This window comes from Macrotis lagotis, chromosome 2, assembly GCF_037893015.1.
Source record: "Macrotis lagotis isolate mMagLag1 chromosome 2, bilby.v1.9.chrom.fasta, whole genome shotgun sequence".
In the NCBI taxonomy this organism is placed as follows: Eukaryota; Metazoa; Chordata; class Mammalia; order Peramelemorphia; family Peramelidae; genus Macrotis; species Macrotis lagotis.
Window position 1 is genome coordinate 215,534,128 of NC_133659.1, and position 72,089 is coordinate 215,606,216.

Genomic DNA, 72,089 nt, shown 5'->3' on the forward strand with positions numbered 1-72,089 from the left:
GCAAACAGTTCAACATCATTAAGTTCCTCATAGTTTGTCTTTCTTGTCTACCCCCTCTATGGTTCACCTGAATCCTGTACTTAGAGATCAAACTTTCTGTTCAGTTCTGGTTGTTTCAATAGGAAAGTGAAAGTCCCCTGTCTCATTGAAAGTCCATCTTTTCCTCTAGAAGAGGATGTTCAGTTTTGCTGGGTAGTAAACCAAGATCTTTTGCCTTCTGGAATATCATATTCCAAGCCCTATGAACCCTTAATGTAGTTGCTTCCAGATCCTTTGTAATCCTATGAGACATGAGGGTTGAATTGTTTGTTTCTGTCAGCTTTTAGTATTTTCTCTTTGAGTTGGGAGTTTGGGGATTTGGCTATAATATTCCTGGAAATTTTTTTCTTTTGGGATCTCTTTCAGGAGGTGATTGTGAAGTCCCTCAATTTCTATTTTACCCTCTGCTTCTAGGATCTCAGGGCAATTTTGCTGTATTATTTCTCGAAAAATGAAGTCTAGGCTCTTTTCCTGGTCATGACTTTCAGGTAGCCCAATAATTTAAAAATTATCCCTTCTGGATCTCTTTTTGAGGTCAGTTGTTTTTCCAATGAGATATTTCACATTTTCTTCTAATTTTTGTTTTTTTGGGGGGTAATAATTTCATTTCTTCCTGATTTCTTGCAAAGTTATCAGCTTCCTTTAGTTCCATTCTGCATTTGAAGGAGTTATTTTCTTCAGAGAGCTTTTTTAATCTCCTTTTCCAGCTGGTCAATTCTGCTTTTTTAAAGCATTCTTCTCCTCATTTGCCTTTTGTGTTGCTTTTTCCATTTGACCTAAACTGGTTTTTAACATACAATTTTCTTCAGTATTTTTTTGTATTTTTTTTCACCAAGCTGCTGATTTGGTTTTCATGATTTATCTGCATTGCTCTCATTTCTCCTCCCAATTTTTCCTCTGCCTCCCTTAATTGCTTTTTGAAATCTTTTTTTGAGCTCATCCATAGCTTGAACCAATTTTCTATTTCTCTTGGAGGTTTTGGAAACAGAAGCTTTGATTTTGTCATTTCTAAATCTTCCATGGGACCAAAGTAATTTTCTATGGTCAGATTCTTCTTATTCTTCTATAACTGATTTACCACATTTCTAAGGCTTTGGGGGGAGGGGGTTTGGGACATCACACTGAGACTTTAATTCCTCTAAGGTCTCATGACTGCTTTCTTGCCTGTGCTTTGATATGTGGATAACCATAGGCCCTCCCCTCTTCCCTGGAGCTGTGAGGAGAGTCCTTGCTCAGCTATGGTATTAATGTAAGCCCAAGCTGCAACCTGAGTATGTGCAAACAGTAGAGTCTTGCCTCAGGGAGAGCAGAGACACCTTTGCAGTCTTGCCCCGACCCCCTTACCAACTGTGGGCTGTGCTCTGGAGGTGCAGAATAGCTTCCCCAATTCCCATTGCAAGTTCTCACTGCAAGGGTGCTCTGAGGTCAGCACTAGCTCTGTACTCACTCTGTTCAGAAGAGTTCTCTCACCACCCCTTCAAGATATCCCCAGTAATCCCTCCACCAAGAGGTCTGGAAACTGCCCCTTCTGCCATGGACCCAGGCACCTGGCCAGGCTGTGCTGTGGCTGCGGCTTTTTCCAACCCCCAGTCCCGGTGAAACAGACCTTTTTTGTGGAACTCCTAAGTTGTCTTGGACTGGGAAATTGTATCACTCACACTGTGGGTTCTGCTCCTCTAAATTTTGGCTAGGGTCATAATTTGATGGCTTTTGAAGTTTTTTGGGGAAGGAGTTTCCGGGAATTCCTGCCTTTATGCTGCCATCTTGGTTTCCTGTCTGGACTTTTTTTAAAATAAATAAATATAAATATAAAAATAATAATAATAATAAAATAAAAAAAGAGTAACTGTGACTAACATGATTTTCCTATCTTTATGAGATTTCTTTGAGAAAACATGAGGACTTAATAAACATATAAAAGAGGAACAGGAAGGCTTCTACAATATCCTATGATAGAACACACACTGCAAACAACTGAAAAGTATAGAGGAGGCAAGATCCTACTTATCATTTGAGTATAATTATCTTTGTCAGCATTCTTGAGGTTGTGCAAGTGAGTCTTATAACTTGGTAAACAAGTAGTGAACATTACATTAAAGTTTGAGGTTCACTATAAAATTGATCTTTCCCTATATGATTTATATAATATTTAAATATCAAACTGATTGGAATAGAGTGTAGGTCCAAATGAATTATTTCTCACAGTAGAGCTAAATACCTAATAATATCCAACAAAATGTCTCCCATGATTCCATTAAGCTAAGTTATTTATTTTTTAAAACAATTTTCTGTTTTCTAGCCAAGTATAAAACAGAGACAGACATGTTCTACCAAGGTGCTTGCTGTTGCCATAATGTCCGACATTCAATTAAAATAGAAAAGATATTCCTCATGGATAGCAAAGTTCCCAAGATACTCATGTTTGTAGATGATACTGTGCCAAGTGAATCAAGTCTAGAAAGATTGCAGAACCTCTTAAATGAGATCCACACTACTCAGAGTTCAGCCTAACTCCTCAGAAAAAGTCAAATGAATGAAAAAATATATAATCTAGTTTGATTGGGGCAGCTAGATAATGCAGAAGATAAAGCACTATCTAGACTCAGAAAGACCTGAGTTCAAATGTGGCCTCAGACACTAATTGTGTGATGCATTTGTCTCAGTTTCTTCATCTGTAAATGAGCTGAAAGAAATGGCAAAATACTCCAGTATCTTTGCCAAGAAAACCCCAATGGGGGTCAGTCAGACACGACTGTAAAATGACAAAGTCTGAAATTAATTTGTATTTGAATAATACACTGAGCTAGTCTATCAATGCATATTTCTTTTTTCTTTTTTTTAGTTTTTTGCAAGGTAAACAGGGTTAAGTGGTTTGCCCAAGGCCACACAGCTAGGTAATTACTGTCTGAGACCGGATTTGAACCCAGGTACTCCTGACTCCAGGGCTGGTGCTTTATTCACTACGCCACCTAGCCGCCCCTCAATGCATATTTCTTAGACATTTTGGGTGGATAATGAGTTGGACCTAGGATTAATCATGAGGAAATTCAATTCAATAAGCATTTATTAAGCAATTATCTCATACTAAACACTGTTCTATGTTCTGGGGAACAAAGACAAAGACCAAGAATCCCTCCCCCCGCCAATAGTTATTCTATTCTATTGAGGAAAACTGAATGTACAAAGAAAATGAAATACAAAATATAAGCAGAGAAATTTGGGAGTGGGGCAAGTAGGGGAAAACTATATAGGCTTCCTAGAGATGTCATGGAAACTGACCACTTGGAAAAAAAGTAAAGGATTTTATGTAGCCAAAGTAAGATAAGAATTTATTCCAGGCATGGGGTTGGCTTATGCAAAGACATGGAGTCTCTGTCACATATGGCAAACAGACGAGGGTAGCTGGAATATTGAGTGCATAAGCTAGATTGAAAAGATTTCAAAAGTCAAAGAGAGGGAATTTTTTTGAGAAGAATGGCATGCTCACACTTGAGTTTTAGGAATATCAATTATCTGTTTAAGAGTCATTGCAATAGTTCCATTGAAAGACAATTGAACTGGGATGATAACTACCAAGTAGGAAAAGGGACTCACTGGATGCAAAGGTTGAGAGAAAAAAGTCAAAGATCATTCAGAAATTGTAAACTTGGGTGACTAGAAGAATGGTGGGAAAATTAAGAAGAGACTTTACACGGAAAGATGGGTTCTGTTTGGGATATGTTCAATTGGAGATGTCCAAAGGGATAGCAAGAGACAAACAAGGGCAACAGAGGCAATGTAGGAAAGAAACTTGAAAATAAAACAGCCTTGCATAGACAGTAGGGCTAAGATGATGATCTTCAAAGTAGGTTGAGGTTATTAATTAAAACAAGGTTATCAAGTAAAACTCAGAGAAATTGTTAAGAGCCAAATGTTGCAGAGGGGTCGATAGTAAAGGAAGTAGGATGGCTTACTTTTGGGAAATTGCCCATTGCTTTTAATGACTCTGCACTTCTGAAACATAACAATAGTTTGCTGTATAACTTTGAGGCCAAGAAATTAAGTAACATGACACTAAAATGTCAATGGAAAAGTTCAAGGGTACACTTGAGTGGTCTTAAAGGAAACCAGGGATTCCTGAAACACATTACCTACAAAACTATGTAAAAGTTGCCTTCAGAAAGATGACTTAAAAAGAAAATGGGTCATATCACTGAGGATGAGGATTAACTAATGGTTAATGGGTCAGTCATATTGACTAAATTAACTAATGGATCAGCCTATGTGTTCTCCTTCTATCTATACAATATTAGAAATGAGGCAGCTAGGTGGTGCAATAGATAAAACACCAGAACTGGAGTCAAGTTCAAATCCAGCCACAGAGACCTAACTAGCTATGTGATCTTAGAGAAATCATTTAACCTATTTGGCTCCATTTCTTCATCTATAATATGAATCTGCAATATTCCCAGTACAGTGGATAAAATAATTACAAAATGCTTTTAAAATTATTATTAGAATCTGAGGAAGGTCTGCAGAATGTGGCACCCCACCCTTCCTCCCATGGAGAACTTCAGAATGTTGCACCTCAACCACCTCACCATGACATGAAAGAGTCACAATTTTAAAAGCTCAACCTGAATTGCTGTAGGGAGAATATGACATTGATGAGGTCACAGATCCATCAGAGTAAAGCTGATCATACAGATCTAGTTTAATTACAAGATACACTCAAGCTGATAAAACCATAGGATAATAGCCAAATAGCATGATATAGAGAATGACATTTTTTTTTTTGGTTTTGCAAGGCAAATGGGGTTAAGTGGCTTGCCCAAGGCCACACAGCTAGGTAATTATTAAGTGTCTGAGGCCGGATTTGAACCCAGGTACTCCTGACTCAAGGGCCAGTGCTTTATCCACTGTGCCACCGAGCCACCCGAGAATGACATTTTGAAAAGTTATGATGACCCCTCCCTCACTCCAAGAATTTAGACACAATGCTAATTTGAAAAATATAAAACTTTAATAAAGGCTACATCTCTTAATTACAATAATTATCGTACCAAGTAATTTTCCTTAAATGAAACTCTTTATAATGCATAATTTACAGTGTGAGTAGAACAAAACGCCATGGCAAAAGTCATGAGTATAAGACTTGTAATAAAAAGGCATAAAATATATTTATACATAAACCCCTTTCAAAAAACAAGGGAAAGTTGAGCCCTCAATATAGGGCGATACACGGTATAACCCACCATGCAGGCACAGGTACTGTACTGATTCCATTTCAAACACTAGAGATAGTGTATTAATAATCTTTCACCATACAATATATACAGACTTACAGTACAAGGTAGTAATGACAAACAGAATGCACACATTAACTTAACACGAAAAACCCAAACATCAAAATGAAGGACTCTTGGGGAAGGAGGTGCTGCTTCTAGGTTTGCAGCCACCCTTTTTTATTTGGGGGCTGCAGGGGTGTGATGAGCGAAAGAACTGTTTCTGAATTTTGGTGCAGTTTTCTCTGAGGTCTGTAGTGGGAGGAAGGAGAGGAGCATGGGGAGAACGGAAGCAGGGCTGGGACCGAGAGGGAAGGAACAAAGACTTCAATATTAAGTCTGAATCTTCCCCTAGACGTGAAGGTCTTAAAGACACTGCACTTTTAATAAAGGGGCATGCTAAAATCACCTCCTACATGAGCTAGCTAATATGGCATGCGCTTTTATCCTGTATATGATTGGGTCTTCTGGATGGGGGATTGGGGAGAAGTACACAGAATCTCATGGGGAAGATCACTCAGACCATCCAATTAGTGAGTCAGACATGGCCCACACTAGGGATCTCAGGTGGTAAGATCTTCACAGCATGCTACACAAATTCTCCAATCAAATACTGTTCTTGTGTTATAGTGATAATGCATCATATTTAAATATTAAGATCTTTATCACAAGCTAGAGCAGCATAGATTTTTTTTTAAAATTCATCAATTTTTATGTGTATTTTAAAGTTCAGGGAAAAGAATAGGGACTAAACCTGTGATTTCATTGGTACAGAGAACTTTCTCTACCAATGCAGGTCAACACCTTCTCTGCAGTTTAAAGTCTTAGAGGGTTGCCTGGGGCACTGAGAGGTAAAGTGACTTGCCTGAGGTCACACAGTCAGGATGTGTCAGAGTCAGGACTTGAACCCAGGTCCTTCTGGCTTTGAGGCCAGTTCACTCTCCACTCTACCATGCTGCCTCTCATAGTAGGGCACCATTAAAACAGTCTTACTTCACTTGGAGAAATACTGAGCAAAGCATTATTCCTTTAATGATAGAAATCATTAATTCACTCCTAGCTAAACTCCTAAGTTTGAATAAAACAATTACAGAACAAAGTTTTTCTTTCCCCTCTCCACTGTTAAAGCAGCATATCCATTAACTGGATGTAAAAGGAAATACCAGGATCAATAAATATCAGTAAGGATTCCTCTTCAGGGAAGCTATACAGTTTTTCTTAGTTTATGGATTTCAGATCTCTAGGAAGTGATATGTAAGAAGTCTCTCAAAAATGGTTTGCATCTTCAATAGCCAAGAGTGGTCATCTTTTTAATAAATAGTTCAGGGCTTTTTCTTCTTTCTGTACCCAGTGAATAATGAAGGCTGACTTGCCAAGTCTTCCTAGATTTCTTTCTTCTTCATTGATTCAATTTTCCTTCAAAATATCTTTTTTGTCATTTCCAAGACAGGCATCTTTAGCTTTGTTTCAACAGATCTTAAGAAATAGATGCAAAAAGTTGTTTCTATTACAGCCCACCACCACCACCAAATTAATCAATTCTTTCTACTTTCCCCAGAATCCTTCCTTCGTACATTGGGAGTATCGTGTCATCTTCCCAAATTTCTTCAAAAACAGCCCCACAGTCAAACTCGTCACTTGCTTTTTTGAAATAATACCTTAAAAGGAAAAAAACAGTATTAATGAAATGGCATTTTGGAGATTCACAGCATTATAGCATCTAAAGCAGGACAGGCCTTTGGAGAATGTCCAATCCAACTGTCTCATTTCATACATGAGGACACTAAAGTCCTAGAGACTTTTAAGTCTGGGATTCTCAACTTCTATAGACAACTTTGGGAGTATAGATGAACCTTATGGATTACTTCTCAAAAACATTTTATTTAAACTTATAATGGAATGAAAGGCTAAATTTCAGTTAGAGGTTTGTGAAAATAAAGATGTTATTTTTTCCCCATTCAATTCTACAAACACCTTGAAATTTTAACATCAGGTTAAGAATCTCTGATTTAAGTGACTTGTCAAAGGATATGTAGCTAGTAAAGTGGCAAATGCAAGATTTGAACTCAGGTTTTCCAATTCCAAATCTACTACTCTCAAACAAGCAAGCATTTATTAAGTGCCTACTATGTACTGGAGGTTAAAGTCACATTCTTCTATCCTCAAGGATTTTACATTCTAAGAGGAAAAATTACTTGAAGATATAGAGGCATTGACAAAATAGACATGAAACATACACAGCAACATTAGAGAAGATGACATTAGTACCTGAGTAAAAGATCTTCAAACCTGAGATGCTAAGACATAGAGTACATTAAAGGCATAGGAACAATCAATACAAAGGCAGAGAGTCACATGGAGGGTTAATGGTGATAAATAGGCTGGTAGAGCTGGATCATAGTTTATATGAGTGTATTAATGTGTAAATCTGGAAAAGTAGGATGGTAGCAGTTTGTGAAAAACTTTAAATGAATGGAGATTTAATAGTTTATTCTAAAGATAAGAAGCCACTAAAATTTATTGAATAAGTACAGTAACTTACTACATCTAAGAAATGCTTTTTAGGAAAATTATTTTGGCAGTTGAGGTAGAGGATAGACTAGGGTGAGAGTGGAGAGAAACTAGAGAATTAGGATGAGCAACAAACAGGCTACTGGAATAGTCCAGGTAAGAGTTGAGGGGCAGAAGTGGTCTGTGTAAATATAAACAGGCTAGCTATATTGTGGAGATAAAAAGGACCAGATTTGTTAACTGATTGGATATGTTGGCATAGTGAAAGGGATGACACAATGGAAAAATTGGAAGGATGGTGGTACCCTCAACAGTAATACAGTCTGGATAGTTTACAGGAAAAGATAATGTATTCTCTTTAGGACATAAGGGGTTTGAAATGCTTTCAGGAAATCTAGTTTGAATCTCCAGTAGGCTAGATTTGAGCCTAAATGAGACAATAAGAAAATACATTATAGATCTGGGTGTTATTTACATAGATAATTAAACCCTTGGGAACTTCATGAGGTAACCAAGAAAGCACACAGAGAAAAGACCCAGGATAGAGCCTTAAGGAATATCCATAGTTATGGAACTTGTGTAAATAATGAGCCAACGAAGGAAATTGAGTAGAACCATTCATATGGGTAGGAGAACAGGAAGATAGTGGTGCCTCAAAAACTCAGAGGGAAAAGGTGATCAACATGAGCCTAATGCTACTGAAAGGTCATGAAGGATTAGGATTTTTAAAAGGCCATTCAAATTAGCTATTAAGAGATCATTGGTGAACTCTCGAGGGAAGCAATTTCAGTAGAGTAGATAAGCTACTGATTGTGGATATAGAAAAGAGTGAGACTTAAGTTGACTCTAGGAGTTGACTGAGAAAGGGAAGAGAAAAGACTAGTGGAGATGGTAGGATATGGTGACAATTTTTTAAGGATGGGAAATATTTGAACATATTTATGGGTAGCAAAATAGGAAACCTTAGAAAGAAAGAAAAAATGAAGACCACATAGAAGGGAGATTTAAAATGAGGACTATGAGTAGGTTAAGATGGGAGGTGATAGGTTCTAGGATAAACCAGATCTTCCAGACTTTCCTTATTATGGTTGAGCGAATCACCATTGTTTTAGTTGTCACCATATAGATTTCACTGTCTGGACTTGGTGAGAAGAGTCACCTATTTATTAACCTGGAGTAAGGGAGAGATGGTATCTTAAAAGGTTGTAAAAAGAGAAGGAGAGAAAGAAGGAGGCTCTCAACAGATCATCTATTTTTCCCCCTAAAAGTATAAGATGAAATCTTCAGTGAAAAGAGCCTCAGAGTTGATATGTAATAGACCCTGTGAGTAGTAAGGCTTTGCTTCTTTGGAGGTTCAGTTCAGCTTAGATAACAAATTTGTAATGAATTCAATCCACTCACATGGCTTCCACCCTTGCCATTCACAACAATATCAGTAGAAAAGGTGAATTAGAGGAGTAATTCAGGGTTTCCATTTGGAAGGTTGTCAACAGTGTTAGGACAAAAGAGCAATGGATGAAAATAGAGAGCAGTGAATTGTTACACTAAAGGGAGACTAGAAAGGGAAAAAAGCCAAAACTAGAATGTGGAAAATATTGGGAGTTGGAAGGAAGTGGACATCACAGTGAAGGCAAAGAACAGTTTTCGGGAAGAAAAAAAAAAAGCATAAAGAAAGAAAGATAGAATATTTCGATCAAGTGAAAGAATTTAAGAGTTCTTTATCATGGAAGTGGAATTTAATACAAAGAAGATCTAACATACAATCAGCCCTCTGTGTGAGGTGAAGGGATGGAAGGGCTCATAGGCAATTAGCAGACTCAGAAAATGAAAGATTTCAGTATGAGGAAAGAACAAGTACTGAGCTGGAGAGGGAGATTAAGTTAAGGCATTGGGAAAGCTGGATGATAGATTTGGATAGAATGAATCTAAAGTGAAGACAATGCTAAGTGATGGCAGGTGTAGCAGAAAAGTCAGGAAGCAGCAATGGGGATATAAAGGAGTATCTGGGGTCCTATTTTGGTGGAGGTGATGAGGAAATAAGGAGGTGGTATGTGAGGGTATGAAAGAAGTTACAACCAGTACTAGAAAGAATAATAGAGGCAACCAGAAACTTGGTCTCGGTAAGTAATAGAGGATGGAAGAAATATGAGAAAAAAAAAGTTCCAAAATTAAAGGAAGTTTGGGGGAGGGTGGAGATTCCAGAAGGCATTGTGGAAGATATGGGAAGATCAGAATGGATGTCCCAATGGAGGGGTATGGTTGAAGTGGGTGGGGATGGGTATGAGAGAGCTCTCTCAATGACCTCAACATTTCACATGGGTTTAATTATCATCTCTCTGCTGATGACTCCCAGATCTAGATTTGTAGTTCTAGATTCCTTTTTTGAAACTGAGCTCCAGTACCATATCACCAAACCGACACCTTGAATTACATGGCCCATAACAACTCCTCATGTGTAAAACTTAACTATCATCTTTCCCCAAAACTCACCCCTCTTCTAAACTTTCCTATTTTTGTCTAGGATATTATTGTTGTTCAGTCATTTTTCAGGCTGACTCTATAAATCCATTAAGGTTTTCTTGGCAAAGATATTAGAGTGGCTTGCTATTTCCTTTTCCAGCTCATTTTACAAATAAGGAAACTGAAGTAAATAAGGTTAAGTAATTTACCCAGGGTCACACAGTTACTAAGCATCTGAAGTCACATCTGAACTTGGGAAGATGAGTCTTCCTGACTCCAGGTATGGTATTCTATACATCGTACCACCTGGCTGCCTTAGCATTCCACCATCATTTTAATTAGTTCTGAAACTTTGTTTTTATATATACAACTCCCCACTCTACTGAACCCCCTCAATCTCCTCAAATCTTACCATCTCTTTTTCCATATTGTATAAAACATACAATCTCTTCTCTGCACTTACATAGCAAGTCACCACCCTAATTCCTGATTTCTTCTTAGCTGGACTAATGCAATAGACTTCTAACTGGTCACCCCTGCCAAGGTTTCTCAACTCTCCAAACTAGCTTTTACACCTCTGAAAAACTGATTTTCTTGAGAGTACAAATCTAAAAAAATATACAGAATCCTGTCACCTCTATCCTCTTCTATTGGCTCTCCTCTACTACATCCTTATTCCATCATACAGAATCCTTAGTTTCTTTTGAGGTTCCACTCTATTCCATCTCCCACAAGTCCTTTCCAGACTCTATAAGCTGCTATTGTTTTCTAATTACAATTATTTTTCATATACTTTGTGTATTCATATATCACCATCTGTTTCAAAATCCTTTCCTACAGAGGATCTAGTTACTATGGCTTTTAAGAGTTTAAAGGATGTCATGGAAATCACTGCTTGGGAGGAAAAAAAAAAGAATTTTCCTTTCACAAGCTAGAGAAAGGACAGAGAGAAAGAACATAAAAAGATCTTTCTTGATGGGAACTGTTGTAACCTACAGGTGTACTGAAAAGTGGAATTATGCTTCCAGAAGTAAGAAGTCATTGGCAGTTACAGTAATGGTTAGGGTGATTCTGGTTGTGACCTTTCTAAAATATGGCAAATATTTATGTTTTATGTTATTATTTGCTAGTATGTATATTATGTTATTATTATTATAAATTATATATCTGACAATTTCGGTAACTTAATCCTGGGTGATTAGAGGTGCTCATATAAAGAGAAATATAAGCAACTTCTTTGGTTTATTAAATAAAATCTAATAAACTGAGATGAAAGCCTTGAGCTAATAATGATTAAACTGAAAATATCTAAACATGGCCCTAGAATTATCCTAGAACTAAGAATGGTGGGAATGAACATGATAACAAGGTAAGGAACAAATTGAGGGGTGAACAACAAGTAACAGATCAGTCTGATAATTCTCTATGTATGTGTCCATGTGCACATATAAACATACTCTCTCTCTCTCTCTCTCTCTCTCTCTCTCTCTCTCTCTCTCTCTCTCTCTCTCTCTCCCCCCCTCTCTCTTTTCCTAGCCAGACTATAAGCACATTGAGACCAGAAAGAATTTTCATTTTTTATTTTTAGCACCTAGCACAAAGTCTGGCACTCCCAGAAGGCATTTCCTTAGGGCTTGATGAATGACTGAACCATTCAGCTAACAGCAGAGGTAGGGGGTGTGGAGGAATAATGGGATCTAACCTCACTAGAGAAGATATCTTAAAAGAATACATTAATATATATATATATGTATATACATATATATATATATATGTATGTATAAACTTCTGCTAATAGCTAATTTATAATGGCGACCGCAGATGGAGCAACAGCACTAAGGAGCACAACATGGACAATAGCAAGAGAAGGAATGAAATGTCATTATTTTAAAAATCCATCTTGGGAACTATATATATACACACACACACACACACAAACTCATAGTTAGATAGTAGCAATTTCTGCCTAAAACACCATTGTGTTTTTTAAAAGGAAAACAATTCCAAAAATTAACAGATTTATTAATTAACAGATACAGACACAGATTTTTCAAATGGAATTTAAAGATTTTTATAAAAGATAAGCTCAATAACTGTTTCAGGAAGATGTCTTAAAGGGAAACTTTGGACTGACCCCTCACCCCCAGCTAGGAGGATGTCCTAAAAGGGACTATAATCAGAAGTAACTTTATCTGTTCTATAAACAATTTTGCATTAAGAGGCCAGGATCATTGCTTTTATACTGAAAAGAACCTTAGAAGTTATCTAGTTCAATTTCCTATTTTACAGATGAGGAACCTCAGGCTCAAGGTGTGGCTTGTCCAATGTCACATATAGTGAAGTGGCAGAGTTGGGATTTGACCTAGATTCTCTAACTTCACATCCAATGCTCTTCCCAGTGTCCTCATATTGCCTCTCTAGAACTAATACTTTGGAGTTCCAGCACTAACTAGCAATGTCACATCCTTCTGCTAGGACCAATTCAGTTTTCTCATCTATAAAAGGAGGAGGCTAAACTGAATTATCTCTTAAGATTTCCGTTATTCATCTTAAGATTTCAATTATTAGCCTGATTGCATGTATATAAATTATATTTACTCTCCTTGGATGTCCTCTTCAATAGTCACATAGAGCTATCTGCTAAGCACTCCAATCAGAGATAAACAGATGTTAGGCAGCAATGTACTTCTTTTACTTTGGGTTGCTCAGACGATGGAGCCATTACATATATAGCCACCTTCCTTTTCCCCTAGCTGTGCCTCACTCTTCCCCAAGTATCAAACTCTAAAGGACCCTTCTATTATGTTGAATTAGGCTGTTCAGCTCCTTGATTAAAGGTTCCTTTTATCCCATTCTACCATTCTTCCTTCTAAGGCTGTTTAATTGCATATGAGCAAATGACTAGCCTCTGGTAGAAGGGCTAACATTTACAGCAAAAACTCTTCTTCCAGCTCCCCACTCCCAGCTCTCCCAAAGAAACCAAAAGGCAAAATGCACTTTGCCATCTGATCACTGGCAGAGGAGACCCTCAAATAGATTAAAAACTGCCCTTTGTGCTCTGTAATTTTCAACCAACAAAGACCACTGACAGGTTAAAGGTCACCATACTCTAGGGGAGGGAAGGAGGAAAGAGTTGCTTCCCCCACACATAATCCATTGTCTTGGGGTTTGTGGTTTCTTTTTTTTTTTAAAGAATGAATTTTCCCCAAGTAACAGTTAAGATCCCCCTCTTTAATAAAGGCAAGCCAAATGCTTTCAAGGGAGATAAGACTGAGTAAAGAGAAACAGCTGCGTTTAGTCAAGGTACTTGTTTTTAGCATTTCCAGCTGAATTGGAGCATCAGCAGAGCACTACCCCATAAAAACATTTCACATGGGAGAACTCAGGAGTCCTTGGGGTAACCCAAAAGAGAAGATAATGAACAAATGGGGTGATATTCCTGACAAAGAAATGGGGGGGCATCAAAGGATGGATTAAGACACATGGTTTGAGACATAGCCAATGTGTGGATTTGTTTTGCTTGAATGTGCTTATTTGTTACAAAAGGGAGTTTTTCCCTCCAATTTGGGGGACTGATTTGGGAGCCACAGAAAGAAAGACTAACAATATAGATGCAAAAAAAATGAAGCAACGAGGATCAACGTACCATTAAAAAAATGTAGAAGAGAACAGAGAGGTTCAAAAGACAAAAGTCATAAACAGGACAGCTTTGAAACTAATGTGTCAAGTTTATTATTTTTCTTTTAAAATGCAAGCTGAACAGCTTTGAAACTAATGTGCTGGATTTATTATATATTTTCTAAAAGGCAAGCTGTATGTAATAGGGATTTGTGGTTTTATGTACAATCCCCTCTGTACTTCTGTGTATATGGAATTGCTAAAGTTTGATGTTTTTCAAGTATAGAACCACAACAAAAAGCTGTTTTTAAAAAAATAATACAAATGGGGGTGATAAAAGTCACCATTCCTTGAGTTTTAAATAGAAGGGTAGATCCTCTCTCACCAGTGGCCCTCCACCCATCTCCAAATCTTGCCTGTGTTTACAAATCTCGTCCCAAGCTCTGCATCTCTGAGAAAATGCGCTACAATCTTTTACATAATTGCCACCTCATCTTGGAGAGGAGAGAAAGGCAGCAATATCCTCCTCCCCCTCCAACAACTTCAAACATGTTGCCTGCCCTCATTTTCTTGCAGAAACGGGCTTTTTCCACCGAAACATGTTTTATGTGGCAAACTTTGTTTTTTTCTGACATCTGGCACCAATATCATCTGGCAAGTCTGGAGTTACTGTTCCGTTTTTGAACTCCTGCCATGTTGAGATTACTCAACAGGGCCCAGGTTCCCCCTCACTCCACCCCCTCCCCAAGTCCTACTCCTCGTAAGTTTTTGGTATTTTGTTGTTTTCTGGTTTCTAGGACTTAATGTTTTCAAAGGGTTGTCATGAGGTGTTTGGGGGGGGGTGTACACAATTCCCTAGCCCCCCCCCAAAACACAACCAAAAGAAGGAACTGGATAAATGACTTTGGAACTGGAAAGCAGAGATAAGACAGATTCGAAGGGCCTGGGTTACAGCCTGATCCAATCAATAAAGAATTTGAGAGTCAACCGTTTGTGCAAGTCTTTGTGCATTAAATGAAAGGCAAAGGCTTCAAAGACATGCTTATTAAGTGTGCCTTAAAAAGAAATCAATGCCAGATGTGACCAAAGCTGCTGGGTTAGTCTTTCCTCCAGTCCCTGCTTGCTCCTCGGAACTCAATGGCCCTTTTCCCCCTGAAGTTCACCTGCAGTTTCACTCAAAGTCCAGCCAAAAGTCAAAGCTTAAGATCAAAATGAATCCCTGGAGGTGCACACATTTGTGTGATTAGTTTCACCTCAAGTCTGTTCAAGATAAAAAAAAAAAATAGGGGGAGACACAGTTTAAAATCTCTTTTATAACTGTTTGGTATTGTCTCTACCTACAAGTAAAAGGGAAGACATCTAAGCCTAGAAACATCTTACTTAACAATAACTTACATATTTCTCCTACCTCCAAAAAGAAACAAATTAAAAAAAAATTTCTTAGGAATCATTCTATGGAATATTGTAAAAAGTAAACTACAAAAGCTTCTCTCAAAGTCTGGCGAATGGCAAATAAAAATGAATCCCTGGTCTAAAGCCTCCCGTGGTTTCAATGCCTTTGTCCATCTTTGGCTAGTTTGTGCCTGGAGGATCAGGGGGGTCTCATTTTCACCATAGGGCAGGCACAGCTAATACCCTGCTGCCAAGATGCTTCATGAAGCTAGAAGTTGGAAAAGAACCAGCACTTTGCCAAAATAGGATGTCTTCTTCAAGGCACAAATTGTGATCTTGCTAATGATCCAGTTAGTCAAGAAAGAGATAAAATTGAAACGACAAGGGATGCCTTTAAAAAAAAAACAAATCAAGGGGAAGGAGGAGTCAGACATCCTATATGAGCTGTGCATTATTTTAGAAGTCTTAGGGAAATTTTTCATTCTTATTTGTGGTGATCTGGAAACACTTCCATAACATTAACAGAAGGCAACCAAAGTCTATTACATGGAAGTCAAAATAATTATGGGCTTGAGTCTACAGAAATAGGAAAGGTGGACTTGTCAAAAACTCAAACTTGCCAATAAACACACATGAGAACTTTCTTGAAGTGACCCTGACTTTCTGGATAAAGGAAAAATGTTGAAACAGTTCTATGGGTATGCCAGGCAAAAAGGTTGGTCTACAGGTACAATTTCCCCACTAATGGCCTCAATCCTTTATTTTTCCTTTGGAGTACAAAGGATAAACTATCTTCTTCCTTTCCTCACCAAAGCTACTACATTTTCCTTTCCATCGAAGAATACAATATCCTTAAAACTCATTCCAGGCTCCAAATGGCCTTGCAGTAGAACTGAATATAATACTTTCCTGAGGAGAGAAGGGAATGATCAAATATGAGCCCCATATTTGGAGTCAAAGATCCCAGGTTTGAACTATGACTCTGCCACTTACTATTTTGAATTTGATTAAGTTGCTTAACTTTTCTAGGCCTCAGTTTCCTCATCTGTAAAAAGAGGAGACAAGCTAATCCTTAATATCCTTTCCAGTTTTAATTCTATGCTCCTACAATCCCTACCTGTATTGGAAGAGGAAAAAGTATAAATAAGATTCAAGCAGTCCCATTTACTACAGAGACTTGCCAACACCCTTCCCTTTTTCTAGTGGCTTATTTCTTCCCAGAGGTAGGGGGAAAAGAAGGAGAGGAAGAAATGTGGGACAGCCAAACACCTCCACAAAATTTTGCAACCTGGTATCCTCAGAAAACATTTTTAAAGTTTACCTTCCCTTCTTGTATCGCTCCCCTCACCCCCCATCCCTCCTGGGTAGAGCCAGGCTGAGGAAGGTTCCTCATGATTCTGGCTCTTAGTTCTAAGCAAACAAATCCTGAAGAAGAAAGAAGCCACAAGATTCTTACCTATAATTTCCCTTTTTGCTGAGCTGCTCTTTAAAGTGGCCAAGTGTCAGACTCTGTGCCTTCAACATTCTCCTGTACGGAATTTCTTCTCCACAGAAAAAATAAGTGACGACCAGCTCACTGGCCTGAAGGGAGTGAACACTTGCCAGTTTCTTTGGCTCTCTGTGACTGAAAAAAAGAAGAGATGCAACAGGTTGGGGCAAATAAACAAATGCAAAAGAAAAGGGGAAAAGTGGGAAAGCACCCTTGGTAGAGATAGAGAGAAACTAGAACTTCGAGTCTGAGGGAGGGTCTCTTGCAGATGTGTCAGATGTCCCCAGCCAGAGTTGAATCCATGTGTCTCTCTCTGGTCAAGGGGCTGCTTCCTCAGAGATGACTGCTAATGTTTCTATGGTTCATTCTTTGATCTACATCATCTTTAGTATAGGGATTCTTTTTTTTTAATTTTCTAATTAAAGATTTTATTTGAGTTTTACAATTTTTCCCCCAATCTTACTTCCCTCCCCTCACTCCCCCACAGAAAGCAATTTGCCAGTCTTTACATTGTTTCCATGTTGTTCATTGATCCAAATTGAGTGTGATGAGAGAGAAATCATATAGTATAAGGATTCTTGACCTTTTTTATGGTCCCCTTTGACATACTGGTAAATGTTTTTAAACATATATAATAAATTTAAAAGTAAAACAATTATATTGGAACACAATTATTAAAATATTTTTTAAAATCCCAGGTTAAGAGCCCCCGATTTAGGAATATTTAGTCACCATCTAAATTTGAATATTTTCTTCAAAAGCTTTTTATTGATTTTTTTTCTATTGCAGTCACCACAGGATATGTTTAATATTTCTGCCATTTCGTATATTTTTGTAGATAGGACATGGTAAATGTTTTCTACTGGGCCATTTTTTGGAAGTAAGGTTGGGATATACAGGGAAAGGGTTTTTTGGCCTTTTTTTTGATTCTTTAAATTGCATTATGACCCCCCCCCAAACTCTTCTGATGAGAAAGAAAGAACTGGATGGCCAAAGAAGTCCTCTCTAAGGATGACTTAGATATAGGCCACAGAATCAAAAAACATTGAGTACACTAAATGCCACGAAGCCATGTCCAGTGATACATTTGAAAAAATAAATATGTTCAGAGTGTTAGGAGGTCAGATATGAGAGCAAATACAGAAGACTATATGACTGTGGACTGTTTTTTGAGTGGTCTCAGAAAGAAAATGCTAAAAAAAAATCTGTTTCCTCTTAAGGAAAGTTATCTAGTCAAGTGGCTTAGTTGGGACTCTATTCAAAATCAAAAAGGCAGATGATAACTAAAGAAAACTAATTATTTTGATGACTTAAGATCATTATTAAGGAGTTATTGTTAAAAGAACCATCCCAAAATTAAACTAATCCATTATTCTTCGTCCACTTTGCAACAAAGTAAACTTAAAAGAAGGAAGACTTGGGAAAAGGTTTTATTTTCTGAGCACAAGCCTGTCTTTTCCAGGTATGGTAGCTGTATATCAACCTTAACTAACTAGCTCTTTTGTGCTAGAGGAGGCAATAATGTATACTCTTATGGCTCTCTTGGGTAAATACCTTACACACTAATCCTTTTGGCAATTTTCCAATAAGTGTGATTTTTCTCATACTTCCCATCTATGTCTTAGATCCAATCTAATCCCACCTGACTCCCACCTCCATTGGTTTTCATCTTGGAAATACAAACCAAAACAATCAGAAAAGATAAAGTCTGAGGGAATATAATTTCTGGATCAACTTGGAGATTGATTACCTATTCCTTTGTTTCCCACCTCCTCCCATATATGTATAGTATAGGCAAAAAAAAGTATGCAAACTTAAACTATGACTATATCAAGAAATCAACAATTACAGAGAAGAGGGAAGGAAGAGATGAGAGAAAGAGAAAGATTCAGAAGAAAAATGTTGACTATATGTACTCACTCTTCTGGGGCTAGGCTGGGATTGCAGAAGGAGGCACCTCCCATATGGCCAACAGTAGAGTGGTTTCTATCCTTCTGTTGATTTGATGTACAGCACCTAGGAGACACACAATGCATCACCATTCATGCTACAGAGAATCAGAAGAACATTAGGGTTTTTTGGCACAGTGACTAGAGTCCTGTATTTGAGGTTAGGAAGACCTGAATTCAAAAACAGCCTCAAATACTTACTAGCTAACCACCTGAGTAAGTCATTTAGTCTCTGCTTCAGTTTCCTCAACTATTAAATGGTGATGTTACAGGGTTATTGTGAGGATCAAAGAAAATATTATTTATGAAATGCTTAGTATATATAGTAGGTGATTAATAAATGCTTGGTTCCCTTTTCTTTCCTTCTCGCTCTAAATGCACTCCAAATTAGAATATGAGTTTGCAGATGCACTTCTATTTACCATAGAAACAAATAGAACCAACTTATTTTTTAAGACTCAACTAGGTCCAACTCCCTCATTTTTTTTTAAGATGAGGAAACAAATCCAAAAGTTTAAAAATTTACTTAAGGTCATACAGATCATAAATGCCAGGATATGAAGTTAAAATTATTTTGGGATTGACACTAAGGCTATGATGCTAAACTGGTGTTAGGAGAAAAAAAACCCATACACTTTCACCAAGAGGAATAAAAATGGACCTCCCAGTCAGTCAGTATCTGACAGGCTGATGTTTAGTGGAACGAATGAGTGTGGGATCTGGAGTCAAGAAAGAAACAGATTCAAATCCAGCCTTAGACACATGCTAGCCATATGACACTGGGCAAGTTATTTAACCTTTATCGGTTCTAATTTCTCCAGCTATAAAATGGGAAAGATGAAAACAATAGGACCTATATCCTAATGTTGTTGTGAGGATCAAATACCTGTAAAGTGCTTTCAAACCTTAAAGTGACATAAATGCTATCTTTTATTTTTATTTTTTTAATTTTTTTTTTGCAAGGCAATGGGGTTAAGTGGCTTGCCCAAGGCCACATGGCTAGGTAATTATTAAGTGTCTGAGGCCAGATTTGAACTCAGGTACTCCTGACTCCAAGGCCAGTGCTCTATCCACCGTGCCACCTAGCCGCCCCATAAATGCTATCTTTTAATCAAACAAACAGAATGTCCTTATTAGCCAGATGTATTCAATCTCATTTAAAAATTACTCTTAAAAATGCTAGAGTAATGGGATAGATTGGTGGCACAATGGATCAAGCACTGGCCCTGTAGTCAAGAAGTTCAAATGTGGCCTTAGAGATATAGCTGTATGTCCTTGGTTCAATCACTTAACCCTAACTGCCTCACCAAAAAAAAAAAAAAGGAAAAAAACAAAACAAAAATAGAATTCTTGGGTAGAGAAGCTTTTTAAGAATCATCTAAGCCTTATCTCTAACCTTTGGGAAAGCTTCATTTAAACTATTCTGTTTTCAGAATGTTTATAAGAAATGGGTTAAATGCTAGTTAGCAGGACAAATTAGTCAGGACTTTCCCTAGAGTTTGGGGAGAGGCTCAAAAGCTCACAAAGATTTCTAACAGTCAGAAACTAAATTCAGTCACAGTTCAGAGCCATGGAGGAGAAAATGAGGATAGTACTTGGGATTTGGGAAGATCTGAGTCCAAATTATGTCTCAGACATTTACCAGTCAAGTGATCTTGGGCAAGTCACTTAGCTTTTCTCAGTCTTAAGTTTCCCCATCTATAAAATGGGGAATCATAATATTCATCTTAAGGAATTATGATGATCAATTGAGTAATATAGAAAAAGGACTTTGAAAAGTTTAAAGGACTCTATCAATGCTAGATTATTATGTAATATCACTTGACTGGGGAAGAAGCATGGAGAGGTGGAGTTTGGTCTCCATTGGGGGTCCTGGGTTTGAATCTCATCTTGGGCACTTTCTAGTTGTGCATCTGGCAAATCATTTAACCTCTGTCATTCTCAGTTTCCTCATCTGTAAAATAAGAGTAATGGAGACTAACAGGCTTATTGGGAAGAACAAATAAGATCACATGTGTAAAAGTGTTTTGCGAACTTTAAAGTACTAGAAAAATGTGATGAGTCTTTCTGCTTGGTCAGAACAAAGCCAATCTATAAAATCAATTGTTTTTGTCTACTTACCGTTGCTTTGGGGGCTTGGACACTTCAGCCAACCTTCGACAAGCCTCCTCCAGCTGAGCAAGGGTGTTAGGGGGACCCAGGGGGGCCATGCCAGGGTCTTGTGTAAAAGGATGAGCATGGGGTATGGTGCGGGAGTGCCCAATACCACTACTCCACAGATGGGGGCGGGTGATTCGATCACCGATGGCTCCCCTGGTTGACTCCAAAGGACTGGGTTTTTTTGTATTCTGGGCACTAAAAAGAAAACAGGGAGAGAAAAAGGAATTTGTGTTAAAACACTGAAAAATATTACTTCAAGAGAAATTCCTAATCTGGAGAGAAAGGGAAAGGAGGGAGAGGAAAAGGAGAAAGGAGAAAGGGGAAGGGGGAAAGGGGGAAAACCTGCCACAGTCCAGTTCAACTTATAATATTAAGGAGACAGGAGGAAATAATTCTATTTGTTTTCAGCTTACTGTGTAAATTAGCTATTTCTGTAATACCTGTATCTAGACTGTGCCTGTCTAGGTGTTTACCTATGAGGCTTGTGCTTGTTTTGTCTCTCGCTCTCCAACATCCATTGCCAGACATTCTGGGACCTGTCTGCTTCGTTACCAGGTAGCTGCAATATCCCTGTCCCAACAGGGACTCCTTCCTTAGTTGTCAAGGCCAAACATGGTTCGGTCATCTTCCCATTTCGCTTTGATAGGGTATTACCTCGGTTGCTGAAAGAGAATCAAGAAGAAGCATACCCCCCTACCCAGTTAATTTCTAGGATTCTTAGAGGTTGAGAAAGGTGGAGTGGGGGAAATATCAGGAGAATGATACTTTTGCATCTGAGTCCACCCTCATTTCTCTCAAGGTCAGATTATAAAAGAGAGGCTAAAACTCATGTGATATTTTTGATAAACTTCAGAACCTCACTAGGTATTTGGTCAGAAGGACAGTCCCAAAGGGAGAATCTATGGTATGGTTGCCGCTTACCTGAACTGCTCCACTGGTCCCAATTCTGATCCCTTAGAGTGACTCTTGCATTTCGAACACAAATAATAATCTGTGCCCCCAAGACAGAAGCATTGCACCTTCTGAGCTGCTTCCACTTCAATCTGCTCCTTGGTTTTGGGAATGGTGTGGTGGTGAATGTAGTGGTGGTATACATGTTTAGTCATCTGCTTTGTAACAAAGCCTTTGCCAAGTGGGCAGAGTGCTGAGGCAACTGCTGGGGGTGGCAGCCGACCACCTGGTTGGAGTAGAGGGTGATAGTGGTGATGATGGTCAGGGGAATGGGAACGGGGACTGTGCCGCCCCATGCCTGGAGACTGACAGCCAGGAGTCTTCAGCACCCTTGACAGGTGGTCATCTAGGATAGCTTGTGGATCTTCTTCATAGCTGCCAGATGGTAAGAGGGAAAGTGGGTGCTGGGCAGCCATCTCCCGAGGGTTGACAGGTAACTCTGACCCTTCCTTCTCTTCATCCTGTAAGTTACAAGGAGAGGCCAAAAGGAATTAGCCAGAGCTGGTGTATAGGTAAGTTTAGAGAATAAGGAAACCTATTTAAATACCCTTTCTAATACACTCAAGTCTTGGGGCAGCTAATAGTACTCTGGAAGAGGATCTTCCACAACTAGAAAAAACTCATTCCCTATGAAGAATTGATTTGGCTACACCCACCTTCCACCAATTTCCCATCATTCTTCTTGCCCCATGGAAGACTTTGGGGTGGAAAGGGACATAGAGTAGGAGGGATAACAGAAAAGAAAGAAGGTGGGGGGTCGCGCGCACACACACACACACACACACACACACACACACACACACACACATAGAGAAACTAGCTAAGCCTCCTACCTCCTTGATTTGCTGGAGTCTCTTTTCCAGACTGTTCAAGCTTTCTTGTTCCTGCTTTAGCTTCTCCAGCCGGGAGATCAATGCAGCGGCAAAAATAGCAGGTTCTATGGGTGTCATCTCCTTGGGCAATCGGTGGGTTCTCTACAAAATACCAGGAAGGAAGGGACAAACCATGTTGAACAGGCAGGGCAAACGGAGGCAGCAGCTTCACCAGAGCTACCCTGGCCCTGCTACGCTCGTTGCATCTCCATGTTTGGATGAAAAGACGATCGCAACGAGGCAGGGGCTGCTTGGGATTTTTATGAGCCAGTGCTGTGGCCTCATGGAGAGCCATCGTCCCCACCAGCATTTGCCTTCGGCAGGAGCAGTTGGTCGCACTCTGAGAAGCCCTGCTTGTTCTCTCTGTAGTACAACCAGCCCATCAGTAGCCACTCTGAAGTAGAAAATCTTCAAAGACTGTTGTCAAACATCAAAAAAAAAAAAAAAAAAAAGCCCACTGAGGTGGGGAGGGGAGAAACCAACTCAAAGAATAAAAAGTAGAGTCTAAACAGAAAGAGTTGGAAATTAAAAAAAATAAGATTGGGAAGGGGGAAAAAAGGAGTCAAACTGCTCCAGATCAGAGAAGAAGTGGTAATTTATTTCCTGACCGCACACTGGGCGGTAGTGTTGAGGTAGTGTTGTCTCAACAGTGTCCTAGATCTCTCTCTTTTTTCCACCCCCACCCCCCCTACCCTCTCTTTGTACAGAAAATGAAGAAAGCTGCTGCAGGCTGGTAGCAGAACACTGCTGAGTCTGGCTGCCTGAAGCTGATCTGTCAAGGGAAAAGGGAACATCTCCAAATCAAGTACAGAATATAAAAAGGCAACAAGAATGCCTGCCAAAAGAAGCAAGCATGAAGAACACCCACTACCACCGAGTTCTCTAGCCACTTCCTATTATCTCTCCTCCCCCTCACCCCTAGCCCCCCACCCTCCTTACCCTCTCCCCCTAATTTCTCCCTCTCTTTTGAAGCGGAAAGCCAAGCTGCCAAGGCCAGAATTCTCCCCACCAGATGAGACAGGCCTCGCTACGGCAACCACTTAGCTGGAGAAATGATGTGAGGGGAGAAAAAGGCCACTCTGTTGGAAATTGTCATTCTTACACAAGCTGGCTCTATTCAGTCCCTGATCAAAGCGATGCCTTATGGAGAAAGTCGATTTGCACACCCCAGGACAAAATAATCTAATTTACAAGCTTGGGCTATAGAACTTTTCTTTATATAAACACACACACACACACACACACACACACACACACACCACCCAACCCCAAAGCCAGAATATCATATGGAGCTTTTTTTTGGGGGGGGGGGGAGATCAAGAGAAGATGCTCAACTAGGCTAAAAAAAAGTCTTGATATGTTCATTTTAAGAACAGATTAGTTTGTACCTGCTTCAGAAAACAGCCTTCACTGTTCAATCCCTCACACAAGGGCTCTGTGGAATTAGCAATTCACTGTTAATTTTCTAAAAGCAACATAATGGGAGTTAACTGGAGTTCCAGAAACTGGCAGGAAGAATTTGTAAACAGAGACATTGGCTATAAATTGACAACTTTCTTTCCCGCTCTGATTAAATTGCTTTCTTTGTCAACCCTAAAGTCTCAGGTTAACAAAATGAAAATGAGAAAGGGAGGACCAGATAAGCCTTGGAAATAAAGATGATGATCCACAAGTTTTATCCAGTTATGACCTGCCCCCTCCTCTCCAATAAAGTTAAGTAGCTTTGATGAGGACATTTACCTGGGGTTACCAAGGGGTCCTCACCAAATGTGAGATTTCACAAACATTACATCTACTCTGCAAGAAGCATAAGGATTCCTCTAACCTCATTTCACAATGAGACAGTTCATGCCCCCTTGGAAAGTATAAGAAGTTTATCAAGAGAAAATGGAGAATGTTTGGTAATTCTATTATCCTACTGAAATTAATCTATATTTTATTCCTTTATGTTCTTATGCATGAAAAAATTCAGAATTTATTGGATATAAGATTTATTGGAAGCTGGGGGAGGAAGGAATTTTCAAGATTAAAAGAATAGGAACATGCCCATCACCAGCCTTACTCTTCAGTCAATCCCTTCCCCAATGATACTGTTAGCAGAAAGACAACCTGCTTCTGGTTGTGTGAAAGAATGAGACACTGCATATAAAAAGTTATTCTTGAGGGTCGGATAGGATACTATTTAGCTTACATCCAGTGTAAGTTTTTGGAACTGTTTCATTTTTGTCTTTTTTAATCTTCACAGCTTAACATAGTACCTATGCACTGTAGACATTTAATGCTTAATTGGTTGATTTTGCATTTCCCATTTACTACTATTTAAAAAACCAAAACAACCAAATCCTTACCCTTCCACAGGTACTCTCCTTGCTCCCCCCTCCCCTGCCATACAAGAGGCTGTGACTGTTCCCAATTTAACTCCTCATATCTTCAGCATGGGTAGATCTCAGAGGAAAATGCCTTTCCACCCACTCTTTTCACACAATGCTCAGCCAAAACATGGCTGATATGGTTGTTTCTTTTGCTCCAGTCTGGTACTCACCGGGAAATGAGGTAGAGAAACTTGGCCATTGGCTTTCACACTGCGATGCATTTCTCTCTGTAGCTGTTTCTTGCTTCCCATTCTGTAAGGAGGGATTCCATCTCTGATAGTTTAAACAAACACAAATGTTCAGGGTTAAGTTGGGGCAGTTCAACAAATTGGCATCCAGAAGAGCCAAAATCTCTCATCTCAACCACACCAAGATGCTTCTAATTGATGAAGTCATATTCTACAATAAAATAACTCCATGCTAAATTAACCAGAATTAACTAAATCCTAAAACAGAGAGACTTCCTGAGGTCTACATACTCATCTGCCTCCCTCTACTTTAGGTCCAATTGTCCCAGACAGATAGTGATTAATTTTTCCTAACTTTAAAAAAAAATTCCCAGGATTGATTCATAGCTTCCTTTACACATGATTCCATAGTGAACAATCACTACCAATTCCTTCCTGTAACACTCTGAGATGAACTCTCATAAAGTATATTTGAAAAAAGAGATACCATGGTACTAGCTGACCTATTTTGAATGAACACAACAGGAGCCTAATCATCAAAACTCCTTTTCATTTCTGAATTTACCCCCTCTTCTAAATCACTTTAGTAATTGCTCTTAATTCATTTTCCTTGTTTTCTTAATTTGTTATTCAGTCTTGTCTTTTTGGACCCCATTTGGTATCTTTCCCCCCCTGAAGTTCCTAGAGTGGTTTGCCATTTCCTTCTTTAGCTCATTTTACTGATGAGGAAATTGAAGCAAAGGTAAATATTTCTTATGAAATACTGTTCCAGTAGCATCATCTCCTACAATTTGGAAATTTTGTGGAGAATACGGAGGACAGGGAAATAGAATCTATAATGAAAAATAATGAAGCAGGTCCAAACCAATTTAATAAATAGGTCCTTCTCTGCTCTTTAGTTTCAAAGGCTTCTTTCTGAGGGCATTATGTTTTCTACATGGAAGACCCTATGTTAGCATCAGTCTAATGACTGGCTAGATAAAGGTAAAAGCAAGAAAACTGTCCTGAATGTCCAAAAGGTACATTTAACAGTCACTCTGCCTTATAATCTTCTTTTAACCCCCTCATCCTCAAAGGAGATTGTAAAATCATAAGATCATGGAGGCACCTAGGATGCAAAGTGGATAGAATATTAGATTTTAACTGAGGATGACCTGAATTCTAATCCTATACCAGACTTCTAGACCCTAATTCTAATATTATATCAAACATATACTAGCTATATGACCATGGACAAATCACTTAATCTTTCTCAGTCTTAATTTTATCATCTGTAAATGGGAATAATAATAGTATCTAACTCACAGGATCCTTGTGAGGTTCAAATGAGATTATGTGTGCTGCTCTGCAAACCTTAATAAATGTTAACCTATTATTACCAATTTCTTCATTTGATAGATGAGTAAATTTATGTCCAGAGAAGCAACAGAGCCAAGATATCCTCTGACCCCCAAACCCAACCCTCTTTCCCCTGAACTACATGGATTAGGGATGCTGATTTGTTACTCTGTTCTCTGATGTTATATTTCTTCTCTCTAGGCCACTTTAAGGCAAGGAAATAAGGAAGGTGGATGAAAGGGGCAGGATGGAGGAGAAGAAATCAGGTCACTGCCAGATTTATAAGAAATAGGAATAGTGATTTTTAAAATCCCCACATCAATGTTTAACCTCAGTTAACTCCTGCTGGACAGTGAGGGAGAAAATAGAGGTTGTAACTTGTGCACTCAATAAATAGGTTTTAGAAGTCTCCAAGGAGATGTGACTATAAATTCCCAGGAGAATCTTCTTACAAAACAGCCCCACATTCCGGCAGTTCTTAAATGTCTGATCTGTCTTCTTGGCCAGTCAAGATTGTGGGCTTGAAGAACTACCAAATTTTAGGCACTAAATAGTAGAGTTAATTATAAACATTTTAGCTAACTAGCCTCGTGCCCAGTCAATCTGTTTCTATGGAACATTGGTTTTGAAGTGTGTTCTCGGTCAGATGCCATTTAAGTCGAGCCAATTAGCTTAGCCTTTTGACTCAGCTGTGTCTGACCTAACCTGAATGTGGTTTGACTGTGGCTTTGAAATATCAGACTCCTGCACACACGCCTTCACTCCCGTCTTCATTTGGCAACAATTCTGAAGCAAGTTTGTGATCTTGCCAAGATCAAAAGCCTGGTTTGTAAGATAAGGTAATATTTGAAGTTTGCTCAGTTTCATTCCCTTGTGTCCAAAGTCAAGCAATAAATAAGATATAAGCAACTAATGATAATGATAATAATAATGGTAATGGTAATAATAATAATAATAATGATGATGATGATGATGATGATGATGATGATGACAACTTCCCCCTCCTCCCCCTCCCAGGAACAGAAATTATCTTTTTTCATGATTCCACACTTAGATTCCACCCCCTCAAAAAAATAAGCTGATTCAGAGTATAAAATCCACCTAAGAAAGAGAACGGGAGTAGTCTGAACAAAGTCTACTTTGCTTTTTTGGCTTCTGGCAAGTATGCCATACTTAGAAAGAAAAGAGCCTGCTGCCTCTGATATTGTCAAACTTTAGACTGACTTTGTATATCATAGCTAAGCTCAGACCCCCTGGAATGACACTGCAATCTTTCTCTCTAAAACCCTAGGACTGAAGTTGAGGACCTCTGCTGGGATTCTAGACAGTGAACTTTTTTTAATTTAAATTTATATTGGTATCTTTTTTCTATCACCTTCATTTTCAAATAGCTTCTTCCCTATTTCCCCTCCCAGATAGTTTTAATCCTTATAATTAGCAATAAAAGAGAACCACAACAACAAAAATTCAAAATAACATCAACCAAGTCCAACATTATATAAAGGGTTCCACACCCACAATCCCGCCCCCCACCAAGAGAGGGGGAACTACATTCTCCTATTTCTTCTCTGGGGCCAAGTTTGGTCATTCTAATTTCACAGCATTCAGTTTGTTTTTTTTTTTTTTGGTTATGCTTCTTTCCATTTATATTTATTGTAGCTCTTCTATGTACTGTTTTCCTAGTTCTGCTTCCTGGCAGTGAATCTTTTAAAAAGTCATTTCTTCAGAGGCTGGAACTCTCCTAGTAACAGGCTCATAAAATAGCATGCTCACTGACCTACAGAGTTAGAAGAAACACATTCCCAGCCACTTTAAATATGGCAGCTTATTTTCCATTAAAATATTCTTCCAATAGGCTATAAGGGAGAAGAAAAAAAAAGATTTTTAACCCCCCCCACATACACACACACACACACACACACACACACACACAAATTCCAGCTTTTCTTGTCTCACTTTGCCACCTCCCACCCAGAATCTACAAATACAGCCTCATCTCATCATCTACACCTGAGACTCTTGCAAAAAGATGTAGACCCAGAATTGGTTCAACCAAGAAGGGAGAAGACAGCTTTTCCTAGGAGTCTAATGAACTCAAATCTTTAGCAGTCAACTGAAGCCCACATAGGATGCCCACCCTCCCCCCTGCCCTATCCCAATTCTCCTCCCCAAGCTTGGGGCTCCCAGCAGTCCAATCAACCCAGCTTCCCCAAGCTCCTCACAGTCTGCACTGTCTATTGTTACAGCAGGAAAAAACAGCCAGAGCTCTTTTCATGACTGCTTTACCAGGAGCTCCCATTCACTTGTTCAAGTAAATTTCAAAGAGGCCTGCTACCCTCTTATCCCCTTTAAGCTCCCCTAGACCAACAATGGACTGAAAGCAATTCAGTTCAGCTTTTCATCCACCACACATTTTATTTCTCACTTGGTGCTCTTATCTGTATAAGGCCTACAATTCGAATGGCTATGAAGAGAGGGTATAATCCCAGCCCTGGGAATCCCCTGTGACCCACCCTACACACTAGAGCAGAAATGGCTAGCCCCCTGAATACTCTGCAGGCAAGAGAACACACACACACACACACACACACACACACACACACACACACACACACACACACACAGAACTAGTCAGAAATAAAAGCTTCCTTGGGCCTGCATTCTGATTTAATCAGGACAGACTCTTGCCCAATGGTTCCAAAGTCTGACTACCTCACAAGAACTTTCTAATGAGTTCACTGATTTGTGAAATAGCAGTCAAAAGTAATCTATTCACATTGCTATTGGCCCTCTTTTAAAAAGCTTTCTTTTTAAATAAATTTTTTGACCCTTTACTCTTCCATTTAGACAAGGCTCAACTGGCCAGGCTGGTGGGGTTTTTCTTCATATTTAGGTTGTGACCTTGCTCCAGTCTAAGAGGTGCCACTATACCAACCTAGAACATAGGTTAGCTCTAGTCACAAAGACAATGGATGTTCAAGGATGATTTCATCGATCCCCTCACAAGCAGCTTCCACATGCAGAGTATCAATTCTACAAAGCATTTGGAAAGGGGCAAGTTACGGGTTTCAGTTTTTCCCTGGGGAAGGCCCTAAGATCAAACAGCATAAGCAGAATCACCTCCAAATAAAGCCAAGCAAGTATTTCCTCTGGGAAAGAGGGAAAGGAGATGTAAGAGGAAAACACACTAAGTCCATTTTTTTCCCCTCTAAAAATCTATTAATAAACTGAACAGACCTGACCACTAAAAAACCAATGGGGGTCAAAAAAAAAAGATACTTTGAAAAAACTTGGCTTTTTTTTCTAATTGTATATTTTAAAATGTGGATAAAAGCTCAAGGAAATTCAATCCCACATCCAATATTTTTCCAAAGGAAAATGAAAATCAAATCTATCATAACTCACAGAGACAGAAGTGGAAAGAATACTGGATTTGGGGTCAGAAGACCCAGATTCATATTTGACTTTGCTAATAATGAGTTATATTACTTAAAAGTTCTTTTCTCTTCTCCAAGCTTCAGCTGTAAAATGAGAAAGGTTATGCAGATAATCTTTAAGCTCTAACATTTTGTGATCAGGAATCAACAAATTTAATTCAACATACTTTGTAAAGGCTTATACCTTTTACAGTCAAGTCAATCAATAAGCATTGGCAGAGCACAATTGTTAGTTGTTAAAGGAGATATAGATATATTACAAAGGCCCTGACCTAATAGCCCTTTGTCATTTAGAAGGGCTGTATGACTAAAATACACTTATTCATAATTTTTTTTAAAAAAACCTAATTGCTGTTCAAGGTATGAAACAAAGTGGCATGAGATTGTCCAAGAAAAGGCTCTTACTAATAGAAATGATTATGTTCATTAAAAGGGAGGTAGGAACTCAAATAGGGGAGCATAAAAAAACATTTATGAGCAAAAGTTCAAAAAGATAACCAAGTTAAACTGAGGTATTTAAATGGGAAATAAAATGAGAAAGGATAGGAAAGGTGCCAAATTAGATGATGATAAATGATGATGATGCTTGTCCTCCATTATCCAAGAAGACCATGAAATCAGGGAGATGATGCCATGACAAACTCATGATTTGGAATTGATGGAAGGGGATATGCTAAGTCAAAAGCTCACTTTCTCCTCTAGAGACATCTTGGGTCCATGGTCAGATATGAATCAGGACCAGATTATAAAGGACTACAAATGACATGCAAAGGGACTCAACTTTTACACAAAAGGCAATTTGGAACCAAGGAAGACCAAACAGGAATGATAACTCCTTTCCTGTGCATTGGATTAGTGCAACATGATTATGAAGGATGCATTGGTTAGAGGCAAAAAGGTCAAGTAGAAAAAAACTTTTCAATAGCTCAAGAACACAGAAAAAAGAGGGGATGGATAGAAAGGATACTTTGAACACAGAATCAACAGGACTTGCTAAGCACCTAGAGATGAGAAGAGAAGGATAGATAAGAGTCAAATATAACACAAATATAGTCAATATCAGTGACTGAGGGATAAGTGATACCACTAATAAAGAAATATGTTTGAAGGAAAAGATAAATTTAATTTTGGGTCAGTTTGAGGAACCTCAACTGGGATGGCCAAGTAGAGAGATCTTGTAGGTGTTCTCTAGAAGAAGCCAGAGGTTTGGTCAGGGTTTCAGATAAAGACTGCTAAAGACTTGAGAATAAATGAAATGGCAAAGGAAAACATAAAAGGGTTAAGAACAAAACCTTCAAGAGACATAGGAGAATATGATGTTTCTGAGGTCAAAGGAAAAAGAAATCCAAGAGAAAGGCATGTTCTATACAAAATAATTCAGAAATTTAAGTTGAGTGAGTACTGAAAAAACTGTTGATTCTATGTTCAAAGTATCCTTTCTATCCGTCCCCTTTTTTCTGTGTTCTTGAGCTATTGAAATGTTTTTTTTCTACTTGACCTTTTTGCCTCTAACCAATGCATCCTTCATAATCATGTTGCACTAATCCAATGCACAGGAAAGGAGTTATCATTCCTGTTTGGCCTTCCTTGGTTCCAAATTGCCTTTTGTGTAAAAGTTGAGTCCCTTTGCATGTCACTAGACTTGATGATTACAAGGTCACTAGTGACCTTTAAGAAGGGCAGTAGGGCTATACATTACATAGTAAGTAGATAAGGAAAGAATGAGGGATGAGAAAGTAACAGGATGTAGGAACTTTAATTAAGAAAAAGGAGAGGAAGATGGATGGATAATTGGATGTTATAGAAGGGTCAAGGAAAAAAACTTTTTTTTTCTAATTAGCAAACCTGAATATATTTGTAAAAAAAAAAGAAACAGTGGATAAACAGAGATTAAAAATACATGGGAGGGCTAAAGAGGAAGGTAAAGATTGCTGAAGCAAAGACCTGCAGGAATTTTTGTGACCATAAGGAAAAAGAGAGTAGGTAATAATGACAAGGGGTAAAGAATGAAAGGGAAAAAATTAAGTAGTTCCTATCAGATGGTCTCATTCTAAGTAATCTGCTGTAAGGATATGAGTCGGCATGGGATAAGGTTAGGAGCTTGAGAGAGAACAAGATTGGAAACTGGGGAAATTAGGTAGGGAGTCAGTAACAACAGAGGAAAAGGATTTTTTTTTTAGGTTTTTTTGCTAGGCAATGGGGTTAATTAAGTGTAGCCCAAGGCCACACAGCTAGGTAATTATTAAGTGTCTGAGGCCAGATTTGAACTCAGGTACTCCTGACTCCAGGGCCAGTGCTCTATCCACTATACATCACCTAGCTGCCCCTGAGAAGAAGGATTTTGAGAAGCAATGAGGGCCTAATTGAAATGAAATCACCCTAAGTTCATATTATGTCTCTATTTCTTGGTCTACTTAATTGATTTCTCCTACTGCCATCCAAAAGCAGAGCATTTTCAAGGTGAAAATTACCCATATTTATGGATTTGCATGTTTGGAATGGTAGATGAACAAAAGAGTTTAGTGATTCAGTTATAATGGGAAGGCTTACGGAATCAGTTTAGAATGGAGAAAAGAAAACTTGAGAGAAAGAGATGGTAAGAGAAGGGAGAAAGTCACAATGCGGTCAAGAAGGTCTATATATAGCTAAATATACAAGGCATCCATGGACTAAAGTTCATACTTTCACTCACAAGAAAACCTTCAATTACTACTTAATCGTACTTGATAAAAAATCTTACATGTTTATCAAGTTACTAAACCTACAGTAGATTAGAAGTAGTAAACTGCAGAGGGGAGGAAATAATAAATATATCTGCAAGCTCAATGAGCCAACTATAAAATATGCCAGTCAAAAAATGCTAACTCTGCTTCATCAAGAAAGATGTAGCACCAAAATGAAAGGAATTCAAAAGAATAAGGACTCATATGTACCAAAAAATATTTAAAGCAACTCTTTATTCAGGCATCAAAGAACTTGAAACTAAGTGGGATGGTGCCTATCAACTGGAGAATGACTGAACATGTTATGGTAAATGAATGTAATAGAATACTATTGTGATATAAGAAATGATGAAAGGGATGGCTACCAAGAAACTGGGAAATTTTGTATAAACTGGAATAGAATGCACTAAGCAGAAATCAGGAGAATAATAATTTACACAAAAAACAACAATATTGGAAAGATAACTTTGAAAGACAAACTTATTCTAAGAACCACCCTGATTCTGAAGACTGATGATGCATGATCTGTGTTATCCACATCCTGTCAGCGACAGGACTCAAAAGTACAGAATGAGACTACTTTTACTGCTATTACTACTACTACTAATAATAATAGAAATCATTTTATGTAGCACATATTATGTGAGATTCTGCTCAGTGTTTTTAACAAATATTATCTCATTTGATCCTCTCAGCATCTTTTGTTGAGGCAGGTGCTATAATTATCCTCAGATTTAAACTAAGATTTTTCTAATTTCTGAACACTACTACTAAGATGTTATGCATTTCTGGGCATGGACAATAAACCTGACAATAAATTTTTTTTAAAAAGGTTTTCTTTCTTTCAAATTGGACTTTGGAGTGGGAGAAAATAAATGCTTGCTAATTTAAAAATAAAATTTTTTAAAAGAGGGAAATAATAATCCCACCAATCAAACCAACCATTTTGCAGTTCTAGATACCACCACTATATTGCCAAAGGGCATGTATGTCCAAAAAATTTTACATCATCTCAATTAGAAACTTAGGGAGTTCCATCAACTTGGGAATGGCTAATAGAATTATGGTACATTATTTTATGAGCTATTATCATACCATAAGAAATGACAAAATGAATAACTTTGAAATAAAGTGTGAAGACTTCTATGAATTGATGAAGAATGTAGCAAGCAGAACTAAGAGAACTTATACCATGAAAACAAAGTTACAGAAGAAAAAGTTTTCAAAGATTTTAGAACTTTTATCAATGCAATGATAAACCATAAGTCCAGAAGACTTTAGATAAAACATGGCATTTACCTCCTGCCAGAGATAGGATAGACTTAAAATACAGAATGAGAAATGCATTTTTGAACATGGTCAATATGAGAATTTGTTTTAAATGACTACATATTTATTGTGAAGGTTTTTTTTAATTGTTCATTGAGCAATGAGAGACTGTGAAAAGGTGAGATAATAAATGCTTGTAAAAAAATAAACAAGGATCTGATAACCTGGACTATCCTGAAGAAGACAACCAACATGGTTAAGGGACTCATGACCATACCATACCCTTATGTTTAAGCAACTAGGATTTTTTTTAATATTTTTATTTAAAGTTTTGAGTTCCAAATTTTATCCCTCCTCTCTCCTCTTTGAGATGGTGAATAATCATATATAGGATATACAAGTGCAATTATGTAAAACATTTCCATAGAAGTCATTTTGTTCAAGAAAATTCAAATAAAAGAAAAAAATTAAAGTGAAAATGGTATACTTCAGTCTGTATTTAATCAATATCAGTTCTTTCTCTGAAGCTGAATAACATGCTTCATCATCAATCCTTTGGAATTGTCTTGGACTATTGTACTACTAAGTATAGCTAAGTCATTCACAGGTTTCCAATGAACATTATTGCCATTACTCTGTACAGTGTTCTCCTGGTTCTATTCACTTCATTATCTATCAGTTTGTGAAAGTCTTTCCAAGTTTTTCTAAAATCATCCTGCTTGTCACAGCTTACAGCATAATAATATTCCATTACAATCATATACCACGTTTTTTTAGCCATTCCCCAATTGACAGGCATCCTCTTGTTTTCCAACTTAGCCACCACAAAAAGAGTGCTATAAATATTATTGTACAAATAAATCCTTTCCCCCTTTTTGGATGTCTTTGGGATAAAGACCTAATAGTAGTATAGCTGGATCGAAGGGTCTGCATAGCTTTACAAGTCTTTTGGGCATAGAGGAAGAAGGAATTTATAAAGTAAGGTAAATTAGCTACCTACTGAAGTGTCTTCAAGCTCTAAAATTTATGATACTATGCTTAGGCATGAAAAAACTGGGGAGGCAGGGCAAGGAGTTAAAGATACACAGACTTTAAGCATTATTTTGAGAAAGTAGGATTAGACCTTTTCTGCAAGGCCCTGAAAGGAATTAGAATAATGGGTATAAGTCAAAGAAAGGTAGATTTCAACTTGATGTGAGGAAACACTCCCTAATAAAATAGTATGGGCTAACCTGAAAGGAAATGTAGTTTCCCTCTCTCTAGATGCTTTCAAGCAAACACAGGATGAGACTTGAGTGTTTTGTAGAGGACATTCTGAATTAAATGACTTCTAAGATTTGGTGATTCTGTGATAACAGAGAGAAGTGACTACTGAAAGTAGGTGAGGAAGACACAGAAAAATTCTAAGAAGCAGAGCCAAAACTCAAAGCATTTCAGTTTGGGTCACTAATTGGCCTCACTCAGTTATAGTACAGTGTAATAAATGATGTTCATGATGACCATTATGAGTTATCAGGAAATGTCAAATTATGTTTAAGAAGGAAGTAAATAATATTTCAGAAACATCTCACCAATGTAAATGGATAAGCTTCAGTCATTTGGAAAATTCACATATCTAACACTTCAATCTCCTCCCCATATTTGTGCTGAATGAATAAGCCATTAATCTCAGTCCTAAATTGCATAACCAATGTGTTCATCCACCTTTCTTCCTCATAATCTGGTACTAACAGAATTGGCTGCTAACAGAAATCCCATTTGCCCTCAAAAGGGCAAAGATTTGTCATCAAGCATTCTCCAAGTAATGACTTCCATGCTGCAAAGACAAATGGAAATCAATTATGTCTGATAATAGATATTACTTCATATTCTTCTCCTATTAACATTGTTATAATGTCTCTCCCCCCATTGCATCATACCTTATATCATTGCATTATACCTTGAACCTCCCAAAGGTTTCTGGGGCTTTTATCAATAACAAAGAGAAGAACACAAAGCCAATGAATCAGTGGTAAAAAGCCTTTTGTTGAATTAGAAGGGAACCTTTGACATCAACATGGTTCAAATACCTTTTAATTATAGAAAAGTGAAATGCAAAGTGATATGACTCACTTCATATTATGCAGTCAGTTAGTGGATCAAATGAACTCTGAGGTGTGACTGAACAAATGAATGTGGTTCATCAGATAAGTGAGTTGCAGAATGTACAAATTTATCCCTATGGAGCAAACATTGCTCAAAATATTTTTCAAAATTGCCTCTAGAGACTGACTGAGACATGCAAGAAAAATCTTGCTAGCTGAAGGCTATTCATTACTATTCATTATTCATTGGGATCCAAAGTGGTATTAACCAGCTCTATTACCCATCCTGGATAGCTGGAGTCACAGGAAGACTCTTCCTGAGTTCAAATCTGGTATCAGACACTTATAAGCTATCTGACTCTATCACTTGACCCATTTGCCTCAATTTCTTCCTCAGTAAAATGAACTGGATAAGGAAATAGCAAACCACTCCAGTCTCTTTGCCAAGAAAACTCCAAACAGGGTTGTGAAGAGTCAGACACACTAAAAAACAACAACAGTAGCAACAAGAACTTCACATTTTATTACCCAGAATTGGCTCAGGAATATCAAACTCGCCCTCAAAGAAGATTCATCACTGAGTATATTTGGAAGAATGGGTCATCAGCTGGATTTCTGAGTACAGATATTTCTTTTAAAAAGTCCATTTTACAGACACACTCTGTAGCACCCCAGGCTGACCAAAAACCAGTCCTAAACTCTTTTCACCACACTGAACAAGATAGGACCAAAATCTGAATCCTACTAATACCTTTTGCTTCCCTGCTGTTAAGAACGGAAAAAGATAAGGTTGGAGCCATAGCTTTCAAAGCGGTTTATGTAAAGTCTGCGGAGACTGACATGAATAGCATCTCTCCCTACATGGCAGAGGATTCTGTAATCCAACTTTAGTTTCTCATTGCTGAGGTATTACCCTGTTCACTTTCATCTCCACTCAAAGCACCAAATGCAGTACTATGACTTTCATTCCAAAACAAAACAAAAAAAACCACCCCGAGATAGTAACTTCAAAGCAAAAAGTAGTCTAGCTGTACATCTGCAACAGGTCTCACCCAGCAGCACTTGGGCAAGGACATACTTACACACTACTGTCCGTCATGGACATGGAGTCATCGGTCAGTGCATCACTTGAGATTTCACTGTCATTGGCACTAGCTGCCGGAGCAAAGACATGGCCGGAGTTTACGTGATATGGATTGATTGGATCATTCCTCTTGAAGGATCTATAAAGAAAAAGTTCGTTAGGAATCTAGTTAATAATCTACCTTAGGAAACACAGATAATTTGGTGATTGAGGACAAATAGAGAATTGGGCAGTTAACTTACCCACTGGAATCACTACAGCCACAAGGCAGGATGCCTGCATACTCATGCCCATTAAGTAATTCGTTTTGGCAAAAAATAAGATACCACAAAAGTCCCTAACATGCCCCTTCCCAAACCAGCTAAGTTGCTCCAGTCCCTTTGGAATAACAGGTTAGCCCCCCTTCACCTCTCTCTGTCCCACTTTCTACTGGTCTGCATAGTTAAACTGTTAGGTTGATAGATGAGTAGTTTCCCATGAATGATAGAAAGAAAACTTTAAATCAATATTTAAAGAGAGAGAAATAGAGATTTTTGAGTAGTAATAAAGAGAGGTAAATGACTTTGAGAGGAAGATTGAGGGAAAATCATTCTTATACATTTGGCAGAAACTACCAGGGCACAGGTTCAATCCTGTGGGGGTCAGTATCCCAAGTAGCTCAAACAATCCAAACTACAAATTTATTCTGAATCCAGCTTGTGGAATAAAATCTGGCAAACTGGAGAGTCTGATTTCAACAATGAGAATTGATATTAGTTAGCTAGGAAGGCTATCCCTGGAAAATTATATTGGTGTGTTTTGAACTCTCTCCCATTCTCCTGTTCCCCCCCCCCATCCCTCCCCATTTATACACACTAACCACATCCTTCTGCCAAGAATGGTTAGGGCCAGCTGGATTAAAGTGAGCAGCACAGCTGTTTAAATGGAAAGAAGTCCTTGGCCCTTCTTGCATCTCTAGGCCTTTTGTTTCACTGGCCATTGGCTGGCTCCCCACTTTCAACCTCTTGAGCTTGGTCTTTTACAGAGTTCCTTCACATAACAAGTGTCTACTCCTCCCCTGCTGGGCTGCATTCCTCTGGTGTGACCAGTAAGGGGTTTAAGGAGGTAGAGATGGACCTTTTTCAGAGGGACAGTGCTAATACTGACAGCATGACTAAAGTTAGTTCCCCCTTTAAAGCCTGACCTTTGAGGGGAGGGTCTGAGGAAGAGGAGAGAGGCTGCTTACAAAGAATAAAGGAGATATTTACACTCAGCTAGATCTATCATGCTTTCCTGAAAGAACAAAGGATATAAATATAGACAGAAATGAAGAAGTGAATGACTAATGTCAGGCCCAAGAAAGATCTCAAATCAATCTGCAAGCATCCTAAAGAGAACATGGTCCTTGGATGAAAACCAGCATTATTACTCAGTAAAGAACATACCAACTCTTACAGCAATAACTACAATCTGTCAGAGGTTCTTAACCTTGGATCCATGAATTTTTAAAAAATATTTTCATAACAAATTCAATAGTATTGTTGGTTTCTTTGTAATCCTATGTATTTTATTTTATGCATTTAAAAATATCATTCCAAGGAGTTCAAGATCTTCAACAGGCAACCAAAGGAACCTATAACTTAAAAAAGATTAAGAACCCCTGGTAATGTCCAGCTAAAAAACAAGATCACTGAGAGATACAATCAAGAAATCATATATAATTGAATATCTCTGTGCATGAATGCTATGGAGCACTCAAAAATGAAGACATAAGATCATTCTTACCTTAACAGATGCTCTAGTATGTTGGAGAAGTTGAGAAGTTCCCACATACCAACTCTAAATCTATTATCTAAATCCAATCTCATTTGATGGATTTGTAAACTTATGCGTTTAAGTGACTGCCCAAGGTCCCATTGGTTAACAAAAGAACAGAGGTTAAATCTAAGGTTAGTTCCCAATTCCCAGAAGACTCCAAATTTAGCTTCCCATGTTCTTGTGTACTAATGAACTGAGAAATTTAAAAATGCAACCTTGGAATCTTTCATATAGCAATTTAGTAAAGTGGATATTATGAGACATCCTCTTTCAAAGAAGGAAAGAAGGGGTCAAATGTTAAGATATGATTTATCCAAGGTTAAACTACTAGTAAGTACTGAAGTAGTAGTTTGGATCTGTGTCTCTCTCCTGACTCTAGGTCCTGGATTCTTTTCCACTGCATCCTTGTCTCACTAATATCAAAGGACACAGAGAATAGGAAAGGAAGTTGGTAGAAAACAGTGAAAATTATTACAGGTTTGGATAATAAGATCCAGTGGGCAAGACTGAAGATATTGTAATGACAGACTGGAAATAACAAAACAAAAAAAAAAAAAGATAGTGGTGGGATGATTTGGATAAATCTTATGGTAACTGAGGAGCCCTCAAAGAGGACTTAATATAGTAAGAATCATCAATTACTATCTTCAGAGAGGACAGAACAAAAGAAAAGTATAAACAGGGAGGGGCAGGGAAAAGAGCAACAATGGGTAGAATTCTACAAAAAAGTTAGGGTAGATAGACTACTGGAACCTGGGCAGGGGAGACTGGAGAGAAAAAAAGAATGGGGGGGGGGGGAGTGTTAACATCTTCCTTGCAATTCTTTTAAAACAGAATAAATTCTCTAGAATGGTATCATAATCTTACCTAGAAGCAAAAGGGTGGGTTACATGTTTAATAACCCACCTGACTAGATCCATTGATTTTTCTTTTTTAGTGTCTTCAAATCAAAATCAAACTTACATCAGGAAAATATGGGGGTTCAATTCTACACCCAAATATTTACTAGTTCTCATATACCCAGAAAAAGTCAAACTACTCTTCACCTGAAACATGGGTACAAAAATACATTCAACATTTACTTTCACAGGGTTGTCTCAAAAGAGATGTTTGGAATATGCTTAGTAAATCTTAAAAACACTATATATCAGCTCTTAATAGTCTCAGTGATGATTAGTTAGGAAGTCTCCTCAGTTCTCCAGGCTGAGTTTCCACAGGTGTCCCACACAATCCCCATGATCTCTTTTTTTTTAATTTTCAAACACTTTGAGATGTAAATTTAGTGAGCTTCTATTCTGTGTGTGTGGTATTATACTCCTCCAAGACCTAGACCTTGGGAATACTATCATAAACATTAAAGTCCCAATCCTTTAGCACTTACATTTTGAAAGCCCACTGGGTCCTGTCCTCTGTTAAAGTCTCAAGATGAACAAGAGCTCAAGTCTCCAATGAGTGGTCTTAAGTACCTTCTTATAACCCCTAATCTTTTGTCATCATTACCATGTTAATATATCAGCAATTAGTTATTTCTGATTGGTAATCTTTCAACCAAATGGAAGGAGTTACATTTAATCAATCTTCTACAAGAAATTCTTCTTTGTGATGTTGCTGAACCACTATGGAGTCCTGCCCCTCCACCCCTCCTTCCCATACAAGACCATTTGACTTAAATCACATGTTCACTCATCCACGTTTGAAACCACTCAAACTTTTGCACTAGCAACTGACACATGGACTTCTTAAAATAAACCCCCTTCTCCTTTCACTTCCAAAATACTAGACTACTGTTTGAGGAGGAATTAAAACTGGGAGTATATTGCTCCTAACTCAGTTAACTGGAATAAAAAAAGTATTGGAATTTTTCTATAATCATAACAAGATGGGTGGGGGGAGGGAAGAAAAGTGAGCTCAGTTTGTAAGAACGCAGAACTTTGCAGAAATGTCCACATACTTTAAGAAAACTGATTAGGGCTGTTTTCTTGTAATTACTTTAAGAAAAAAAAAAAACTTGACCATGCTACAGTAATTGTACCCAGATGGCTTGATTGTTTCTCTCCAGTGCTGTTTTGCATCAAGTTGCCTGCAAGGATTTTAAATTCCTATGGAAAATGGTAGCCCAAGTTGTAAATGTCATACTGCACAGTCAATGCAAATCTCCAACCTTAATATGCAAAGTGGTTTCAGCTGTCAGGTGGCTGTTGCTTTGGAGATACAAGAAGGTCTGATTGTTTTTTTCAGACTATTCTTATCTCTTATCTTGACAAGATGACACATAGCATGTTACTTTCCGTACAGTGGGCCGAGCAAAGGCTTCCTTACAAAGGACAGTACAATAGAGGTGGTCTTTCTGGATCCTCTATCACAATCAATGCAATTTAAAATATTTGTTTATAAGTCTTTCCCTGTCAGTTTTGGGCTCTCAAGTAGCCACTCTGACAAATGGACAAGAATACAACATAAAAGCAGGTACACTTCCCTCTTTTACTGAGAGCCACACTAACTTGCATTCAGTATATTCTTGGATTCACATGTCAGGAGCCAATTAGGGTTATTGAGAAATACACAAACAAGAATATTTTAGAGGCTACTAGGCCATCAGAAGACCTCTTTACCTTAATCATGGATTGCTGGTCCTAGCATAGTTTTACTGTGGCATCTAGGATAATTGAAGCCAAACTTGGTTCTAATAGCTTCACACAAGTCAGGCCTCATCAAGTGAGTTCTTTCAAAGGACAGGAAGCACTTTGAGCCAGTAGAGGGCCATCTGCTTGGCCCAACTTATTTCAAAGGAAGGCCAAGCTTACTGATGTTAGAACAGAGGATTTAATGGGAGGCAGATGAGTCTACCTTGGAGAGGAATATACAAATACTGCCAAAGCAGCACTCTAAAGAAAAAAATACAATGGAGTGCTCTTTGATAGAGATAAAAATCTGTACCCCAAACTAAACTCTCTGGATGCTCTTTTCCAAAAATAAAAGCATTACCCTAAGCCCCTAATTCCATATAGCTTTTATTAGCACATATGGTAGTATAGCAGACCATTTGCTTTGTTTTGTTTTAAAGAAGTCTTACTAAAATTCGTATTATTGGGTCATTTTCTATGTATACTCACCAGTAAGACAGAGTAACCAATCGTATTCATAGCTACAGTCCCCCCCCCAATAAAAGTCCATTTCTATTCATCTAACCATTATTAAAGTGAATGGAACTAGGAAGGTATAAGCAGTTTAAAATGGTCCAGGTTCAAATCCCACTAGATTTTTGGTCTCTGTCTCAGTTTCTCATTTATGAACAAGTGTTTATGCTCTTGTTAAAAATAGATATTACCTGTAATACTTAACCTTACTAGGTTGTGAGGCTCAAGAGAGATAACTTAGGTAAAATACTTTTTTTATAATCTTAAAATCCAACATCAATGTTAATTATAATTTTTCTAGACATAGCAGTGCATAGGGAAACAGAAGGGTTACTCAAGTATAATGAAGTTGGGCTATACTGTTGATGAAGGTTTGACTAGGCCTTGGCATAGTTTTTACATTTTATAAATATGGGGGTAGGATGGAAAGAGGTACTCTTCTACTGACCAAAGATTTACCTAAGTCAAAAGAAAGGGAAGTTCTACATGAGTTTATCACCCAAAATTCCAGGCATAAGAAAACATGTCAAGATAATTTAATGATTCAGAAGGCCAGTATGGTGTAGGAGATAGAGGATTGGCCTGGGAGTCAAGTCATACCTAACACACAATAAGTGAGAAATTTAACCTTAATGTGCCCCAGAAACCTCAATTAAAAGCTCACTAATTGAGTATTCATCTGTGATAAGAGAGAAGTTTCTTAGATTGGTCCCCATAAAACAAAGCAAAACAACAAAAATAACCCTCAGACAAAATAGAACAGTTCAAGTTTGGGTCATCAGAATCACTGACAATGACAAGAATCAAGGGGTAAAATAAAGTGGCCTAATATAGTTTGAAGGTACATAAAATACCTCAATTCTCCAAAGACCCCTCCCCAAGAAGGTGAAGTTGTAGTGCAGTGTAACAGACAAGAAAAATTAAAAAAAATCATAGAAAACCTTGAAATGAGAATGCATTAACTTCCATACTCCACAATCCCCCTGTGCCCACTCAATACTTCACATAGCATTAATTCTAACTAAACCTGGTAACAAAACAACTGGAATCAGTCATATTTCATCCTCACAATGGAATAGGCTTTACCTGGTCACAACTGGTCTTCAATTTGAATACTAAGACTATATATGGGTATACTAGTCTTCCAATCATTCTCAAAAGAATTTGACAAGATCACCTGGGAATTAACATACAAAAGTATATCATCAAAACAAACCAGTTAAGGCCTAAGGTAAGTGGGTCAAAAGGAAGAGGCAGAAAACTAAACCCTTAAAAAGTGACAGCATAAGTCTTATACTATAAGACAACTCAACTGAATATAAGATCATAGGATAACAGATTTAACTAGCATATGGGCAGTATCCCAGAGGTTTTAAATCACTTGGGCAATGTCAACCATCTAGAAAAATATTATTCAAGATCCTGAATCAAAATAAAAAAAACACAAGCGGATCCCTTATTTTCTAGTTTTTTTTATTTGGACCACCTCTTGAGAGAGCCCCTCCCCCACAACCCCCAGTTCTACCTAGATAACAGACAAGAAATCTTGTCTAGGTAACTACTTGGTATTTATAGGAACAGCAACTAAGACATTACTCTATTCAATATCCTCTTCATCCTTTCATTCATCATTTAGTTTACCTTTTTAGTAAGTTCCTAAAGGTCCAAGTGTATGTCACTAAAAGCACAACTATGGATAAAATTAAATACCTAGAAAGGAAACAGTAGCTCACAGCATAGACCTTAAAGGTCAATGAGTCCGCAATTTTGTTGACTACTTAAGGGACTAGTAAAGAAATTAACTCTTTCCTTCCCCTTTCAGAGTCTGCAGATAATACTTTTTTTTAAGTTTTGTTTTGTTTTTTTGCTAGGCAATGGGGTTAAGGGGCTTGCCCAAGGCCACACAGCTAGGTCATTATTAAGTGTCTGGGGTCGAATTTGAACTCAGGCACTCCTGACTCCAGGGCCGGTGCTCTATCCACTGCGCCACCTAGCTGCCCCTGTAGATAATACTTTAAAATTACAAGGTTAACTTTCATGAAAGCCACTTGGAAAATGAAGAGGAAAAAAAAATAAGGGGGAACTGTCATTTGAACAGGTAGGATGGAAGCTGTTCCAAAGATAAAGTATCTTAAAAGAGTTGACTACTATCTTCTAAATGACTATCTTTAGAATCAACAAAGAGGACTCCAGAGGCACCCACATTTTGGGTTAAGGTCTTCATGAACTAACCATAATTTTCAAATTCCTAACTTCTTAGAAAAAATAAAAACTTGAGCTATTCTACCATCTGAAAAACAAAAATAAAGGCCCTTGGAGAACATAAGAAGGTTCTCTACAGAATTTTATTTTTAGGCAATATCTAATTCAGTATAAATAAACCACAATCTCAGTTATCTATTAACATTAAGCCAGTCTGTTGGCTCCAAAACTAGCATGCAAGTCCAAATTATACAGCTTAACAAAGTAATGTAAGTGTACATGTTATTTCCTGCTCTGCCAACAGCTGCTTCCCTTTTTGCATAATTAACCTCCATACAGATGGACAGTAGAATGATCCAGGGGCCTTTTAAAAATGCTTTACTTTACTCTTACTCAACTCTTTTCCAAAATTCCAAGCACAGTGGAGGAGCTAACCCACATCAATGACTACTCCTCCTGAGCTTTTGAGACTGGTAGGTTTCATACTTCTAACTTTATCACCCTCTTTTAATCAAAGAAGAACAAGATCAGAGAGAGCTAATGGCTAACAGGCTGCTGAGTCAACAAATCCTTGTGACAGTGTTTTCTCCTTCTGGTGTGAGGGGCTCTGGCCTAGTCCTTTCCACAGGTGTTGGTGACAAAGTTGAGTAAGATCTAGAAGGGTTTTTGGTCTACCTCTTTTTAAGAAAAAAAAAGTTCACAAAACCACACTTCCCCAAAGTTCTTACCTGTATGCATTTTCAACAGCTTCAGTGGACCTCACATTTGCTGTAGCCCTTAGAGTTTTGCTGGACAGGCCAACTATTGTAGGCAAAAGTTTGCCTTTAAAGTCCTCACAACTCCACTCCTCTTCTTCATTTAAGGTGGGGAGATACCCACAAACCACCTTTAAACTTCCAAGCCCACTGTTGTTAATATAAGCTGGGTTTTCTCCCCCACTCCTTACATATTCGAGGTATATATCAGAAGTCAAAAACATCTGGTAGGCATTTTCCTCCATCACTGTCTGAATCTCAGTCTGAGCTTGATCAAACATGATGGAATCTATCTGCTGTTTCTTAATGCTATCTCTTATGTAGGTCTTGGTGGCTGGCTTCAGCTGCTTGGAAACAATACAGTTATTCTCGATGTACCTTTTGTAAATTGCTTTGGCTACTCTTAAAGTTTTGGTATCCTTAAGGTTCATCTGCCTGAATCCATTGCAGGCAAACCAAAAGTCTAAGGTATCCACACACTGCTCCCTCTCCAGGAAAGTCCGAAAAAGGTAAGTCCCATCCTGATCCCCCAACAAGGAATGTAAAGACTTGGTCCACCTGGCCAGAGGGGAGTCTGGGGATGCCCTGCCTTCAGGCTCTCCCAAGCCATCTTCATTCCTCCTAGTGTTGGAAGAGATAGGCATAGCTTTGATGACTGGGCTCTTGCCCTGTCCGAGGTGCAGGGACTGCTGGCATGGTGGTGCCTCTCCTTCTTCTCCTGGCACTGGGGGTCGAGGGGCGTCCTCTCTGAAACTACTGCTGGGGTCTGGGATATGAGTCACCAACACAGCACTACTCATGGCGATGGAGTGTTTCTCACAGTGTCTTCTCTTCTTCCAGTTCCCCTCAGCAATCAGCGTGGTCTCTTCTCTCTTTCTCACTCAAGTCAGCAAAGGCTCCTCTGAACCTTCTCTCTGCAAGGGGAAAAGGGGGGAGGGAGGGAGGGAGGGATGGTGGAAGAGAGAGAGAAAAGAGGATTGATCTAATCAAAACCAGATCCACCCAACATCAAAGCGAGAAAGTAAACAGGCTTTTCAACTCCTCACATTCAAATCAGTAACCCAGCTATCTCCAATGTGCTAATCAAAAGTATCAGATACAACGTTTCAAAAGAGAAACCTGAACTCCCTGCACACTTTTCCAGTGAGGAGGTTTAAACAAAACAAAAAAAGACAGAAAAGGTTGAAGGAATAACCTTCAATAAACCCATTCCATCCAGCGAACCCCACACAGCATAGAGCCGGGTCTCCAAAGGAGCCGTCCCCACCATTTGCTTTCTTCCTTCCCTCATTCCTTCCTTCTGCCTCCTCTTCTTCTCCTCAGTTCTGATAACATCGGAGAGATCCAAAGTTGAAGTCGCAGGTCGCTGGCAGGTGAAACCAATTTCGCTCAATTACCCCAACTTGGCTTTGGCTACAGACTACTCGAAACGTGCTCTTCCTCCAGCATATGGTTCCCATTCCTCACCACCACACCCCCTTTCCTTTCCTCTCCACGCTCTGCTCTCACTCCTTAAAAATTCAGATTATGATCCCCAGAAAGGAGCACTCCCAGTCCAGTGCTGAAGCTGCCGCCGCGCACGGAGCAGACATCACGGATGCTGCCTCCGGACCGCCCCCCCCCCTTCCCCCTCGCCCCGACTCCAACCCCCAAAAGGCGCAATTATCTAGCTACTTCAAGACCTCGATTTCCCCCACCCGTCCAGGTCCTCGCAAGCCTAAAGGATACTGTAAGCCTTTAAGAGATAAACTGTTACCTGCAGCGCCCTCCGCTCCCGCCCACTTCCCCCTACCCCACCCCAACACACGCTAGAGTCCACCAACTCACTACCTTCCATCCCCAAACTTTTTCTGGGATCCAGGTGGCTCAGCTTCCTTGTCATCCTCCCGGCCCAAACACACTCACAAACACCCCTTTCCCCACAAAAGAATGAAGAATTCAGAAGCAAAGAAGGGGTGGGGGGTATAGACATACGAGGAATCGGAAGCTCCTCATCGGTCCAGTTTGGCTCCCCCGCCAAAAAAATATAATGAAGAAAATCCTCCAACAGACCAACCAAAATACACATTAGAGCCTTTAAGAGGAAGGACTTTCAGATACTGGGGCTGGAACCCAGCTTTGGTGGGGAGAATAAAGTCGGGGGGTCCAGCTTTAGTCATCAGAAGATGAGGTTTTCGGAGCTGGGAACCACGGCACGGCGGGAGGGGAGAGGTCGGAGCAGGTCCGGTACTTAGGAACCGCACGGGCTCAGTCAGACTCTGAGGGGGTTCGCGGTCCCGAGGACCAAAGTGTGATCTGGGGGTGGGGGTGGGGTAAAAATGGCCCAGGATGTAGGAGTCCCGCAATCCGAGCCCCTGGACCTGGAGGTCCGCGGCCCGGGGAAGTACAGGACAGGAGGCAGAGAAGAAAGGCGAAAGAAGAGCAGCTGGCAGAAGGGCAGTGGGAAAGAAAATGAGGTTAAACCCAAGTGTTGGCTAGCAGATCTACCTGAAAGGCGAAGGCATCGCGAAGCCGGGTTCTCATCTCCTCCAGGAAGGTTTCCCCCAGGTGCAGTCTTCCTACTCTTTGCCCAGACCAACAAGAAAAAAGAAAAGAAGGGGGGAAATGAAACAGAAAAAGGGGGGGGGGCAGCAGGACCCCTTCCTCTCGGAACCAAAGACACGAGGAGGAGCAGAAGCAGCAGCAGCAGTCTTTACAATCCACCCGGCGCCAGGGTACCGGGGCCGCGAAGACCAGAATCTTCAAAAGGACCAATCCTTAAACACTACCCCACACACATTAAATTAAAGAAAAAATAATAATAAAACTCTAGAAATGGCGACGGAGCTGGCAGAGTGTCTCTCTCTCTCTCTCTCTCTCTCTCTCTCTCTCTCTCTCTCTCTCTCTCTCTCTCTCTCTCTCTTTTCCCCTCTCTGCAAAAACAAAACCAAACCAAAAAAAAAGGCTAAAGATCTAAAGGCGGAAAAGGAGAGTGAGGGGGGAAAAAAGCCCTCACTAAACTCCGAAGCCACTTGCTTCCTTCGCGTCCTAAGCAACAACTGACCCCCTAACTAAGCTCTCTGGGCCCCTTAGGACTTCACAGGGAGTAGCAGGAGGAGGGGGAGGAGGGAGGAGGGGAAAGGGGTGGGGGTAAGAGAGGGGTGGAAGGGTACGAGAACTGCCTTCCTTTCATCTCACCTACCAAACACACACGCAGACGCGGGGGGAGGGGGTGGAGCGCGCGCACATAAATAATAATGATAATAATCAGACCACAAAAAGATCTCTCTGCCTCCCCCTCCCCCCGCCCGCGCGCGCGCGCACACACACACTTCCCCACTTGGATAAGTATTTGCCATAGATCTTCTGGCTTTAGGATCATGAATTGGAGGGGGTGGGGTGGGGTGGGGGGAGAACTCCAAGAGAATCTACTCCCACCCCCCTCCCCGCCCCTACGCAATCCTCGGCTCCCTTCCTCGCTTGCCTGGGAGCGAGCACCGAAATAGCTTTCCTGAAAAACTTCAAAGCCTCAGCCAAGAAGACATCAAAGGGTTCCAGAGAGGGGCCGGCGCGGGGATCGCGGCATTCTTCGCAACTTACCGCGGATCCACTCGTCTGCTGCTCCGCGAAACCTCGAAGGCTCCCAGCGCTGGGGCCCCTGGCCCGGACCCGGGTTCCGCACCCGGCCAGCCCAGTCCTTGCCCAGCTTAGCAAAGGCATCGGAGAACATGGGCAGCTTTGGCGGGGGAGGGGGGTGTAATAAAAAAGGGGTGGGAATTAAACAGTAATGTATGAATTTTTTTTAATCCAACCGAAGGGGGGGGTGACTGGGATGGCTCCACCACCCTTTTTATGCAAAAGATCCGATGCCTCTGCCACCACCATCCCAGCTTTCCTTCCCTCCCCCTCAAACCCCCCTCCCCCCCTTCTTTCAACACAGGTCTTGTTTCCAGCAGTCATTCCATGCACCAAATGTCCTCCGGGCTATTCCAACAAAAACTGAGCTGTGGGTTTAACTGTGCACATCAAAGGCCGGAGCCGAGAAGCACGGTCCTGAAAGGGAGATAAGCGCCTTTCTGCAACACCCCTGTCCCCGCAGCTCGGGAACATAACCCCCTCCCCCCTACATACACTCGCGCACACCCCTTCCGAATGGGGGAGCTGCCCCAGTGCTTTACTCCCCTCCCGCCGCAGCTCTCGCCCCGCAGCCAAGGACACTCCAAGGCAGGGGAGGTGTCATCATTTTGGGTTCCCCCCTCACCTCAAAACATTTCTTTGATTTAGAATTTTGCATCGCGCATTACATATGCATCACTATACTTGTTAATATATGCAAAGGAGTTTGGAGACTCAGCATACAGATTTTTACATCCATTTTCAAGAGGATGATTATTATTTTTTTTAATCCCCGGAGTTGTTACTAAGTTACCAGGACCTTATCAAAGAGAAGCAATCTCGAGCCAACTCCCCCAGGCTTTGGAGCGTCAGAAGTAAGTGATCCCGCCGCCCCAATCATATTAGCCCAGCAATCCCCACAGTGCCCGAGGAGCCTTAAAGGGACAGGTCCCCCCCCACCCCGACACCCCCCCACCGATCCACCGCCCCCAGTCGACGTCGCCGCCCTCTCAGCGGCCGCTCGTTCCGCTCCCCGCGTTAACCCTTCCCGCGCTGACCTCTCTCCTCTCACAACTAGAGTTTTTGACTTCTTGAAATCCCGGCTTCTTTTTCTCCCTCCCTCCCTCCAGTCTCCCGCCCCACCCCCAACGACCCCCAGCCCCCGCCCCCAGCGCTGGAATGCAAGTTTCTGGGCAGCTTTCTGGCGGTCTCCAGAACTGCCAGCCCCGCAGCCGGTCATCAAACGCTTTGCTCCCGCCCCCGCCTCCCCCTCTGCTCTTTCCTTTGAATCAAAGTTTCCCTGGGGAGCTTCAGCTTGCTTACTGGGGAAGGTGGTTTTTTACCTGTGAGTTATACTGGTAGATCTCAGCCAGCCCCAGCCTGAGCACAAACATGCGTGGTTGTGAACGGATCTGTGAGTTTGAATGAGTTTTAGGTGCTCAAGGAAGATTACAGCTGGGTAATGCAATGGAACTGGCTTTAGGGGTGATGAAAGGGGAGGGAGATGAGTGAGTAGATGCCTCGGTGCTCTAGGGGAGAAGGGGGAAGCAATCCTGACACCTAATTAGAAGGCATTTCCCAATCCAATTAAGAGGAAAATCCGCAACGTCACCCCTTGTTCTGGTCCCAAGCCTCTTTTCTTTAGCGGGACACGCACACACAGTCTATGTCTCGTAGCCACCACACTGTTCTAGGTGTTCACATCCTCCCATGTGTTAAATATTAAAGACATGGAATATCTTTTCTCTAGACACAAGGTTTTAATGTTTTGAAAACTCAATTTCCCTCCCCCCCCCCCCCATGTTCTATCCTGGAGCTCAAAAGACCTCTATGGTCATAACCTCCTGTTGCCGCGAAAAAAATAGACTACAGACCCACCAACATTAAGGACAGGTTTTTTTTTTTGAAAGAGACAAGGAAGTTGTCTTTTTCCCCCTTTTAGTGCAATGAAATGCTCTTTGTAAAGTGATTACCTAATTGTTCAGTTTTCTTTCTTTTTTAATTAAAGTACACTGTGCACCAGAACTCCAGCCTACTGAGTGACAGTTTTCTCCAACAAAATCACCATTACTTTCAGCTCAGCACTTTGAAATCGCCAATTCTTCAAGGCACTTTTTTCACCTTTCCTTTTTAGCTGAACTTAATTTATGAGAATCCCTTTAAATGCAAAGATGCCTACTACAACCTGTTATTAGGCCTTCAGAAGAACTATTTTTTCTCAGCTGCAAAAAAAATAGTTTCTCGTTGACCTGCCGAAAACAGAAAAAAAAAAGCATAGCTCTCTCTTTACCCATCTAAGTATAAGAAAACAGCAAGTTCTGACGCCCCCCAGCTGGCTACCTTGTGCCCTTAGTTGCTATTGAGCTGGGCTGCTCTTTTGTTATTTTAGTGAGCCAAACGAGGATGAGGTTAACCAGAAGCTGACTGTTCTGTAAGGAGAAAAGGGATTGAGGGGCCCCAGAAGCACTGTTGTCAAAATAGAAACCACAAAGTCACCTCCACCCCCCAAACACATACAATACCCTTGATCTCCTTGGCAAACTGGCAATCTTAGTTCACTCTACTTAGAATTACATGTTATCCATAAGCAATTCTCGACACTCCCCCCAACACACACATACACACATTCAGAATGCAAACTTCTTAAGGTCCAGGACTATTTTCATTGTCTAACTACAATGTTTGGCACAGAGTAGGTATTTAATGACTATTGAAATGAATTTGATATAGCATTTTGTATATGAAATCTGATTTCTAAATCCATTCTAGGGGAAGAGAGAGGGAGGAGTCTATGAGTGATTTCTTCCTTGGAGGGTCCCTAATGGGGAAGACAAAGGAGGAAATGGGGAAAGCAACCCTATGGGGTAAACCCAGAATTCAACACTCAAGTTCTTAAGGAATTCAGGAGAATAATGCTAGCTTCTGTTCCATCATAGTTTGTGACTAGGTTGTAAATTCATACAGAGAGCTACATGTTTGCATACATTCAGTTGCATTTGTGATGGAAGTGTGAATTAACAACTATTTTGAAAAAACACTTTGAATTATGTGGGGAGAAAAAATGATTAAAATGTGACCCTTTGACTCATAGATCTCACTAAGCATAATCCTCAAGGAGGTCAAAGATAGAAAAGTATCATTTTTTTCTTGTGATAGCAAAGAACTGGGAACAAAATAGATGCCCATCATTGAGGAATGGATAAACAAACTGGTACATAAATGGAATGGAATATTATTACACCTTAAGAAATAATGAATATGAAGAATTCAGAGAAGTATGGAAAGACTGACATACTAATATAGAATAAAGTAATTGGAACATAGATAACAATATACACAATGACTATAACAAGGTAAGAGAAAAGATTAATGACTTCCAACTAAATGCTATATAATTATAATGACTAAGCTTGGCCCAGGAAAAGAGATAGGAGAATGTACCTTTCATTTCCTTGGAGAGATGGGTGATTATGAATAGAATGTTTATATGCCATCAAAGGTTAGTTATGTATTAGTTGGTTCTAGTCTATGTATATACATATATATATATATTCCCAAGAATTTTGATATAGGGAATGGCTTTCTAGGAAGAGGAGGAGAAAGGGATATATTTGGAAATGAATGTGAAGTAAAAACAAAGAAATAGTCAAAGTTTACTTGGAGGGAAAATGTGTCCATATATACTTAAGTGCATATTTCCACAATGACTATTGAAACAAAAGGGTACAGAAGTAACTGCCATTTGTTTACTTTCTCACCAAATATAGAGTTTCAACATAAAAAGATGCAATCAAAATCAAAACAGTCCATGTTGGAGAAACAGTTTTTAAAATGAAACATGGACACTGCCTTCAAGGGTGGTTTCTCTGTTTTCTTCTCATAGCTTCCACAAATCCTTTATTCCACCTACTGGGTCCATTCTGAAAAGTTGTTAAAGACTATAAACAGGGTTGCCTTTCACTCCCTGATGGTTTTTGTGGCAATCACCCTGAGTACCTGGTCCTCTGTCTTAGTAATAACACATCAGAACATTTGGTTTCCAGAAAATATTTGTCCAGACACTGACCTACCTAGTTCAATGAGGTTTACTATTTATTGCTTCTTCCATTATCAAGCACCACCAGCTAGTATCAAAGATGTATGACCTCCTAGATTTGTAGGGGTTACTTGACCACTTGTTGCTCATACTACTACAGGAGGAACAAAAACCCTCCTCTTTCTTAAGAGTGTATGGTTTTCCATATTTCCCTTTTTTTCCCCTGGCAGCAGATAGATCATGTGACTAATTGTAATCCGGTACTGTTGCCTGGAAACTGGAAAGCAAGGTGATGGATTATTGCACATGCTCACTGTTCTCTCTTTCTGTAAGAAGAAAAAGAAAAAGAAAGGGGAAAAACACCCCACAGAGAATGAACAGTACATTCCACCTAACAAGAGACAAGTTCAGTAAAATAGTGGTCCTTCCCTCCCCCCCCCCAAAAAAAACTGTATATGTAGTCAAAACTGAAATCTTAGTGAACAAGAATCCTCTAGAAAGGACCCTAAGTACTCATTTGCCTCACTTCCCCCATTTGAGAAGGACTTCATCTTAACTTTTCCAGAGGAGAATTTTAGAACTGAGTATTTTTAGAATTGGCAATTCTAATTTTAAATTAGTGAGGGTTTTAGAGTTGGAAATTCTACTTTAAAAAAAGTTTTTGTTAAATGTGCATACCCTTTGATCCAGCAGTACCACTACTGGGTCCATACCCTGAAGAGATGATGAAAAAGGGTAAAAACATCACTTGTACAAAAATAATCATAGCAGCCCTGTTTGTGGTGGCAAAGAATTGGAAATTACATGAATGTCCTTCAATTGGGGAATGACTTAACAATCTGTGGTATATGTATGCCATGGAACACTATTGTTCTATTAGAAACCAGAAGGGATGAGAATTCAGGAAAGCCTGAAAGGATTTGCATAAACTGATGCAGAGATGAGCAGAACTAAAAAAACATCGTACACCCTAACAGCAACATGGGGATGATGATCAAACTTGATAGACTTGCTCATTCAGTGCAACAATCAGGGACAATTTTAGACTATCTGTGGTAGAGAATACCATCTGTATCCAGAAAAAGAACTGTGAAGATTAAACAAAAATCAAAGACTATTACATTTAATTTAGGAAAAAAACTGATATCTTATTATGTAATTTTGCTATCTCTTATTCTTTATTTTTCTTCCTTATGGATATGATTTCTCTCTCATATCATTCAACTTAGATCAATGTATACCATGGAAACAATGTAAAGACTAACAGACTGCCTTCTGTGGGGGTGGGGGGAGAGAAGCAAGATTAGGGGAAAAATTATAAAACCCAAAATAAATAAATATTTCTAAAAAAAAGGTTTTGTTGCTATTTTTTAATCTAGAGGATTTCTTTCTTTTTTAGGATAAAGTATGGGAGAAATGTGTCATTTGTACTGGGGAAATGGATAGTGCCTCGTGGTGAAGAAAGGGCATATTCTACCTCTATGAGAAAAAATAACAGTTACCTTGAAGGAAGGAAGTTTTCAGAAAAAGTTGAGAGATTTTTTAAATGTCAATCAAGAACAACCATCCCATAATCACAGAAAGGGAGATTTGGGCAAGCCAGTCTAGCTTTGGAAGGCCCTTCAAAATAACCTAAGACAACTTCCTTTAACCCTATCCAAGTCCAGCCCAAAGATCATAGATCACAGGATTTAGAGATGAAAAGAATCTTAGAAATCATCTCCACCAATTCCCTCATTTTATAACACACACATACACACACACACACACACACACACACACACACACACACACACACATCTGTACTACTACTTCACAAAGTTGTTGATAGGAAAAGATTAGATAATATATCTAAAGCTCTTTGTAAATTTTAAAGGAGTAAAGGTCAATTATTATTATTGCAAGTGAAGAAACTGAGGCCCAAAAGAAAAAACTTGATGAAAGTCATATTTTATGCTCAGATCAGTGGGGTTTTTTGTTTGTTTTATTTTATTTTTATGAGATGATGCCTCTCTATTTCTTCCAGGTCTGTAATGGAATGGCAACTCAATGGCACAATCCTAGTACTTTCTGTAGAGAAACTTAAACTTGCATCATTTTTTTCCAACCTGTATCAGTGTCACCCTCCTTAGGCAACCTGTTGGCCCTCTTCTAAGTACTCACCACAAGAGTGTCAGACTTAGTGCAGAAACCAAATTAGCTTTAGCCCTGAGGAAACTCAGATCTGCTTAACTCAAGCCAATCACTAACCTCTGCTTCCCCAACATCAGGAACTACAACCATTCAGGTCTTCAATACCCTTCAATACCCTTCCCCTTTAGCCAGCTGCCTAAGACATCAGGTAAATTGTCTATTCCTTTCATTGCAAAATTAGAGGACTTTGGATATAGACTGATATATAACTTGCTAGACATAGTTAATGGATTGGATAGTTTTGCTGAATTCCTTTTTTCCTCTTTCTTTGTAACAAGGGATGAAGAAGAAGAGAAAGGAATATATTTTTAAGTGATGTAAAAACAAATGATATCAATTAAAAATTAGATACATAAATATTTTAAAGTAAGCACCTTCTAAGGGAATAATGCTAACAACTGAAAGTTGGACTTGATTTATAACAAAAGTAAGTGCCTTAGCCTTTTAGCACTGGATTCCTACCCCCTCATGTTCTACATGATCTATTAATCCAAATTTTGTCTGGTAGCTATCAGGTAATCTTCAAACCTCAGGTCATTTTTTTCTGCATATCTCCCAATGGGCCCAATTCATTTGACAGTTGGGAGGGTTTAATTGGTACTTTGGAAGAAAGATGGTTTGAAAGATGATTAGTGGAGTTCTTCTGTTTACTTGCTCCAGAATTTCCTCTTTTCTCTATCTTCATCCTCTCCATTTCCTTAGATTCTTGTATTTTTTTTTCTCTCCCTTTTCCTATACCTTCAAAATGGTGGCCAGGAAAAGGGCATTCAAAATTTCTCTGAAATTTTAAAACCCTGAAGAAAAATGTTTGAAGCTCGGGTTCTAGGGTTTGAAGGAGGAACAAACAGAAATGTTGGATAAAATTGAAATATCTGTAATATTGAATTTTCCAATGCCTTTTCCAGTAGCTTCTTTAGGGACATAAAATTGTATTACATGTAACTTGGTTTGCTCATAAAATGACTATGCTTGTTTTATTAAATTTAAAATTACCATTTATGAAAACAATGATTACAAATATGCTAACTAAATTTACTTTCAAGGACTTTAAACTTTTATTACAGTTGAAAGTACAGGCTGCTGGAGTTCAAGGAACCCTGAATCTTAGTTTTTGTCAGTTTATGAGAAGCAGACGAAAACCTGAGAACAAAATCAACATTATAGCAAAAGAAAGTTATCCTGTCTTTTGATACAAAGTTCTCCACAGTATCAAACAGATCCAGAAAAATCTCATCTTCAGAAAAGGGACTGAGAATAAAAGTATCTTCCAAAGTCTAAGCAGATCTTTTGCCATTTGGAACTTAGTCTATTACTTTCATTTTCCTAATGTGTTCTTATTATGTCACTTAGTTTTGTCATATTGAATTAAATCTAAATTCCTTGGTCTGGCATACAAGGCCCTCTAAAAATCAGTCTTTAACCGACCTTTCCAGCCTCCCATTCTTCCTCCTTGCACACTGTACTTTTCTACATTTATGGTCCCTACAATTAGAACTCCTTTCTTTTTATCTCTCTTCCTAGTTGAAATCCATCCTTCAGGGAACAGCTCCATGAAATGATCTTTCACTCTCAGGAATCCTCTCTCACCTAACTCCCCTTAGCTCCTCTAAAGTGGTACTTATCATATACTATTTTTCGGGTAGTATTTTATTTTTTCCACTAGATTTCAAGCTCTTTGAGTGCAAGGATCCTGTTATATGTGTCCTTGTATCCCCAATCTATAAGACACATGAGAGATCAGAGGGCATGTTGTATAAAAGGGGGAATGTGCCTCAGCAGGATTCCAAACTGTCTTCCTAGTTTGTGGTCTGCACCACCAGAAATAACCTTCTCAATGCCATGATCACAGATCTAGAAAGGAAGGTCCTCAGAGATCAGCTAGTTTAACTCCCTTGCTTATCATATGGAAAAACCAAGGTTTAACCGATGCAGAATAAAGCAAGCAGAACCAGAACAATTTATATTAGAACATCAACATTGTTACATTGCACCACATGAAAAAAAAATGTATAGACTTTTATGAACTGATACAGAACAAAATTATCAGGACCCAGAGAGCAATGTTTACAATAACAAAAACATTGTAAAGCAAACAACTTTGAAAGCTATAAGAACTATGATCAACATATTGACTATCCATAGTTTCATGCGACTGAATAATGCATACTATTCACTTTCTAGCAAGTGATTTTATACACATATATAAGCATTCATATACACATACATACAAAATACACAAATATATGTATTTGTAGATATATATTATGTTCACATGTGCATACTTGAATGTATATATACAACCAATGAGATAATTTGTCTTGACTTGATTATGCATATTTCTTACAAGGGACTTGTTTTTATTCTTTCTGTCTCTATCTCTGTCTCTCTTTCCTTCAGTTGAGGAGGCTAAAAGGGAAAGAAAAGAGATTTTTCTTATTTTAAAAAAAAGCAATACTTTAAAAATAGAGATGGGGAGGTCCTTCAGATGTGGAATGTTGCATGCACTTTTAGATGAGCTCATTTGTTAGTTTTGCTTAATTGTTTTATTTTGTTCCAAACAGCTCTGGAGTAGGGATAATATATAAATGTTTGTGATATAAAAACAAAATGTCAATAAAACTTAAAAAAGAAAAACAATGCCTAGCAAGGTTAAGTGACTTGCACCAGGGTTACAACAGTAGTAAATGTCAGAGGAAGAATTTGAACCTAGTTCCATCTGACTCCAAAGTCATCATTCTTTCAAATTTATATCATACTGGAATACAAAGATTTCCTTTGCAGCAGGTATTATAATCTGATCAAATGCACTTTAATTCCCTTCCACATAGGATCACAGAATGGTCAAGGAAGAAGACAGCTTTTGCTCCAAATCCCTCATTTTTATAGCTAAGGAAATTGATGACCAGAAGGAAATGAATTGCTGCAGCATTTCAACAATGATTAAGAGAGTGTACCTAGTTTCCCAGGACCTACACTCTTTTCCTGCTACCATTTAGCCCTTCAATCTTAGATCTAAGACATTTGTAACCTTCTAGACCACATGATAAAAATTCTTTTTTATGATAAAATGTTTTCTTCTATATTTAAAAAACGGAAATACACTTAAAAGCCTCAAAAACAAATTGAGTTTATCTTGGCATTTTACAAAGAAGACCTGAGAAAAGTATAGTCTAACTCAAATTCACTGACTGCTGAAGGAGCTGATTTTAGAATTATCAGTGAATTCTCCGTTTCAACCCAGAAGGCATTTTTTCTCAAGAACAATTCATGCAATCTATAAGGTGCAGAGAAGAGGAGAATTTACACTAGGTTTTGATATCACAGGATAAGCATGTGGTGCTATTCAACTACTACAAAAGAAAGAGAGTAGGAAAGAGAAAAAAAGCTAGTGGGAGATGGCAGTGTAACTCCTATCCCATGGCTTTTCTTTGAAGTAAAACAGATTTGTCTAAAGGCTAAGAAGAGATTCCCCCCAAAATTACAACAGAAGTGATTTTGGAATGGTTGAATTATGGCATATGAATTGTTCCATAAGATACAATGAAGGGGATCATTTCAAAGAATCCTGAGATTTGTATGAACTGATTCACAGTGCAGTGAGAAGAATCCAGAGAACAATTTCTACAAAAGCAACATTATAGGAACAAACATTTTTGAAAAACTGAGAACTCTGATGAAAAGTGCTACCTCCTCCTGGCAGAGGGGTGATAGAATTACTATGCAAAATAAGACCCATTTTTCATGACAAATTTGGGGATTTGTTTTTAACTAACTATTCTTATTTATTGAAAGGTAATAAGGGACCAGAAGGAAAGAAAATACATGTTTGTTAACTGAAAAGAAAGTCAGTCTTCAACTGACATACGTGAACTTTGGTCCATATGGGTCTCTTGCCTGAAGCACAAAAACCAGTCAACTGCTGTTCCTCTCTCCTTACCACTCCAGTTCAACTTCCTTTCTTGGGTGAAAAACTGCTAAGAGAGTCAAACCAACAGTGTACAATGTAGGGATTTTGGTGAAGCATGGGTTATTGGAGAATATCTATGCTGAGACCTGTTTAGAAGTGCCAACCTCTGTTTTACTGGAACATTACCTTCCTTGAAATAATTATCCCTGATATAGGAACAATATGGAATATAGTCTTATTATCAAAAAGGCATAAATTCAAATGCTTCCTTTGATTCCTACAAGCTATGTGATTCTGGGCATATTACTTAACCTTATTTTTCAGAAAATATTCCAAGACAGAAGTTCATAACTTTTTCTATAGTGTCATAGGCCCCTTTTGAATTCTGGTAAAGCCTATGGACCCCTTCTTAGATTAAGGATTTTAATTTAGTAAAATAAATTATATAGAGGACTTCAATGGAAAACATAGGAGGAAGGAAAAGAGTGGGAGAAGAAGGAGAAAGTGAAAAAAGGAGAAGGAGGAGGAAGAGAGGAGGAAGAGAAATAGATAACTTTGCTAGAAAATTTCAGTTATTTAAAGTAGTGAGGAAAATACTGAATTAAAAGCCATTTTTTCTTGTATGAATTCTTTTGGCAGCTAGTTGGCACAATGGATAGAGCACTGAAGTTGGCATAAGAAAGAACTAAGTTCAAAGCCAGCTTTAGACACTTCCTAACTGTGTGACCTTGTGCAAGTCATTTAACCTCTCTTTGCCGCTGGAGAGGAAAATGTCAAAACACTTCAGTATCTTTGCCAAGAAAACACCAGGAACAGAAGTTGATGGAGTCATGAAGAATCAGACATAACTGAACAACAAAAATGAGGCAGCTTTAAATAATATGAACTTCAACATAATTATAGATGAGTAAAACAGATCTACAAATAACATTTCATACAACCAAGATTAAGATATGCAGGAACCCTATGCCCTAGGATGACAGCTAGAAACTTATGATAAAATGAAAAGACCCCAGAGTTGTCAGAATAGACATTTGTAAAGTTCTGTCACTAAATATCAGAAAATTATGCATTTTCCTGATAAGAGTGATTTCCCTTTCCTAATCCTCCCTCTCCCCCTCCAATCAGGTCCTTATTTAGAGACTTTATTTCTTCTTCTAACAAACTTGTTCAACTAGGTTCTAAATTGAGAGAAGATTATAAGGCACAAATTAAATTGAGGGGATAGAGTGGATAATATACGAGATACTGACATACTAACTGCAAGAAGTGATGGGTTAGATATGACTGCATAAAAAACTACCAATTTTTTATACAAGAATGCAAGATAGTCATCTATGCTCATTTAACATTGGGGAAAATGGTGCTACACCTTCCTCAATAGTCCTTGAAGGTATATGGTATTATATGAAGCACAGTACAACAAATGATGTTCATAACAATGACTTGAAACACCAATAAAAAGTTATACATCATTATTTTATTCAGTACACTTTGAAATTTTGGAATATCACCCATGTGGACAATCTTTCTTTTGCCATCTCATCCTGGTATAACTAGGCATTTCCCTCCATAAGTAACCTACAGGGAATCTCCCCCAAGATGCTAAAGCCTCTCTTAAATCTCTTTACTTTGAGTAGATACCAGTGGGACACACTGACTTATTTATGGTTTACCCCTTGCTCTACCTACATGGTCAGTCCTTGTCCTTTTTCATGCAAATGTCTGAAGATACCCTTTACATGATTTCTCCTGCATAGTTATTTGATAGGAATACACTGCAGAATGCCAAGTATCTCTTTAGTGCCCTTTGAGTGACCCATAGCTTTAAATCTTCAGAGATTATGGTTTTCATGACTCAGTTATATAGTATCATAAAATATTGATATGAATAATATCACCCTCTATTACAGGAAGAAATTTGGAGTCATAGCATTGTGCAATTTCCTAAAGGCAATCTGACCTATTTTCCCTTCTCTTCTTCCCTCTCTTGGTCCACTTCCTATTCAATTTTATGCCAGGATATGTATAGGGCCTATATAAAGATGTATATACTGATAGACTAATTGCCCATTCAGCTGTTTGTCAAACGCTAGACAATAGGTATTCTTTATCATCTTGGTTTCTCCTATCTAGATATTTAGGCCAAACCCTTCTGCGTGACTACCCAAATCATATGGAAGTTTCAGGAGGTTGACGCAATCTTCACAATGTAATTCATAAAGAAGAACATTTGGAGGATCTCAACATCTATAAGGAAATCTGCTTTAATTTGAACTTTGTGTTATACACCCTCCAATAGTGGCATATGTATTTGTCTTTAAGTATTTAGTTATATGGTTTATAGCTTGTTGGATATTAATAATGTTTGCTATTGAACAAGGTTATCTCTATTGCTTTAAAACACAATTAGTGGTGGCAAAATGCTGGACCTAGAATTAGAAATCCGGAATTAGAATTTAAATCTAGCTCAGATATTTACTAGCTATGTGACCCTAGGTAAGTCACAACTATATAAATGCTAGTTATCATCATCACATTTTAAAAGATGGTTTTATGTATTTTTTAATTTATACAAGGAGATATCTTACTGAAGTAGAATTTTTACCCTTTAAGGTGGTGCTTTTCTTTTACCAAATCAAATGATCTTTTTAAAGATTCAACCAACAATAATCACAGCAGGAGCTTCTTTTCCTCCTACATATCAGTCTGTTGCATAACTATATTAATTTCTACAGTTGGTTGTAGAATGTTATTGGAAAAAGTATGCATGCTTCTTTCTCATTTCTTCAACAAAGATGCCCTTAACCTACTCAAACTAAGAAAGCAAAGAAAAAATAGGTAATAATAATAATAATAATAATACTCTTAATAATTTGTTATTTCCTTCTCTAGAAGAGAGGAAATTGAAGCAAACAGGTTAAGTGATTTGCCCAAGGTCACAGAACTAGTATGTATCAGAGTCTGAATTTGAACTCAGGTCTTCCTGACCCCAGGCCCAAAGCTTTATCTACTGTACCACCTAGCTGCCACAAAAGCTAAAACACTATTAAAAAGATTATATTATTACAGGGTGGAATTTATATCAGGAATTCAGTATGTTAGGAAAACTATAAGCAAAATAATTAAAATGACTTGATTAGTCATTTTAGTTGCAGGAAAATTTTTATAAAACACAATATAAAGTATAAAAACACTAAAAATATAGGAAGAAATAGACCACCTTAATATGATAAACAATTTCTAAATAGACATACTTTTAATATAATAAACAATAATACTATACATAATGTAGAAGTAATAAAGACTTTTCCAATAAGATTAGTGGTAATGCAAGAACATCATTGTTACAATTATTGATACCGCGCTAGAAATACTATTGCAATAAGACAAGATAAAGAAATTGAGATAATCAGATTAATCAAAGAATAAATCTAATTATCTCTTTTGAAGATGATATGATGGCTTAATTATAGAACTTTAAAAATTTACCTAAAATTAGTTTATGTAACTTCAGTAAAATAACTGGATACAAAAACCTGAAAATCATCAGCTTTTCTGTATATTACCAATTAAAATCCATCAGAAGGAAACAGAAGAAGAAATTCCCTTTAAAATAATTAAAGAATGAATGAAATATCTAGGAATCCAAATCCCAAGATATATGGAAATCATATTAATACAATTAGAAAAAAATAATGAAAGAAATAATGGAAAAATATTAGAGATACTAATTATAGGGTCATGATAATAAAATAAAAGACAAAATTACAAAAATACTTTATGGATTTAGCACTACACTATACCAATCACAGTTTCAAAGTAGTATTTTATAGAACCAGACAAAATTATAATAAAATATCTGGAGGAACATAATGCCAAATTTAAGGTTTTTTTATTTAAAAAAATTTAAACAAAAATGAAAGAGTTTTAGCAGTACCAGATATTATTAAACTATAATATAAGGGAATAACCATCCAAATTAATTTGATATTGGGTAAAACAATAGCAATAATGACAACAGGAAAGTTCATCAATAGAAAGTAAACAAGACCTCTAGCAATTGAACTTGGTAATATATACCAATAATCCTAAGGATATCAATAAATATAGTAAGGACTTAGTATTTAACAAAAATTGCTAGGAAGACTGTAAAGCAGTCTGGCATAAATTAGGAATAGCTTCTATCCTATCCCACAGTTAATATCCTATACCACATAAGCTCCAATTATCCAATATATATGTTATTAAATATTAAATATTAAAAAATCATATCTTAGTCAAATTAAAGGAAATTATGTGTGTATATGTAGGGGTAGTTGACCAAAGGGATAGAAATAATCACAGAAGTTAAAACAAATAATTTTGATTCTATAAAATCAAGACAAAAACTTTTACAGAAATAAAATCACTACATCTAACAGTATACTAGATAGGACCCTGGGTGGAGAGTTCAAATCAGCCTCAGACACTTACTAGTCCTTTTGCCCTTAGCAAGTCACTTAATCCCAATTTGTCTCAGTTTCTATAAAATGGAGATAATAATAGTGTCATAGAGTTATGAGACTCAAATAAGATGATACTTGAAGAGAAAAAAAAAGTTATCACAGTACCTGGCATATAGTAGGTATTATATTCTATAAATACTTACTTTTTCCTCTTTTCCTCTCCAGTTAGAATTAGAGGGGTAAATTATCTAGGGAAAAAAAAATCTTTGCTGCAAATTTATTGATCAAGGCCTGATACCCAAGGTAAATAGGAAATTAATACATATATAATGCACATTATATATATATATATATATATATAATATATATGAAAAAATACTATTCCATAATAATCAAAGAACATGAATGGGCAGTTTTTGAAAGTAGAAAGATAGACAGTCAACAATCATATAAAAAGTTTCCAAATCATTAAAAATAAAAGAAATGTAAATTAAAACTTGAGATTGTCAAATATGATACAAAGGGAAAGTAAAAATTTTTGGAGGGACTATGGAAAGAATGACAGGAACATTTATAATCTGCTTACCATAGATCTCTGAAGTGGTATAGACATCTGAAAATCAATTTGGAATCATATCAAAAAAACTACTAAATCATGTATACCCTTTGACCCAAAGATACTATCCACAAATACTAGCCATACACTTCAAAAAGGTCAAAGAAAACATATACTGTGTCTTATTATGGTAAAAAAAATATATTACAGCAGAACCTTTTTTGTTAGAGCAAAGAAATGGAAACAAAGTGGCTGCCCATCAGTTGGGGAATGGCTGAACAAAGTATGCTATATGGATAAAATGTATTATTTTGCACAGTAAGAAATTATGAAAAGAAGGGATTCAGAGAAATTCTGAAAGATTTTGTATAAATGGCTACAGAATGAATTGAATATTAGAACCACACGAATAATTTATACAATGATTACAATAATGTAAAGGAAAACAACCTTGAAAGAACTAAGAGTTCTGATCAGTCGTGACTATAGAAGATTGATGAACATGCATGCTTTTCAACTCTTAGCTGAGAGATAATAGATTAGAAATAGAAAATATGTTTTCATACACAGTCAATACATGGGAGTTTTGTTTGTTTGGTTTTGGCTGTCATTGCTTATTTGTTACAAAAAAAGGGCTTCTAGTCCAAGAGATGGAGTGGTGCTGTCTGTAGTGGTCAAGACCGGGTGAGTAAATGACAGCAATGAAGAAAAGAGATAGCAAAATGCAGGGCAATGGAATAGATTTAAAATAACAAATTATATAATTTCACATGAAACAAAAACTCTTTAGGATAACTTGTGATCATTAATTATTTCAGTTTGCTGAAGAACTTTGATGGGGATGGGGATATATTTGTTTGTCAATTCTTAAAGTACATGATCAATTTGCCCCACTTTCCTAAATTATTAAAATTTGGTGTCATTATTTTATTGAATTCCTTTTTTATCTTCTTCAAGGTAATGTTTAGTATATCAGTGACATTTATGTGTTTTGGAACTTCTTTTGCTCATCCAGCAAAAGATGGTCTAGATAGAGTATCTTATTTCATGTTGTCATTCAGAAGCAGGGGTAATCTAAGGGATTCATATACAGTTGTAGTTATAAATAGTTATCTACCCATGATGCTCTTCTAGGCTTCTTTCATGTTACTCTCTGTCAGCAAATCAAATACTTTCCCACTCATTCCCATTTTCCAATGAAACAATATTTTGACCTGCCCCTGTTCTCTCCCTATTTCTAGGCATATGTCAAAAAAAAAAAGAGAAAAACAAACAAAAATGAAAGAACTGGTTAAAATGATATGAGCAAAGAGTTTAAGATTCCTTCTCCGAAAACATCCCTAAAGAACAGTTACAGTGCAAATAGGTGCCCCAGTGGATAGAGCACTGGCCCTGAAGTCAGGAAGACCTGAGTTCAAATGTGGCCTCCAGATAATAATTACCTAATTGTGTGACCTTGGGCAAGTCACTTAACCCCATTGCCTTAATAAAAATAAAAATAAAAAAATCTCTAAAAAAAAAAGGACAGTCACAATATTTTTTTTACAAGGCAAACAGGGTTAAGTGGCTTGCCCAAGGCCACACAGCTAGGTAATTATTAAGTGTCTGAGACTGGATTTGAACCCAGGTACTCCTGACTCCAGGGCTGGTGCTTTATCCACTGCACCACCTAGCCACCCCTAGTCACAATATTTTAAAGTCAAAGGTTATATAGTCCAATTAGAAAATTTGTTCTTCAAACAGGCAACTCAAGAGATAGATAAAAAGGTAAACAAGGGAAAAGAAGAAGACATTCAGTAAGATTAAACTGGTTATAACCCTGCATGGGAGTAAGATACTCATATTGTCAAACTTGGAACTAAAGTATCTTCAGGTCTACTATAGAAACCTAAAATATCATCCTTCAGACTTCATTTGACCCTTCTTGTGATGGGGGGGAATCCCATTTCATCCCAAAGGATCCCCTTCTTCCCATGTTTTGGTCTCCAGAATCTTTACTGTGCTTCAGTATTTCTCTTTTGTAGAAATTACTTTATCCAGGGGCAACTAGGTGGTGCAGTGGATAGAGCACCAGCCCTGGAGTCAGGAGTACCTGGGTTCAAATCTGACTGCAGACACTTAATAATTACCTAGCTGTGTGGCCTTAGGCAAGCCACTTAACCCCATTTGCCTTGTAAAAATCTAAAAAAAAAAAGAAATTACTTTATCCATTTATATTTTCTCTCTCTAATAAAATGGTGTTTGGACAAACTGTGATAGTGTAAGTTTCCTATTAGCATGTGTTTTTAGTTACTGACAGTAACTTTAATAAATAATAATAATAGTAATAATGCAAAACCTTGTCAATTTTATCTTGACTTAATTTAACAGATGAAATGACTGAAGGTATTTTTGGTTTCTTCTTCATAACATCTTCATACCATCTTCTTCATAACATTCAGTTCCCCAAAGGACAATCCACTGTAATAATACTATCTGGGTGAAATCAGGGAAAATCTCCTGACTAGTTCTGACCATAGTATAGTTGATGTATTGCAACACAGTTGGATGCCTTCTAGTGCTACATGTACTCTTCTTGGAGTTGAGTCCCTTGACTTTCAGATTTGCTCTGGCACTTTCTGGTGAACTAGATGCATTTGTTCAGACCTGAAGGACTTGGAGATTTGGGATGACCCAAACTTTCAACGACCTTCACAGTAGTAGCAGAGAAAAGGAAGAACAAAGAACTTATTTGGAAAACCTTTAAAGAAGTAATTGCTCTCTGGACCAGTCATTGTTTCTATCTCTGAAATTTGACAGGTAACTCCCTCTTTGAGACTTCCTGTAAAGGAAAAGATGCTCATACAAGGCTGATAGAATAGTCTTCCAGATGACCCTGAGACTGGACCTTGAACCCCGGACTGTCTCTTCTGCTTTGGGTTTTGTTACCTGTGTGCAGGTAACCAAATAGTAGATCTAAAAATGGGTGTTTCCAAATTCAGAGACAACCTTGTGAGTTTAAGAGTTTGGAAACTCATCTCTAATATTTTCTTTCTTCCTTAAGGATATGTTTTTTTTATCTCAACACATTCAATTTTGATCTATGCATATCATGGAAACAAATGTAAAGACATCAGATTGCCTTCTGTTGGGGAAAGGGGGAGGGGAAGGGAAGGAGGGAGAAAAACTGTAAAATTCAAAACCTTGCAAAAAATGATTAGTAGAAACTACTATTGTATTTAATTGGAAAACAAATAAAATATTTATATTAAAAAATTTTTTAAAGAGTTTGGGAGCTCCTCAATCCCTTAGCAGGTAAATATGTAAAGGTAAACAGGGGAAAAGAAAAAGACTGTTATTCAATAAGATTAAACTACATAGGAGTAAAATATGGCTGAACTATAAGAGCTATAGTAGCTTTAATTGCTTCTTGGCATAGACTTACTGACCTACCTTGCTGGAAGATATGGACTTTGAGAGAACAATATTACAGAGTAAAGGTAAATATGTAATGACTATTCAGCAGTCCTACAAAATGTTTTATACTTCATATTTGGATTTTATCATCCTCCTAGGAGGCTATGTGGTAATAAGGTTTTGCTTTATATTTGAGCCTTTATAAATGAGAACTTGTGAGGAGGGTGTGTGTGTGTGTGTATGTGTGTGTGTATGTGTATGTATGTTTAGCATTTCTTTTGAGGGAAAAAAATGAGTAAATGCCCTATACCTGATCTATAATGTCATTGAGTACCTTTCTAGTTCCTTTTGGAATGAACCAAACAGAAGCTTGAGGCAATTTTCCCTGGGGCTTCAGGGAAGCCATGAAGTATGAGAAAGAGATCTTGATACCTCTCTTCAGACATCAGATTTTCCCCCCTCCCTCCAGGACTAAACTGAGCGGAATGTATAAGTAGCAAGCTCAGAATCATTTTTGAGGGAAAAGGTAAATGCCTCCACCCCTTGGATCCATCAAAAGTTTTTCTTTGTCTTGGGATAATACTCTAGAAACAGTCATAAAAAGAAAGAATGGATCATTCATTCAACAAAAATTTATGAAACATATGCACTTAATAATAAATGAAAGAAACTGCTAAGAAAGCCCTAACAAGGTGTAAAGAAGAATGAAATAGTCCCTGCCCTCAAGGGACTTAGACTCTAGTAGGGCAGCTAGGTGGTACAGTGGTTAGAGCACTGGCCTTGGAGTCATAAGGACAGGAGTTTGAATCTGACCTCAGACACTTGCCACTTACTGTGTGACCTTAGACAAATTACTTGACCCTGATCACCTGGCATCCAGGGTCATCTCCAGTTGTCCTAATTCATATCTGGCCACTGGAGCCAGATGACTCTGGAAGAGAATGATAGATTGGTGACTTAGCACAGTAATCTCTCACTAAAATTCAATTCACTTGCCTGTCATGGCATCACCTCCCTGATGTTATGGTCTTCTTTGAGAATAAAGGACAAAAATTATAGTCTAGAAGGGAAGTCAAACTATGTAATACTAAAAGTTAATATTTATATAGCCCTTTAAAAGATTTGCAAACCACCCTCCATATTTGAGATTATTTGCTCCTCCTAAACACTCTGGGAGGTAAGTACAACAAGTATTATTATTATCATTTTATAGATAAGAAATCTGAGGCTGGGAGAGTTTAAATGAATCTCTCATGGTCATACAAGTAGTGTCAGAGGTGGGATTCAAATCTACTTCTCTCCTAACTCAAATACCAATACTTTCCACTGTGCCATATTGCCTCTCATGTACATCAATATCCCTCATTTAAATAAATCAAGGTTTTCAGTACATTACTCACAGTCTTCATCTCTCCCCTAACTCCTACCTCCTTATACTCTAAAGGGCATCAACATACATTTTGGTTTTCCCCTACATCATAACTTTCTAGTTTTTAAATTACTTTTTTCTGCTTTTTTTTCAGATTTACCTAAGAATGGTTACATCCCTGATCTTGTTTATCATTTATCATCATAATCAAGTGTTCCATTTCAGTGATCAATGTCTTTTTCCAATTATATTATCCTACTATTCCTTATCTCTTAAGCCTATGACCTTGACCTCCAATTCCTTGGCCTTTCAGTACTTTCCCAGGTCAGCATAACTGCTCTGGCTACACTTCCTTCCGAATCTTGACCTTTTCTTTAATCAGGTCAACTCTATAGTATCTTCTACTCTTGAATTTCTTGCTTTCTTGTTCTAGCACTATTTTTGACTGGTCCATCCTCCTCCTCCTACCTATTCTGGTGTTGCTAAATGGAGTTGGAGGAATTCATAAAATCATACTCTATTGCAAAGAAATACTATCTCATCTGACCAGGGCCCTCACTGCAACCAGGTAATCATTTTACTTCTCAATTGATTTCTTATTCCACTCACCATAGTGTCAGTCTCAAAACTACTTTTCTCTCATCAAGCCTTTCATACCATCCCTCATGATCTCCTCTCAGCTGTGGACTTCACTGAATACATTATTGAGGGAATGGAGACCATTTGTTGTGATCTCCCTCCTCTCCCCTTCTCATTCCACAACCCCCTGACTACAGTTCCACTGGTTCCTTTACTCCAACCTCTTGATAGAAAGGTTATCCTCCTTTTCACCAAGTTATACTCCTTTGCATATATATATATATATATATATATATATATTATATATATATATACTTGCTCATATTCCATTCTAGTCTCTCCAACAGAGAGATTATCACCATTTCCTCCAACATTTCCCTTTCTATTAGTTCTGTCACTGCTGTCTGCAAATACTACCAAGTTTTTGATCTTAAAAAATAAAATTCTTACAAGGTTCTACCATCCTGCTAGCTATTATCCCATATATCTCCTTCCTTTCTCAAATTCCTTTTTTTAAAAAAACTGCCTCCACTTCCTCTCCTTTCATTCTTTTTTTAAACCTTCTATAGTCTGATTTCTGATGTTATTATTAAGTTTAAACTGCCCATTCCAAAGTTGCCAGTGAGCTTTTCACTGTCAGATCTAAGGACCTTTTCTCAATCCTCATCTTCCCTGATCTCCACATTGCATTTGAAACTGTTGACCAAACCTTCTGCATATATGTTCTCTCCTCTCTGAGTTTTTATGGTGCTGATTTATCTGGTTCTCCTCCTACCAGTCTATTTCTTCTCAGCCTTCTTTGAAAGACCATGATCTACAATTTGTCCCCAAATGTTTATTGATTGATTCAAAAACATAATTTAAGAGTGCAAGAGATATATTTAATTCTGTTGGTTCTCTAGAGCACTTAAAAATAGCAATTTCCACAACTATCCTCACTGACATTTAAAAAATTCTTTGTAACATCTTAAAGATACCTTGTTATATACAAGGCTATTAAATTTGATCATCTAAGTAGCATTTGGAAATATATTCAGTATTATCGTGTTGTTTTTCCTCTCAGAATAACTCACAGGGTAGAAATATTTCCACAAGCTAGAAGTTGGCTTGCCATTTTACACAGGGAGGGAGGGATGGGAGAGGAAAAAAATGTATTTGTGTTTTACATAAAAACAGGAAGCTACAAGTAAAAACTAACCAAGAGGTATCCCCTTAGAATAAACTGTAATACCTTTCTGGCCCTGTAGCCCTTACCCTCATAGCTGTAGTTAGGTAGGTGATTTGGATCAGTGAGAATTCAAAATTTACTCAGTTTCTTAAAATTGCAGTGCAACTTAAAATATAGGACAAAGTTCTAAATTCAGGTTGATTCAAATAATTCCTTTTTAATAAAGATATGTACTTTCTTGCAGTTTCCTTTGTGAATTTCAAGACCAAAAACTGGGAATTGGAAAGGGAGTAGGTTTCAATTTCCTTCCAAATTCTAAACCTTGAAATTCTGTGTTATGAATTTTTTTCCCCTGAAAATAGGTCATTAAGCTCCTCATCTGTCAGTATGTATTTCACTACTGATTCTTTGACATCTAGTGAAGAATACAGGAATATACTATGCTTTAGATCAGACATGAATCCCTTTGGCAATCTGGTTAAGCTTAAAGATCCCTTCTTAGAAAAACAAAATAAATATGACTATAAAGGAAACCATTTATATTAAAATAGAGCTATTTCTCTGTCTAAACATCTATTTATAAAAACAGATTCATAGACAAGAGGTTAAGAACTGCTTTACAAAAAATACTTAATTTCTTGTATAATCTTTCTTTTTTCCTCTTTTGTGTATGGGATTACTTATGTTTGCTGATTAGGGTTAAGTTCATAATAACAAAGAAAAATTTTTTAAAGTCAATAAAAGGACCACAAGCAAAAAAGAAACTGTATTCTTCCTTCTTTAAAAAAAATAGAATAGCTGCTGCACCTGGAGCTAGAAATGCATTTTTGACAGAAGTCTAGTCAGAATATAGGACATTAAGGGTCAGGCTGAATGGAATGGACAAAGAAAGTCAGACTCTGAGAAGCAAAGATTCAAGAGGAAATATCCTAGATACCAGATGAAAATAGATAAAGCTATGTCACTGTGGAGACAAATTGTCTAGTTATAAGGAATGTAATCTCAGCCCTCCCTTGGTGACGTGGTATCTATGCCCAACCCAGCATGGTGCTCATGCTGTTGGCACAAAAGGGACAGAGTCTCTCCCTTCTCCATATGTAGAACTTTCTTCCTTCCTTAAAAAAAGCTTTAAAGTATACTGCCTATCACTATCCTCATCAGCAATGACAGGTGAACCCTTTATTGGAGTTGTCTGGGAGTGGTGAGTGGGACTGTATAGAAAGGAAGAGGCTTTACTATGAATAGTTTTGTAAGATTTTATAGAAGCAGGAAATTACCCTACAATGGCCTTTCCTCTTAGTCTAAATGGCTTTAATCTTTACATGTAGATACAGTCTGGATCTTGTTATCTCACTCTTGTTTAACTAATACTTTAGCTTACACCCTCAATTTCTTTTTCTTATTTTATTGCTGTAGCTAGCATTCCTAACAGTTACATTAAATAATTATGCTGATAATGGACATCCTTTCTTTTTCCCAGATCTTGTTGGAAAGGCCTTTAGCCCTTCTTCACATGTAATTTTGATTCTTGGTTTCAGATAGAATTTACCATGTTATGAAAAAGTCATTTTGTTCCTATGTGTTTTAGTGATTTGAATGGAAATGTGTTGAATTTTATAAAATCCTTTCTAGTATCTATTGATGTAATTAGGTGGATTTTAATTTCATTTTTGTTATTAATTTGACTTATTATATTTACAGTTTTCCTCATATTTAACTAATCCTGCCTTCTTGGCAGGTCAGAGTACATAA

The 72,089-nt window shown here is 38.1% G+C and overlaps 1 protein-coding gene across 4 annotated transcripts; it reads right to left on the minus strand.

Annotated features, from left to right (window-relative positions):
* Nucleotides 1–4,934: 4,934 nt before the first annotated feature.
* Nucleotides 4,935–48,993, minus strand: AXIN2 (axin 2). Of its 4 annotated transcripts, XM_074224734.1 has the most exons (12): nucleotides 48,671–48,993; nucleotides 47,579–47,654; nucleotides 45,065–46,005; nucleotides 37,199–37,339; nucleotides 25,248–25,350; nucleotides 22,667–22,807; nucleotides 21,804–22,294; nucleotides 21,356–21,544; nucleotides 20,844–21,077; nucleotides 18,694–18,789; nucleotides 16,741–16,908; nucleotides 4,935–6,961 (listed from the first exon to the last, which is right to left on the minus strand). In XM_074224734.1, exons 3-12 carry the CDS (start codon nucleotides 45,889–45,891, stop codon nucleotides 6,835–6,837), a joined length of 2,517 nt encoding a protein of 838 aa, XP_074080835.1. In that variant the 5' UTR covers nucleotides 45,892–46,005; nucleotides 47,579–47,654; nucleotides 48,671–48,993; the 3' UTR covers nucleotides 4,935–6,834. The 4 variants fall into 4 exon arrangements, with proteins under 4 accessions (XP_074080835.1, XP_074080836.1, XP_074080834.1 ...); XM_074224735.1 differs by lacking the exon at nucleotides 47,579–47,654; XM_074224733.1 differs by lacking the exon at nucleotides 48,671–48,993 and having other exon boundaries at nucleotides 47,579–48,223.
* Nucleotides 48,994–72,089: the final 23,096 nt, after the last annotated feature.

What these genes read in the sequence shown, in the direction of transcription:
- AXIN2 (XM_074224735.1), bottom strand. Translation starts at nt 45,891, where the DNA reads ATGAGTAGTGCTGTGTTGGTGACTCATATCCCAGACCCCAGCAGTAGT. An exon ending in AACAAGCACAAGCCTCATAG is followed by an intron (nt 21,078 to 21,355) that starts GTAAACACCTAG and finishes TTTTCTTTTTAG; the next exon opens with TGCCCAGAATACAAAAAAAC. An exon ending in TCCAAGCCCCCAAAGCAACG is followed by an intron (nt 18,790 to 20,843) that starts GTAAGTAGACAA and finishes TGTGTCTCCTAG; the next exon opens with GTGCTGTACATCAAATCAAC.